The sequence below is a fragment of the Monodelphis domestica genome, chromosome 3 (genome assembly GCF_027887165.1).
Source record: "Monodelphis domestica isolate mMonDom1 chromosome 3, mMonDom1.pri, whole genome shotgun sequence".
In the NCBI taxonomy this organism is placed as follows: Eukaryota; Metazoa; Chordata; class Mammalia; order Didelphimorphia; family Didelphidae; genus Monodelphis; species Monodelphis domestica.
This window is the reverse complement of record NC_077229.1, coordinates 7,937,527-7,990,366: the sequence shown is the minus strand read 5'-3', so window position 1 is coordinate 7,990,366 and position 52,840 is coordinate 7,937,527. Positions and strand designations below refer to the sequence as shown.

At 36.7% G+C, this 52,840-nt stretch overlaps 2 protein-coding genes across 2 annotated transcripts in view; both read right to left on the bottom strand.

The window, feature by feature from the left end:
- Positions 1–3,585: 3,585 nt before the first annotated feature.
- On the bottom strand, positions 3,586–34,080 carry VN2R528 (vomeronasal 2 receptor 528). The gene is made up of 6 exons (NM_001099527.1): positions 33,875–34,080; positions 27,749–28,043; positions 16,895–17,698; positions 13,254–13,481; positions 9,527–9,650; positions 3,586–4,511 (listed from the first exon to the last, which is right to left on the bottom strand). The coding sequence occupies exons 1-6, from the start codon at positions 34,078–34,080 to the stop codon at positions 3,586–3,588; spliced, it is 2,583 nt and encodes an 860-aa protein (NP_001092997.1).
- A 17,724-nt stretch (positions 34,081–51,804) lies between these two features.
- VN2R527 (vomeronasal 2 receptor 527) overlaps positions 51,805–52,840 on the bottom strand; it is a 23,804-nt gene continuing 22,768 nt past the window's right edge. The window contains exon 6 of the mRNA NM_001099526.1: positions 51,805–52,736. Coding sequence (NP_001092996.1) covers positions 51,805–52,736 — 932 coding nt within the window. The remainder of the gene's footprint in view (positions 52,737–52,840) is intronic.

The window sequence follows — 52,840 nt, the reverse complement described above, 5'->3', positions numbered from 1 at the left end:
TGGAGAGTATACATTTTCTCTAGTCATAGTCAATCAGCTTACCAGGTGGTCTGAAGTGTTTCGTACTGCTCAGGCCACATCTGCTTTTGTTGCCAAAGTCATTTTAAAAGAAATTATTCCCCCTTTTGGCCTGCCAGCATGTATTGACTCAGATAGAGGAATTCATTTTACCAATTTAGACTTATCAGAAATTTATTCATTTTGGGGGATAACTCCAAAATTTCATACACCATATCACCCCAGAGCTCCAGTCAACTTGAATAAATAAATAAAGAACTCAAAGCTATGATTGACAAATTGTGCATGGCGACTCATTTAAAATGGCCTGGAATTTTACGTCTGGTCCTATTTTAGCTCAGAAGGAGATTCAGAGGTGATTTACACATCTCACCATTTGAGATGCTATTTGGACATCCACCTATTCAGGCACAACCATTTACCCATGCCTGTCCCTCATTGTTAGAGGGGGATACAATCATTGCTACATATATCATACAATTACAAACAAAATTGAGAGAACTCCACAACTCTGGAGCTGCTGTTCAAGCAGGCCCCATAGACTTATCACTTCATGATTTAAACCCCGATGATAGTGTGTATATAAAGAATTTCAAACATATTGGGTTCACTGAACCTGCTTATGATGGACCATTCCAAGTCCCATTAACTACACCGACAGCTATTAAAATTGGGGAGAGGGACTCATAGATTAATTGTAGCCATGTAAAATGAGTACCCTCTGATGATAATGAATAATTACTTGTACTGAGTGTATTTGATCATTGATTATGATGAGGCTTCCCTATTGATGGATCTGTAATATTTTGTTGCACTTTGTGATATGCAGTATTTGATTTTTTCTCTTACTTTTTGTATTTGTAGTACATGTCACCAGAATTGAGAAGATTTTCTTTTAACTATTTTTATTTTTGCAATATAATAAGCTAAGATGTCCATCTACCTAGCATATAAATGCATACCCCCAAAGTTTTAGACTATGGAAACCTGCCACTTATTGATAAATACTTGGGGACTGTGATTAATGTTTGTGTCTGATTTTAGGAAATGGGATCAAAAGAGGAGAATAGAATTTATCTACATAATGCCATAGGAACATGGACTTAACCTGAATAGAGCCAAAAAAAGAGCATACAAGTTAAAAAAAAGAAAGAAAGAAACCAATCCATGTGGGATTGATGAACTTCTATGCCAATACGAAAGGAGTTGAACCTAGTATGAGACTCAAGGTTAAGGCGCTTGACATATGTTAAGAGGCAAGACTCCTTGAACCACACTCCCTGTAAAATAATTTTCATCAAATTACCTAACAATTGACTTTTCTGGCTCCCCAATCCCTTAGAAATGACAAAATATCAGATCAGGGAATGACACTTCCCTTTTTACACAAAAATTTCCAGTCCTTTTTTTCTTCCTGTAGTCTTACTTATAGTAGGACCTACTTCCTGTAGTCCTTTCTTATAATGGGTAAATACAATATTGCTTCATTTTCCCCCTACAGAAATTTACTTTAATTGGACCCTAATACAAGGAACTGTTATGAATTTATTCTTGTTTTATTCAGAAATTTTATATACATAATTTTTGATATTTTGATTCTGAATTTTGAATTTTTTGTTTCTCTCAAAGTTTAATTTTTTCTTCTATTTATTTTTCTTTTTATGTTTTTGGTTTTTCTTTTGATAATTGACTCATATGCCCCCATAACACAATCATGTATCATGGGTTGATCTGGGTGTTGCTGAACACCCTCTTCAGGGAGGATTGTATTGTATTTTATAAAAAATCCAAGATTTAAAACTTTGTTTGAGAAGAATTTCAGGAAAAGAAATTTTCTAACTCTTTAAATCCTGAGAATGAACCATTTGGAGAAAGATGCCTGCAGAAAACCTACACTGCATCAAGAAGATCCAGAATGAACTTTAGGGTACAATTAATTGAACTAAAAGGGGGTTGAATATTTATTGTAAATGTACATTTTATGCCAAAGGGGACTGCCCCCAATTGGTTTTTTGTCAATGCACCTAGGAAAACATGAGGTTTTCTTTCTCTTTCTCTTCTCTTTCCCTCTTATCTCCAACTATTGTAGTTTTCTCTTAAAAGGTGAAATATCATATACACCTGTAGTCAGAAAATTTTTAGAGGTATAAGATGATTATGTTAAGTGATCAATGGGGAGACTAGTCTCCCAATAATCATTGGGGGGATTGTGGAGATTAAATTTAACTCTCCCCTAACTGTGAAAATTAAATTAACTTCCCTGCCCATTTTTAGATTTAATCGCCAAAAGCATAAACATTCCACTTAATCATTTAGTGGGAAGGTCTGTGACCTACAAGTGCAATAGTGGGTGACAAATCAGAATTGACTGACTGCCTCCTGGGCAGGCCTAAGTAAGACATTAAACTATGATTTGTCCACATAAAACATGGAGGAAGGCATAGGAAGTGATGCAAAAGAAAGCGTCCTTAAAAGGAATTACAACTTCTTGTGAGACTTAGTTCTTCATTCTTTGGAGTTTAGACTGGAGAAGAACCTGCTGCCTGGACCTGAGACCTTGTTCCTGGTGAGGCTTTTCTTAAATCTCCTCAGGACTGACACGTGGTGAGTGAAAAGGCTGACTCCTTTCCTCAATTTTCTGAAAAAAAAAAAAACTAGCCTCAGGAGAGACCTACCTCTTGAGAGAGACTTCCCCAGGTCCCTGGCTTTGCTGAGGCCAGCTAAGGACTAACTGTCCCTGCCCAGATTGAGCCAGGGGCCAGGATTAAATTACTTAGTGCTTAGGCTAGATATCTTATCCTATCCTCTCTCTGATTTTCTTACTTCGCTCTTTCTATATTTTGTAACTAAATTGTAAATAACTCTTTGGAATAGATTAAATTCCTGGTGACTCTATTCTTAAATAATCCAGTACAACCTTTTTATATATTTTTTCCATTATACATCTTGGGGCTGGACTCTAACCATAAATAGATACAAACTTTTATACATTAAAAACAATTAGTCATATATGATCAATTATATTAAAAGTAAGCTAAACAACATTACATGATCTTATTTCTAGCACAATGGAATTTTAGGAATTTTCCAAACTAGGAAGGGGACAGTGAACAAATACAATTTCCTGAAGTCAGAAAAAAGTATCCAAGTGTCTAAACATAATCAAAGGTACATGAAAATAGGAACTTATGGAAAATAATGGGCCCAGTTTTCAAATAAAACATACAATTTTTCTTGAGACATCCAATTATGTGAAAGATCCTTTCACCAGTCTTAGGATCTGACTATTTCTGGTCAACAGAACCTAGGTCTTTGGTTAAGGGCCTCCTCACAGCATGTACAGGTAGTCCATTTTCCCACTAACACAGGACTAGGTTCAACCAATATAATATGTTTTTCTCTCATTTCCCACAATTGAAAATTTTTCTCACAGTACAGAATTTTGACTAGACAAATAATTGAACAGAAAGTGAAATGAGCTAGATCCAGGACTGAGTCACCCAGTAGTCAGTTTAGTTCATTGGATTTCCACAGTTAACAAGTTGCTCTCCTGATCCCCCTCGTTCCTCACACAGAATGCTTTCCCCTCTTGTCCTCTGACTTATTTCTCATGCATTTCTGGGTGTTCTCATTTGGCCTCAGCAAGATCACATAACACTTGGGAATAAAGATGCAGCCCAGTAAGCCAGCACCGGAGGCCAGGATGGAGAAGATCTCCACCACCACCATGGCTTTGCCCTTGGTGCTCTGGTAGGTGGGCAGGAAGGAGACCCACACGCTGCAGAACACCAGCATGCTGAAGGTGATGAACTTGGCTTCATTGAAGGTGTCAGGCAGGCTCCTGGCCAAGAAAGCCACCATGAAGCTCCCCAAGGCTAGGAAGCCCATGTAGGCCAAGACACTGTAGAAACCAAGAACAGAACCCTCATTACATTCAATGATGATTTTATTGGGGTGGGAATGTATGTCTGTGTCTGGAAATGGAGGGGAGATTCCCAGCCAGCTGCTGCATAGAATCACTTGAATCCCAGAGCAAAGGACTACAACACAGTTGGACACTCCAGGTTGTAGCCATCTCTTGCTCCTGCTTCCTGGTTTTGTTACCTTGAAGGCCAGAACAACCAGAATGGTTTTTGCTAAAATGGAAGAAACAGCTACAGTGAAGACAAGCCCAAAGGTTGTTTGTCGGAGGAGGCAGGTGGCGGCAGTGGGACGGCCAATGAAGAGCAGGGAGCAGAGGAAACAGGAGGTGAGGGAGATGAGGAGAGTGTAGCTGAGGGTCCTGTTATTGGCTTTAACTATGGGGCTGTTTCGGAATTTCACAAACACCCCGAGAATCAGAGCTGTCAGCACAGAGAAGAAAAGAGCCACACAGGTGAGAGCCATTCCCAGAGGCTCTTTGATATCCAGGAAGGTAACAGTTTTGGGGAGGCAGCGATTTCTCTCCTTATTGGGATACTCATCTTCAGGACACTTCATACAGTGTTTCATATCTGTAGAGAGAGAGAAGCATCTCATTATTTTATGTTTAAAACATTCTTCTTAATATCAAACAGAAAATAGACACAATAACTCTGGTCAGTCCATTTGAACAGGGAGGGGAGAATATGCCCCACAAGATGTAACCAAAGCCACCTTGCTGCATTCAATAATGTGATCAGCCCAGTTCCACTTTGTCCATAATTTTTATCACTTAGAAAACTTGGATCATGCTATTTCTCAGCATTTATCTGTTCAAATTGAAAATAATTATTCCTATCTATCTATAATTACATCTCATATATACTTCCTGCTACTTCCTCAATAATGATCATAATAAAAATGGTCATCGCTAACATTTTTATACAGCCCCTACTATTTGCAAGATGTTGCACCAAGTGTTTTACAACAATGATCTCATTTGATCCTCAGAAGAACTCCAGGAGGTAGATGCTATTAACACTCCCATTTTACAGATGAGGTACTGAGGGAGTTTTCTCTGCCATAAAATAGGAATGCTAATAGCACCTACCTCTTGGGGCTTTTAGGGATATAGAATGAAATAAGATTCATAATGGCTTTCAAGCCTTAAAGTACTATTTTTAAATATTGTTATGATAGGATTCACCCTTCATTCCCTCTACTAGAAGCTGTATCAAAACTTAAAAGTCAAATCATCTCAGCACTGAAATATACCAGAGGGACTCCAGCACAAGTATTCTTCATCCTGAAAAAAAAATGCCCATTCTTTGCAATTTTTACTTAATGCAATTCCCTTCCTAATAGTAAATTCTCCTTTTATAAGCTAGAGTCTCAACACTGTGGGCAGCAGTTTCTGAGGATGAGATTTGCTTTGTATATTCCCTGATGAGAATGCTTAAAGTGATATGTCAACATGCTCCTCTATGTTGGCATGTTGTCTAAACACGGTGGCAAAGGAAATGTAACAAAAATGGGCTCCTAGTTGGACTGGATCACATTTGAGGATCACATCCATTTTAAAGATGGTCTAGTCAATTGTCTTCCTTTTACACTGGAGGAAGCTAAGACCTAGAGAAACTGAATGTCTTGTAAGAAATCACCCAAGTAGAACGTTGAATAGTTAAGATTTAAATCCAAGTCCCATTATGCTTTCTGTGCCTTCTAATCTTAGTTTGACTATTGATTTGGCTTTAGTTATTTCAATTCTCATCCTCCTTCACTGTACAGAGATGCAGGTTTACTATTTTGCAAACCATTACCTCCTGTCTTAGAATTGATAATAAATATCAATTCCAAAGCAGAAGAGCATTAAAGAACAGGTAATTGGGTATAACTGACTTGTGTGTGGTCACGCAGCTAAAAAATGTCTGAGGATAGATTCGAGTCTCCAATATTGGCTCTGTGCCCACTGAGTCATCTATTTATTATTGAGGACAGTTCCTAAATTGACAGAAGTTGAACTTTTGGTATTTTTAACATTTTTTATTTATTTGTTACATTAAAATACCCAGATAATTCCCTCCCTCTTTCCCCTTCCCCCCATTAACTAAGGCATTATTTGACAAAAAGATATATGTAAATATAAATCTCTGCCTCTTTTTTTTCTATTTATCACTTCTTTCTTGGGAGGTCAGTATAAACAAATCATTCTTCAAACAAATTTCTCTTGTTATTGGAGCAAATAAAAATTTTCTCAAGAGCCTGGTTTTTCTTGATTTTATGATAATTTACTGATTGACTGATGAAGACTTCATAATTGTGGTCAAATGAGTCTCTCAATCAACATAAGACAAACTGAAACTGCTGGCCCAGATGCATATGTATACCTTTTGGGGAGCTCATTATTCATCTCATCCCTTCAATATACAAAGATATCTTTAATTGGTGATTGTAAATTAAGAGATGGCCCATCAGACCCTCAGCCCTTTCCCAAAATGGCAGGGGAAGTTTTGCAATTATAAAGGAAAAGTATATTATGAAACTCATCCTGTACTCCAGAGGTTGTGAAAGGAACACAATCCTCAGGACAAAGAGAATAGAAAAATCTAGAGACTGAATAGATCTAGGTCTGAAAGCTGGCTCAAGAATTCTATTTAATATAATCTTTATAATCCAGGGAATTGATATGAAACTAATACAAAAAATACAAAAGAGAACAATAATTCTCATATTATATATAATGTTATCTTGCTTCTCCTTGTTTTACTCATCATAATTTCATAAAGTTTTTTCTATATTTTTAAAAATTGTACTTGTTTCTCATTTCTTATGGTGTAATATTCCATCAAAATCATGTACCATAACTTGTACCAATTCCTCAACTGATGGGCATTCCTTCACTTTCCTGCCATTTGCCCCCACAAAAAGAACTGATATGACTATTTTAGAGCATATAGGTTCCTTTCCTTTCCCCCTGTTCACCTTAGGAAATAAACTTAATTTTGATATTACTGAGTCAAAAGGTATGTATAGTTTTGTAAGACCTTAAACAGAATTCCAGATTATTCTCCAAACTGGTTGAATCGGTTCATAATTCCACCATCTCTAATACTCTAAACAGAAAGTTTGGGGAAAGGTTATGGACATGTCCTTGGTATTTCATAGAGGACTGGTTATAGATGTAATGGATGAGTTGGTTATTCTGTACTATTTGGAGCTCCATTTTGTGCTGGCCTATAAAATAGAATCAGACCACAGATTCAGCCTTTCTCTTTTTCTTCAATAAGGAAGGAAACATTAGAGATCAGCAGAATTAAGAGAAAACACCAGTCCTTGGTAGAGAAGGATTTATGCCATTGGAGCAATGAATGGGGAACAGGCATGTGTATTTAAAAAAAAACCTTACCGTTCATCTTAAAAATCAATACTGCTTCCAATACACAACCCTTTTCCTCATACTTAATTAGAAGTATCCAAGTTTTCTTCTGATTTGGCTTACAAATAAATCTGAGCTAAATCACCTACCTAGTCCACATGATTCACTTTGGCATGTATGCTACTAGTAATCCCCCTGACTTTGTGGCTCTATTTGGGCATTCACAAACTTCTTTGCTATTCTCTATTCAAATGACATCTAAGGTTTGTTCTAGCTATCACAGTCTACAACTATTTCAATAATTCATGGCATATGAAAGGAATTTTCATTGTGAATTTCCTTTAGCAGGGATTCTAGTATAATCAGGTGTTCAGTTTAGAACATCTTGTACCAAAACATTTATGCTGGATGCTCTCCTTTATCAAATCATACTTCCTTTACACACACTACCATGGCATACTTGACCCCACAATTAAAGGCAACTTGCTATAGGTTATGACCTTTCCTTCAAGCATTAACTCATTTTTTATCATTGCTCTGAACATGCTGTCTGGCTAAGTGTTGTCTTGGATAGAGTGCTGGGTCTAGAGTCAGGAAACTCTGAGTTTGAAATTAGTTTGAAATCTTGGCTCAGAAACTTACAAACTTTAGCCCTTCTGGCTAAATTTCTCCATCTCCTACTCATCCACAGCAACACATTTCCAGCTTGAACTTACCTCCTCCATCTCAGTCTTTCTGCCTGGCTGAACCTTCCTTTCCTGCCTGTTCCTCTTTTGATGCTACTTTCATTTACACTTCCTTCTAAAGCATTCAACCAATTAGAAACCTTACAACTTTGAAGATATATCTCTATATCCTATTTCTAATAGACATCTACATAAGACCACATGGACCTTAGATGTCTTCTATTCCAGTGATTTCAATGCAGAGATGAAGAAATTAAGATCCACAGAGTGAAATGTTTTGCCCAAATTCATACAGATGTTAGATAGCAAAGATGGTTTCTGAATTCCATGCCTCCCGAGTCATATGAACTATTCTTTTCACTGAACCACTTTGCCTTTCAAAAACCAAAGTTATTGAGATAAAATGGACCTCTTGTGCCATCTAGTCTAATTCTATCATTTTACAATTATGTAGAAATTGATAACTGTTGAAATTATGCTACACACAAGGTCACACAGTCAATACATATGGGAAATACAATTTAGCTCAAGGTTTTCCTGACTCCAGATCCAGTGCTCTACTGAGTTGTCCTGATGTTCAAAGAGGTCTAGCACTCCACTTTGAAGACTTGATTAACCCTTTTAATGCTTCTCATCCACCTTTGGTGTATACCTGGCAGGTAATTCACATCAGTGGCTCCAAGAAACTCCAAGAAGCTGTAGCAAGTAGAGCACCCACACTCTGGTAAACTATCTCAGCAGATGGACTAAACTAGGTGGAAGATAACTACTGTGTCAGTTAGAATTAGATTAGTGTTTACCACAAAAGTGTAAAGACTTCCCCTTGTGGAATCAATGAATGACAGTAATTTGTCCAGTGGCAATGAAGGTGACAGAAGTAGGTGCAACAGTGTTCTCAGAGGTTGGTTCAGACATTGATGATGCCAAGATCATCCACTACATCCATGGCCATTACCAATCATCTTGACTTTGGCTTACCACTGGACTTCAATAACTCTAGAAGAGAGAGTCTAATTTTTTTTGTTCAACTCTCCTTCACTTAAACACAAATCCTACACAAGTCGAGGTATCAGCTTGTGTTGTCATTGGTTCTCATCAAAAAATAAGGACAAACAACAACAGTATAGTGGGGAAAGTCTGCCTCTGTAGACCTCAGCTGAGATCATAACTTATTTACAATACAATCGTGGGTAAGTCATATATCTACACCACATCTTAGAAGTCCACCTCATTCTTTGAATATTCCTTGATTAATTAAGTGGAGTTGGACTAGATGGCTCCTGAGATTCTTTTCACCTTTTGATCTATGATCCTACATATTCATCCAGGTGATGATCATTCCCATGACATGAGCGATAATACCTGAAAGTGGCCAAATATATGAGATGCACACAGAGAAAGAAAACTTAATCAGCCCCACTTTGGGTTGCACGTCTTGTTACACCATCATCAGAGACACCATTAGTTCTATGTTATCTCAAGAGCCCAGTTCCAATCTGTTATGTTTTCACTGGATTTGTTAGAGAAGGTCATTTCAAATACTTACTCATTTGATTGGAAATCTCCCGTTCTGGGCATGGAGAACAGTCAAAGCAGCAGATGGGCTCTCCCTCCCTAGGGGTTTTCCTATATCCAGGGCCACAGCTATCACTGCACACAGCTTGGGGAACCTTAACAGTGATAAAAGAAGAAACGTCTGAGAAAAATTGTAAAATAAATTCTTTTGTGAAATGTTTTTTCATTTTGAGCATAAGAAAAGAAATCTGATTTTGTGGAAGATTTGTAGAACTTTTACCAGCCTATATACCAATGAATACATGCTATAGAATGCCCACTACAACTGTATTCATGAGAAATAATTTTTATTCCCATTCATCTGTAGTTATGTACCTTTGTCTGAGCTTCTCTTCTACCTTGCAATTCAGATTCTCCATTTGGGAAAGGAGATTGTTGGACCTCAAAGGTCCCTTTCAAGTATAATATTCTATAATTCTAAGTGTAATCTTGACTTTTTTTCCTTTTTTTCCCAATTTAAACATTATCTTATTTGGTCATTTTCAAACAATATTCCTTGGAAACAAAGATCCTTTTCTTTTCCTCCCCTCTTCCCACCACCCTCCCCTAGCCAATGTGCAATTCCACTGGGTATCACGTATGTCCTTGATTCAAACCAATTTCCGTGTTGTTGGTATTTGTATTAGGGTGTTCATTTAGAGTCTCTCCTCATTCATGTCCCCTCAAACTCTGTAGTCAAACAGTTGCTTTTCTTCGGTGTTTTTACTCCCATAATTTGTCCTTTGCTTGTGGATAGTATTTTTTTCTCCTAGATCCCTGCAGAATGTTCAAGGACATTGTATTGACACTAATGGAGAAGTCTATTACATTCTATTGTACCACAGTGTATAAGTCTCTGTGTACAATGTTTTCCTGTGTGATATGGAAATCACTTTAAAAGACTGATATATATTAATTTAAGGTCATCAAGGAATTCAGCTATGTAATTCCTAAATGAAAACTCAAGTCAGCTGCCAACCTTTTTTACGGTGTTTTAATTACAAACAGGAGGAAGAAAGTATTAGAGGGAGAGAAAGAGAGAGGGAAAGGGGAGAGAAGGAAATAGGGCTTAAATACCCACTCTGCTTAGGCTGAGCCAAAGCAGGCCCAAGGCCCTGGATAGCCAAGGCAAAGAAAAAGATCAGTTTCTATCACTCACGTGACCAAAATGGAGAAACCGTCTGTGGGCTCCTCCACTCCAAACACTAGGCTCCAACCACCTCTCTCCCTCCACACAGGAAGTCCCCAGAACTCCTGAGCTGTCCTCTACCTCACTTCCTGTCTCTCACATGTGCCAATGGTGGCTCTAGCTTGACCTAGGACCACTCAGAGGTTTGCCCTTTTTGCACATGTCTGTTGAAGGCCATCTCCTCAAATAATTAAATCTTGAGTTTTGATGCAGCCCTTCCTAATCTTGTTACCCTGAGTAGGGTGGAGATTGTAGTTTCCAAGACCTGATTCTGTTATTCCAAGTATCTCTATTGTTATTGATTATGAAATAGCTAAATCCCATTTTCTAAAGAATGGTCTGAATAGGGTTGAGTAGTTTTGAAATTCACACCTGGTTCTGCTCCTTTTGCTCTGCATGACTTCCTGGAGGTTTCTCCAGTCTCCATGGAATTCCTCCACTTCATTATTCCTTTTAGCACAATAGTATTTCATCAACAACATAGACCACAATTTGTTCAGCCATTCCCCAATTGAAGGGCATCCCCTCATTTTCCAATTTTTGGCCACCACAAAGAACGCAGCTATGAATATTCTTGTACAAGTCTTTTTCCTTATTATCTCTTTCCTTATTATCTACAAACCCAGCAGTGCTTTGGCTGGATCATAGGGCAGACAGTCTTTTATCACCCTTTGGGCATAGTTCCAAATTGCCCTCCAGAATGGTTGGATCAGTTCACAACTCCACTAGCAATGAATTAATGTCCCTACTTTGCCACATCCCCTCTAGCATTGATTACTTTCCTTTGCTGTCATGTTAGCCAATCTGCTAGGTGTGAAGTGATACCTCAGAGTTGTTTTGATTTGTATCTCTCTGATTATAAGAGATTTAGGGCACTTTTTCATGTGTTTATTAATAGTTTTGATTTCTTTGACTGAAAACTGCCTGTTCATATACCTTGCCCATTTATCAATTGGATAATGGCTTGATTTTTTTGTACAATTGATTTATCTCTTTATAAATTTGAGTGATTAGACCTTTTGTCAGAGGATTTTGTTATTAAAATTGTTTCCCAATTTGTTGCTTCCCTTCTCAATTTGGTTAAATTGGTTTTGTTTGTACAAAACCTTTTTAATTTGATGTAATCAAAATTGTTTATTTTATATTTTGTGACTCTTTCTATGTCTTGCTTGGTTTTAAAGTCTTTCCCTTCCCAAAGGTCTGACATGTATACTATTCTGTGTTTGCCTAATTTTCTTATAGTTTCCTTCTTTATGATCAAGTCGTTCACCCATTCTGAGTTTATCTTGGTGTAGGGTGTGAGGTGTTGATCCAAACCAAATCTCTCCCACACTGTCTTCCAGTTTTCCCAGCAGTTTTTGTCAAATAGTTGGTTTTTGTCCCAGAAGCTGGGCTCTTTGGGTTTGTCGTATACTGTCTTGCTGGGGCCACTTACCCCAAGTCTATTCCACTGATCCTCCTTTCTGTTTCTTAGCCAGTACCAAATTGTTTTGATGACCACTCTTTTATAATAGAGTTTGAGATCTGGGACTGCAAGGCCCCCTTCCTTTCTATTTTTTTTAAAATTATTTCCCTGGATATCCTTGATCCTTTGTTCTTCCAAATGAAGTTTTTTTATGTTTTTTTCTAATTCAGTAAAAAAAATTTTTTGGAAGTTCAATGGGTACAGCACTAAATAGATAAATAAGCTTCGGTAGGATGGTCATTTTTATTATATTGGCTCATCCTACCCATGAGCAGTTAATATTTTTCCAATTGCTCAAGTCTAGTTTTAGTTGTGTGGAGAGTGTTTTGTAGTTGTATTCATATAGTTCCTGTGTTTGTCTCAGGAGATAGATTCCTAAATATTTTATTTTGTCTAAGGTGATTTTTGAATGGGATTTCTCTTTCTAATTCTTGCCGCTGATCTGTGTTGGAAATATATAGAAATGCTGATGACTTATGCGGGTATATTTTGTAACCTGCAACTTAATCTTGACCTTTTTAACAACCCTGATGGTTGAAAGAAAGGATGACTACTGACCTAAAATATCTGCATTTAATTTTTGTTCATATACAAAGTAAGGCACAAAGAGTCAAAGGATAGGATGGAAAGTAAATAGTAAATCTCACTGTAATTTGGTTAGTACAATTTGTCACACCAACTTCTCTTGTAATATTAAAAAATGCAGCTAATTTTAAAAAATAAATCAATCCAAACAATTGGAAAAATCTTCAGGATGATTGAATGATTTTGATTTAACTGAAGTTAAGTGAATGAATTTTGGGTATAATGCAGATAATTAAATATTTTACAATGTGGGAATATTAGGTAGACTGACTACTATTTCTTTGTCTTTCTGGGAAGAAAGGGAAGAGAGAGAGCAGAGGGAGATTTTTGCTACAAAAAATATAGCTATACATGAATTAATAATAGCTAATATTTATGCAGGATTTTTAGCATTTAAAAAGCTCTTTATGTGGATGAACTAAGAAATAAGATATTTTTCCATGATTAAAATTCCAAATTAATATTAATGTTGCTCCTTACCTTTGACTCCATCCAGCCCCATGCTATGGCTTCCTCACAAATGGTGAAATCTTGGCCATATGGAGCATTGGGGATAAACTGTCCCACTTTCACCAGAACTTCAGTATTATTTAGAAAGAACAAATACTTCAGAATGTTATAATGTGCCTCAGAATTTCCTGTGCCATCCAAAAACACCTGGTCACCAGCACTGTTGTTAAACTGAGTGTTCTTCAGAAAGGAGTGGAGCTGAAAAGGAAGAGAAATATCAGCGATGGCTTGGTACCAAGGACAGCGCTCTTACCAAAGTAAGACATTGGACCTTTTTAGAAGACCCTAGCACTCATTATGGAATACATTTTGTTTTCAAGAAAAAGGGCAATGATTTTTATTTGCAGTAATAGATGTTCAATAAATGTTGGCTAAGATGATGTCAATTGAACTCTGAGTAAGAAGACCCATGATAGAACTCACCACAACATCACTCCAGATAGAAAATGAAGTCACACAGTTCTCACACCAAGTCCTGACCTAGCCTCACTTCCTGTGTCAGCTCATCCATCAATTTTGCTATGAGGAAAATCTGTCTCCAGGATGGAGTATGTATTTCTCTAGGTATACGTGTGTTCATTATATTTCTGAGAGGAGTGCAGGACAGAAGAGGGAGTAGTAAGCCTTTTAGTGGAAGTATATGCAACTGCCATTAAGATCTACTAAAGCCATTCATCAACTTTATTGAGCCATGATGCTTTTCATTAATTTTTTAATTGAAATATTTTAAGATGATTGACCTGCTTTTCCATACAATCCCAGGGTAAGTCTGTCATCATTTCTTGAAAATAAAGCAGAGGGTTCTTTGAAACAGCTCATCTCATAGGTCCAGGTAGATAGAGGAGAGATTGCTGGACTTTGAGTCAGAAAAGTTTGATTTCAAATATTCAGGTGTTTAGTAGGTATTTAACTCAGGAAAAGACATGAAATATCTGGCTCCTGCATTTTTTCATCTGTACAATGTGGGTAATAATAGCTTCTACCCGATAATGTTCTTGAAAGGAACACATGAGATAACATGTTTAATACTTTTCAAGCCTAAAAATACAAAAGAATTGCTACCTACATATATTGGAATTAACCAGAGGACCATTAGAACCACAAAGCCAAGCTGAACATCTTTGTAGGCATTCCCTGCACTCTGTAAGGGTGAGAAGGGAGCATCACACTGAAGAAAGCACATTAGCTCATGCTGGAACAGTCTGTGTTCTGCTCATGTGGAACAAAAGGGAATGGCTTTGGAAGACTATGAAAAAAATTGTAAACAGTAATAAATATTTAGAGTTTTATTTCCATCTAAATTGGATCTGGAGGACTTGTATGTCCTGAACTATATTGGATCATTTCTTGTTACTTGGGGACAAGAAATCCAACTTGTTTTAAAGAGAAATTACTAATTTCTCCAGAATACTTAATGTATTTATGGTAAAGATACTAATAACTATGCATATTAAATGATTGGATTCTATTCTAGAGACACTACAATTAAATGTCATTTAAAGAAAGAATGCCTATTATATTTAAACTTATTTCCTTTACCCACTATATGGCAGTTATTCTGTCTTCTTTACCATAACCTGAACTGTACCTTATAGCTCCTACCACTCTTTTTGCACTGGCTGTTCCCAAAATACAATACATTCATTCTATATTTTAGATTAAAAATTTAGACTAGCTATTGCCTCATTTTTCTTTTGTAGTTAAACACAATATATTTTTACATGTACAGATTATCTTCACAATGGAATTTTAGGTCTCTGAGGATAGAGGCTGTTTAGGTTTTTTATCTCCATCATCTAGTCTAGTACCTATTATCTAGATAGTATGTTTGCTTTACCATCTTTCTGAAGACAGTAGGGACAAGACACTACTAAGGACCATATTTTCTTTTTTAAACAAAAACTAAGATAAAGAGCAGGGGATAAAAATTTTTTTCAGGCTTGGGGAGGCCATTCATGAAGGAATGGATATAGTAGTGACTACACATAGGACCTTGTTTGTGTGAATGGGTTCCAGAAACCACAAATTCAAATTTTCAGGTATTTACACTATAATTATATTTAAACTATTTCTATCTCAAAGGAAATGTGCAGATTTGTATGTTGTCTGTGATTCTTTATTTATTCATTTAAATGCTGATTTTATTATTAAATTAATAAATTAAATGTGATTCTTTATTTATTCATTTAAATGCTATGTTGCTGAGTAATTTAACCCAAACTGTATTTTAATATGATGTGGCATTTTTTCTGATTGAGAATTCCTAAAAATAAGTCACCTCAAATTGTCTTGGGGGTTAGAAAAATTTCACAACACAGGCAGCAAATTGTTCCAGTTTGAATATTTCTCTCTCTACACTAGAATGCCTGGTATAGAATAATGTTCTATTAAACTTATTCTAGTAGTTTTCTGCCTCAAAATTAGTACAGAGGTAACATTTTTCCTTCTACTCTAGCTTCTTTTTTTAAATATTTTATTTGATCATTTCAAAGCATTATTCATTAAAGACATAGATCATTTTCTTTTCTTCCCCCCCCCATAGCCGACGCGTAAATCCATCTAGCTTCTTTTAAGTCTCATTTCAGAACTCATTTCCTCTATGAAATCTTTCCTGGCATTCCCCTCTCCATGATAGTGATTTCTTCACCCCCTCCTTTAAATAATCTTCTTTTTACTAATTTCTAAGAATTATGTCCTTTTATCATAAGTTTCACAGTCAGGAACTGTTCATTTTTTGTTAATGTTATCCACAGCAACTAGAGTGGAGAAAATACTGGGGTCAGGAAAACGCAGGTTAAAAACTATTTTCTAACACTTCCTTAAGTGTAGGAATTTAAGATGTAAATAAAATAGAACCTATGATTATTTCCATAGGTTACAACTCTTTGCCAAAGTCCAGGCACTCAGGTTTTTATTGTTGAAAACATTGTTACTTAACTGATTCTCCACATCATAGCCAATGAGTTAACAAACTTGCAATTTCTTTCTCCACAAATCCCCTACATCCATTCCCCTTGATGGTGGAAGTTCATTACTTCTACTATAAAATAAACACTCTTCTTCACTTTTAAGGAACTTCACAATATGATCACAACTAATCATTCCAGATACATTTGGAAATCACTCCTACTCACTCTCCCACCAGACTGACCCCTCCTCTATACCTCACACAAGATACTTTGTCTCCCATCTCTGAACCTCCTTACTGCTTGTCTTACTCTCATGAAATGCAAACCCCACTCACCTTCTCCACACAGAATGCATTGTTTCATGTTACAATTCTCCAGCACCTCCTTCTCCAGACCACAATTGGTGATCTCTTTAAATCTCCAAACTATCAGTGCATTCCCTCCTACCATTACCTTGTTTGGATTTCATTCTTTTTATTTGTCTCCAGCATCTAACATACTGTTGGACACATATCAAGCCCTTAAAAATATTTATTGAATTATTTATGGATTTTTTAGGAATCTAGAAGACTATGTGGTATAGAAAACTTGCAAATGAAATTTGGGGATGAAGCTCTCAGAAGAAATGACAGGTCCTTGATGCATTGATGTATATCCTGCTCCTAGTACAGTAACTGACACAAAACAAGCACTTAATGTTACCTGCCATGGCTGAGGTACCCAGTGTTCTTCAACATTTATAGATCCTCTCTCTGATGTGATGAGCATCATTTCATGAAGGGCCCTGGCCACAGCATGCACAGCATTGTAGATGGTGTAACTTAGACCAGACATGGTCATGTCAAAGAAGCACAAAGGCAGAGCCTCCAAGGAGGCATTTGGTGAGCACTCATTTTGCTTCTTAATTTCAAGTTTCTTTTGACCCATGAATGCTGAGCACCAGAACTCTGTAAATAAAATGTCCTCTGGGTATTTAGCAGGGTTCACTGTTCTGAGAAAGGACTTAAAATGAGGTATCTCCTTTGTTGTCTGTGAAAATGAAATTGCTCCATGGAAACTGTAGCCATCATCCCACTGGGGTCTCATGGTGATGTCCCAATGAGAAGTGGTGATCCAGACCTTTGATAGGAAGAAATAATAAGGCTGTGAATATCTAAGAATCATGAGTGAATCTGTGTCACCATGAATGATGATCACTCTGACTGAGGAGTTTATGATACGTGGCATAAATTCATGCTGAGATTCTGTGTGTCTTCTCTCACTGACTGGGATCTTCTCAGCATAAGCCAGACAGATGTCATGCTTGACCATGTCCCTTCTTAAGTTCCAGAGGAATTCTTCACCTCTCATATCATCTGTGGTCACCAGACCAACCCACGTCCATTCAAATTGTACCATTAATAGGACAATACCATGGTGTAGGGAAGAGTCTCTTTGGGCCACCTGGTAGAGAGAAGGAAACTGGGCTTTCTCACTCAGGCTTGAATCAAAAGGCCCATAGCTGATCTAGGTAGGAAAGAAACATGGGACATTTTGGTTTCTGCAACTTTTATATTGTTGAGCAAATTTTAGCAAAGTAGAAACTGTCAGTAAATTATTTTGTGTTTAAAAAGGTGGAGGACTTAAAAATTCCCTCCTTGTATTTGCTATTAAATGGGTGCCCATCCATTAGGAAATAACTGAATGAGTTATTCTATATGAATGTAAGGTATAGTATTATTTTGAAAGAAATATTGAATAAAATACTTTCCGAAAGAACTCTACGAATTAATGCAAAATGAAGTGTATAGAACCAGAATAATTTATACAGGAACAGTAATACTGTAATGATAATTAAGTATAAAAATCTTAGTAATTCTAATTAATGCAATGACCAACCACAACTCTGAAGGACTCATGATGAAATATACTATCCATTTCCAGAAAGAGAAATGATGAAGTTTGGATACAGAATGAAGTAGCTTCAACATTACAAAAATGAAGGGCATAGAACACAATATTTCAAAGAGCAAAGGAGCTAGGTTTATAAATAAGGATAACATACCCAATAAAGCTGAGCATAATTACATAAGGAAAACAATGGATATTTAAAAATCTATAAGAGTTGCAACTATTCTTGAGGGGAATAGAACTCAGTAGAAAATATGGTCTAGAATAATCATAAGAAGGTAAACATGAAAGACCAATTATAAGGGACCTGACAACCAAATTATGTACTTCTTATATGTGAAAATGTTATCTAAAATCCTTAAGAATGACATCATTACTTAGGTAGTTTGAAAGAGCATATATAGGTAAAAATATAATGGAATGCATTTTTAAAATAACAGTAAAATGGTGTAAAAGGTAAAATGGAAAAATTGTATCATATAAAGCATAAGTAGAAGAACTGTCACAGAAAAGAGGAGGAAGGAGTGGAGAGATGATAGTACTGGAACCCTACTCTCATCATATCTGGATTAAAGACAAGTAGAAGGGTAAAAGTCTTCTTAACATACAGACAAACCAGAGCATGATTGGATATGATAAGGGAGAGACTAACAATCCCCTTAATGAATTAAGAGAAGATAGATCAGATTAAGAGAAAAGAGGGCAAGAGGATGAGAAAATGGAGGGATTCATAGAGGGGAGAATATCAAGAAAAAGGAGAGTAATGTGAGAGGACAAGGTAGGGTCTCTTAAGATATGATGAAGGAAATTTCAGAAGGCAAGTCATATCAGGAAATAAGAGAACAAGGTAGGGGATAAGGAAGGGACTTTTGAAAGAGGGTATAGAAAAAGAACCATGAAAGGGGAAGGGAGGGAGAGATCCTTAGATTAATGGGTTGACTTATAACTAGGAGATGGGGCAAGGGAAGATATGGGAGGTACTCCAAGAAGGGTGGGAATTATAGAGGTATTGGAGAGAAGAAATTGGATGTCTGAGGAGGAATATGGCAAAAGAAGAGGAAGAGAAAGAGAAAGACAATAAGAGAGGGAAAATAGAATAGACTGAAATACACAATTAGTAATTACAAGCTTGACTGTGAATTGGATAATTCACTCATAAAATGGAAATGGGTAGCAGAATGGAGTAAAATCAAAACGTGACAATAGGCTGCCTACAAGTAACACACTTAAAAATGAGAGATAGAATAAAAAATAAAGTGTTTGAGCAGCATATACTACATATAAGTTGCTACAAAGAAGGCAGGGAAAGCAATAATTATCTCTGCCAAAGTTAAAGCTAAAATATATGCAATCAAAAGAGATAAACAGGGAAATTCTATTATGTAAAAAGGTACCATACATAATGAAATGCTATCAATATTAAATCTATTAAGGACCAAATATTTTAGCATCCAAATTTTTAAAGGAAAAGCTAAGTATGTTACAAATGGACATAGATAATCAAACAATAATAATGGGGGTCTTTAATTTTCCCCTCACAGAACTAGATAAATGAAACCAAAAAAAAAAATTTTAAGAGGTCAGAGTGATGAGTATAATTGTGGATAAGATAAATAGTTAGATATCTGGAGACAAATGGACATGAATAAAAATGATTAAGCTTTCATCTCAGTAATACATGGCATCTTTACAAAAATGACCATATTAAAAAGGCACAAAAACATTATGATTACATGTAGAAAAGCAGAAATACTAAATGCATTCTTTTCAGAACATAATGCAGTAAAAATTTCATATAATGAGAAAGCAAGGAAGCCAAAAGTAAAAAGTAATTGGAGACAAAATAATTTATTGTTAAAGAATGAATATGTTAAAGCATAACTCACAAAAATAATAAATACTTTCACTAATGAGAATAATAATAATGAGACAGAATGAGATACCTGTAAATAAATTCTATTAATAACATTTTTAAAAACAGCATTGACCAAATGATAAAAGAGACACAAAAAAATCACTAACAAGAACACATTAAAAAGCAGAATTGCCCTGATGTAAAAGAGGTACAAAATTTCATTAACAAAAAGAACTCCTTTTTTTAAAACATTATTTTATTTGGTCATTTCCGAGCATTATTCATTGGAGACAAAGATCATTTTCTTCCCCCCCCCCCATCCCATAGCAGACGCGGGATTCCACTGGGTATCACAAGTGTTCTTGATTCGAAATCATTTCCATGTTGTTGGTATATGCACCAGAGTATTCATTTAGAGTCTCTCCTCAGTCATATCCCCTCAACCCCTGTAGTCGAGCAATTGGTTTTCCTCAGTGTTTTTAATCCCACAGTTTGTCCTCTGCTTGTGGATAGTGTTTTTTTCTCCTAGATCCCTGCAGATTGTTCAGAGACATTGCATTGACACTAATGGAGAAGTCCATTATGTTCGATTGTACCACAGTGTGTCCGTCTCTGTGTACAATGTTTTCCTGATTCTGCTCCTTTCGCTCTGAATCACTTCCTGGAGGTTGTTCCAGTCTCCATGGAATTCCTCCACTTTATTATTCCTTTTAGCACAATAGTATTTCATCACCAACATATACCAAATTTGTTCAGCCATTCTCCAACTGAAGGGCATCCCCTCATTTTCCAATTTTTGGCTACCACAAAGAGTGCTGCTATGAATATTCTTGTACAAGTCTTTTTCCTTATTATCTCTTTCTGGTACAAGCCCAGCAGTGCTATGGCTGGATCATAGGGCAGACAGTCTTTTATCACCCTTTGGGCATAGTTCCAAATTGCCCTCCAGAATGGTTGGATCAGTTCACAACCCCACCAGCAGTGGATTAGTGTCCCTACTTTGCCACATCCACTCCAGCATTCATTACTTTCCATAGCTGTTATGTTAGCCAATCTGCTAGGTGTGAGGTGATACCTCAGAGTTGTTTTAATTTGCATCTCTCTGATTATAAGAGATTGAGAACACTTTCTCATGTGCCTATTAATAGTTTTGATTTCTTTATCTGAAAGCTGCCTATTCATGTCTCTTGCCCATTTATCAATTGAGAATGGCTTGATTTTCTGTAAAATTGATTAACTCTTTGTAAATTTGAGTAATTAAACCTTTGTCAGAGGTTTTTATGAGGATTGTTTCCCAATTTGTTGCCTTCCTTCTGATTTTGGTTATATTGGTTTTGTTTGTACAAAAACTTTTTAATTTGATGTAGTCCAAATTATTTATTTTGCATTTTGTGACTCTTTCTAAGTCTTGCTTGGTTTTAAAATCTTTCCCTTCCCAAAGGTCTGACATATATACTATTCTGTGTTCGCCTAATTTTCTTAGTTTCCTTCTTTATGTTCAAGTCATTCACCCATTTTGAATTTATCTTGGTGTAGGGTGTCAGGTGTTGATCTAAACTTAATCTTTCCCATACTGTCCTCCAATTTCCCCAGCAGTTTTTATGAAATAGTGGATTTTTGTTCCAAAAGCTAGGATCTTTGGGTTTGTCATATACTGTCTTGCTGAGGTTGCTTGCCCCCAGTCTATTCCACCGATCCTCCTTTCTGTCTCTTAGACAGTACCAAATTGTTTTGACGACCTATGCTTTATGATATAGTCTGAGATCTGGGACTGCAAGGCCCCCTTCCTTTCTATTTTCTTTTAAATTATTTCCCTGGATATCCTTGTTCCTTTGTTCTTCCAAATGAACTTTGTTATGGTTTTTTCTAAATCAGTAAAAAAAATTTTTGGAAGTTCAATGGGTATGGCACTAAATAGATAAATAAGTTTGGGTAGGATGGTCATTTTTATTATATTGGCTCTTCCTACACATGAGCAGTTAATGTTTTTTCAATTGTTCAAGTCTAGTTTTAGTTGTGTGGAGAGTGTTTTGTAGTTGTGTTCATATAGTTCCTGTGTTTGTCTCAGGAGATAGATTCCTAAGTATTTTATTTTGTCTAAGGTGATTTTGAATGGGATTTCTCTTTCTAGTTCTTGCTGCTGAGCTGTGTTGGAAATATATAGAAATGCTGATAACTTATGCAGGTTTATTTTGTATCCTGCAACTTTGCTAAAGTTGTTGATTATTTCGATTAGCTTTTTGGTTGAATCTCTAGGATTCTTTAAGTAGACCATCATGTCATCTGCAAAGAGTGATAACTTGGTCTCCTCCTTGCCTATTTTAATGCCTTCAATTTCTTTTTCTTCTCTAATTGCTACTGCTAGTGTTTCTAGTACAATGTTAAATAATAGAGGTGATAATGGGCATCCTTGTTTGACTCCTGATCTTATTGGGAATGCATCTAATTTATCTCCATTGCAGATGATGTTAGCTGATCTTTTTAGATATATACTGTTTATTATTTTTAGGAATGACCCTTCTATTCCTATGCTGTCTAGTGTTTTTAATAGGATTTGGTGTTGTATTTTATCAAAGGCTTTTTCTGCATCTATTGAGATAATCATGTGATTTTTGTTGGTTTGCTTGTTGATATGGTCAATTATGTGGATGGTTTTCCTAATATTGAACCAGCCCCTGCATCCCTGGTATAAATCCTACTTGATCATGGTGAATGACTCTTCTGATCACTTTCTCGAGTCTTTTTGCTAGTATCCTATTTAAGATTTTTGCATCTATATTCATTAGGGAAATTGGTCTATAATTTTCTTTCTCTGTTTTTAGCCTGCCTGGCTTTGGAATCAGTACCATGTTTGTGTCATAAAAGGAATTTGGTAGCTCTCCCTCTTTGCTTATTATGTCAAATAGTTTTTATAATATTGGAGTTATTTGTTCTTTGAATGTTTGATAGAATTCTCTTGTGAATCCATCAGGTCCTGGGGATTTTTTCTTAGGAAGTTCTTTGATGGCCTGTTGGATTTCTTTTTCTGATATGGGATTATTTAAGAAATCTATTTCTTCTTCTGTTAGTCTAGGCAATTTAAATTTTTGTAAATATTCATCCATATCACCTAGGTTGGTATATTTATTGCCATATAGTTGGGCAAAGTAGTTTTTAATGATTGCCTTAATCGCCTCTTCATTGGAGGTGATGTCCCCCTTTTCATCTTTGATGCTGTTAATTTGCCTTTCTTCTTTCCTTTTTTTAATTAGATTGACCAGTACTTTGTCTATTTTGTCTGTTTTTTTTCAAAGTACTAGCTTCTAGTCTTGTTTATTAGTTCAATAGTTCTATCACTTTTGATTTTATTAATTTCTCCCTTAATTTTTAGGATCTCTAGTTTGGTTTTCTTCTGGGGGTTTTCAATTTTTTCTCTTTCAAGGTTTTTGAATTGCATTTCCAATTCATTGATCTCTACCCTCCCTAATTTGTTAATATATGCAATCAAGAATATGAATTTTCCCCTGAGTACTGCTTTGGCTGCATCCCATAAGGTTTGAAAGGATGTCTTACCATTGTCATTTTCCTCAATGAAATTATTAATTGTTTCTATGATTTATTCTCTAACTAACCAATTTTGGAGTATCATATTATTTAATTTCCAATTCATTTTTTATTTGGCTCTCCATATACCCTTACTGATCAATATTTTATTGCCTTATGATCTGAAAAGGTTGCATTTATTATTTCTGCTTTTTTGCATTTGAATGCCATGTTTCTGTGACCTAGTATATGATCTATTTTTGTGAATGTGCCATGTGGTGCTGAGAAGAAGGTATACTCCTTTTTGTCCCTATTTATTTTTCTCCATATGTCTATTAACTTTAATTTTTCTAAGATTTCATTCACCTCTTTTACCTCTTTCTTAGAATGATAGGGTAAAATGGAAAGTGAAATAATCCACCAATCATTTCCTGAAACATATCCCAAAAGGAAAAATTCCAGAAATATTATTGTCAAATTTCAGAGCTCCGAGACCAAAGGAAAAATACTTCAAGAAGCCAGGAATAAATCATTCAAATATGGATCCCTCATCAGAATTATACAGGATTTAACTGCTTCCAACTTAAAGGATCTCAAGGTTTGGAATATAATATTGCAGAAGAAAAGGGAACTGGTACTACAACCTAGAATCATCTACCCAGTGAAACTCAGTATAATACTTCAAGAGAAAAAAATGATCATTTAATACAATTGAGGACTTTCAAGAATTCCTAATTAAACAACCAGCACTTTATAGAAAATTTAATATACAAACAGAAGATTCAAGAGAAGCATAAGAAGGTAAACAGTAAAGATAAAAAAGGAAATAAGGTTTAATTATTAAACTATATATATTTTATGTGAGAATTCTATGAGAAGATAATACTTCTATACTAACTTTATCAATATCGGGGCAATTAGAAAGAATAAACAAGGCTGTGGTTGTAAATTATCTATAATGGAAGATAATAAAAAATTTATGGAGGAGAAAATAGACTGCATGGGGGGGCGCAAATAGTTTACAAGTTGCCCCACCTATGTGGGTACCTAGCATCCCATTGTATCAATTTTAAAAACAGGCATGACTCAAAGAACTTCCTGTCCTTTCCATGAGCATGAGTCAAAGCACTTTCATTGTTCAGCAAGGAGTTTTCTGTCCTAAAGCAGTCCTAAGTAGGGTGGAGTAGGGATATTCCCAAGGCAAGGAGTTTTCACATTCAAGTAGAATTCTCACTATCTGCTAGGGAATTTTTTTAAGTAGAAGATTCCCCAATGGGGAAATTTCCAACATTCATAAGTCTGAGAAATTTTAAGGTTTACAAAGGGAAACCTTACCACTAATGAAGAGGAAATTAAGGCAATCATTAAAAACTATTATGCCCAATTATATGGCAACAAATATGGCAATCTAGGTGAAATGGATGATTACTTACAAAAATATAAATTGCCTAGACTAAGAGAGGAAGAAATAGATTACCTAAACAACCCCATATCAGAAAAAGAAATTGAACAAGCCATCAAAGAACTCCCTAAGAAAAAATCCCCAAGACTAGATAGATTCACAAATGAATTCTATCAAACATTCAAAGAACAAATAACTCCAATATTATAAAAACTATTTGACAGAAGAAGCCAAGAAGGAGTTCTACCAAATTCATTTTATGACACAAATATGGTACAGATCCCAAAACCAGGCAGGTCAAAAACAGAGAAAGAAAACTATAAACCAGTCTCCCTAATGAATATAGATGCAAAAATCTTAAATAGGATACTAGCAAAAAGACTCCAGAAAGTCATCACAAGGGTTATTCACTAGGATTCATATCAGGTAGGATTCATACCAGGAATACAAGGATGGTTCAATATTAAGAAAACCATTCCTATTGAAAACACTAGAAAGTATAGGAATAGAAGGGCCTTTCCTAAAAATAATAAACAGCATATATATAAAACCATCAGCAAACATCAACTGCAACAGGGATAAACTAGAAGCCTTCCCAATAAGATCAGGAGTGAAACAAGGATGCCCATTATCACCTCTATTCTTTAACATTGTACTAGAAACACTAGCAGTAGCAATTAGAGAAGAAAAAGAAATTGAAGGTATTAAAATAGGCAATGAGGAGACCAAGCTATCACTCTTTGCGGATGATATGATGGTCTACCTAAAAATCCTAGAGAATCCACTAAAAACTGGTGGAAATAATTAAGAACTTTAGGAAAGTTGCAGGATACAAAATAAACCCACATAAGTCATCAGCATTTCTAAATATCTCCAACCCATTTCAGCAGCAAGAATTAGAAGGAGAAATTCCATTTAAAAATCATCCTAGACAATATAAAATACTTAGTAATCTATCTGCTGAGACAAAAACAGGAACTATATGAACACAACTACAAAACACTCTCCACACAAGTAAAACTACATCTAAACAATTGGAGAAACATTGATAGCTCATGGGTAGGATGAGCTAACATAATAAAAGTGACAATCCTGACCAAATTAATTTGCTTATTTAGTGCCATACCCATTGAACTACCAAAAAACTTTTTTACTGAATTAGAAAAAACCATAACAAAGTTCATTTGGAAGAACAAAAGATCAAGGATATCCAGGGAAATCGTGAAAAAAACCTGCAAAAGAAGGAGGACTTGCAGTCCCAGATCTCAAACTATACCATAAAGCAGTGGTCATCAAAAGAATTTGGTACTGGCTAAGAGACAGAAAGAAGGATCAGTGGAATAGACGGGGTAAATTACCTCAGCATGACAGTCTATGATAAGCCCAAAGATCCCAATTTTGGGTACCAAAATTAAAATATAATTTTAAAAAAGAAACTGAATGTCATCATTTTCCTATCCCCAATATCTTCCTCCATATTTTCTTTTTTCTCTTTGTAAATCATTTATTCCTCCCTGCTTGTATCCATGTTCACAATCTTACAGTTTTCTTTGACTGTCTCCTCTCCCTTAGTCTCTTTATGTACAATTAGTGATCATGTCTTATAATTTCTACATTGAAAGCATTTCAGATTTACTTATCCAGTTCCAACCTATTTCCTGACCACTAGTTTTGCATCTTCAATTGACTATTAGATTTTGTAAACTGAATATATTATACACATATAAATTCTATTGGTCCCAAACTGTATTCATTATTCTCCACCCCTAAACTCTCCCCTCCTCAAACCTTTCTCTCTTCCTAATTTCTCTATTTTTGTCAAGGAGAGTAACGTTCTCCTAGTCATCTAGGTTTTAAAATTGTTGCTACTTTGCACTCTCACTCCTCCCTCTCCCATATCTAATCAGTTGCCAAATCCTGTCAATTCAATCATTGAAATTTATTTTTTATACTTCCCTCTGAAGCTGCCACTACTGTTATCTGAGATGGTCATCACCTCACATCTGTGCTCTAAAAATAATGTGGTTGGCTTCCCTGACTCAGGACTTAGCTCACTCCACTCAGCTACCAAATTAATCTTCCTTAGTACAGGATTACCAACATCCTACTCAATTAAGCCCAGTTGCTCCCTGTCACCTCCAAAATCAAAATGAAAATTTTCTGTTTTTACAGCACTTTACAACCTGGTACCTTCCTACAGTTTTACTCCTCTTACATTTTACTCATCTCCATGTACACTACATTTCTAGTTTCTTTCAGTTCTCATATAAAATAGCACCTTCTGTAAGAAGGCTTCCCAAGGTATTATCTCCCTGCTGAAAGGATCTCCAATTTTTCCTCATATATCTTTTGTGTGGTCCTACTTTTCTGCATGTTGCATGCCCTGTTGGGCTGTGATCTCACTGAATGCAAGTACTGTTTCCCTCTTTTGTGTTTCTCTAACACCTAGCAATACTAAGCACTTAAATGCTTTTTGTTTGATCCCCTTCTCTCCACTCACATGGCCAGCACTTAGTTCAGATGCTCACCATTTCTCACTTGGTCTAGTAGATGGCCTCCTAACTAATCTCTTTCCAGCCTACCTCTCCCCTCTGCAATGTGCAGACAGGGTGGTTTGTTGAACCATGAGAGGAACTATAAACCAGAACATTTGGGCTTTCATCTTGGCTCTGCTGACAAGTTTATGACTGGTTTTGGGAAAGCTACTTCTCATATTTATCTTCAGGATCTGCTACCATATCCTAGTATCCTTAAGAATGCCAAAAGCTGAATAATAACTTCTATCTTCAGTTCATAATCTGGTCATTAATGAAAGACAACTTCATTACTCCCAAGATTGAGTGATTTTGAGAAAAGGACAGAAGATGGCATGCTCAGTATTCCCTACCTGCGGGAACTTGTAGAGCTCAAACAAGGTGCCCATCTGAACAGACAGAGAAGATGTGGCTCCTCCAATAATGACCAAGGCATTATCCTTCTCCCTGCATCTGTAGTTAGGGATGAGCAGTCCCTGGCCAGAGAGCCACTGTAGGGAGCTCTCCAAGGTTCTATCATCACTGTGATAGGCATTGTAGACATGGAATCCGAGAGAAGAAATATTGGGTAACAGATTGGGGTCCCTGTTGATTTCCTCCACAGCAAATACCAGGGCCAGAACCTGCTGGTAATTTTTGTACAGCCACCTGAGGGACAGAGAGTAGGAAACAAAGAGTAAAATATTCAAAGACAATCCATTAGACTCAATCAACAATCATTTTTTAAGCTCTTAATATGTGCCAGACACTGCAGAACACTGGGTATACAAAGGAAAAAAAACATTCTATGCATCAAGTAACTTCCATTCTAAATGTTAAAACCACATATGCATAAATATGTACATGCAAGATAAGTTCATAACAGATAAAAGTAAATCTTAGAAGTGAAGGCACAAGCTGAAGTGGGAGGAGGGAAAGCTACAAAACCTCTTTCTAGAAGATATCACTTGATATTAATCTTATGGGAATCCAGAGATTCTGAGAAGTGAAAGTGAAGAGAAAGAGCATTCCAAGCATGGGGAGCAACCAAAGTAAAGACAGGTAGATGCAAGTGTGTAAGGAACAAGTAGGCATTACTGGTGGACTGTAGATTTTGTGGGTGGAAGTAATGTACAAGAAGAGTAGAAAGATGGGAAAAAGTCATGTTTGAAGACATTTTTATTTTAGATAGCTTTTAATTTTATCCTAGAAATAATCATGGAGTTCCTGGGTTTATTGATTTAGGGGATATGATCAGTCTTGCTCTTTAGGAAAAACACTTAGGAGTTGAGGGAAGGTGGGTATCAGTCAATTAAGTACCATTTAAGTTTCAAGCACTGGATAAAACACTGGAGGTGCAAAAGAAGGTTGAATATCTGATATATGCAATGCCAGATTTCAAGGAATTCACAGCCTAATAGAGGAAACAACATGCACATAACTATCTTCACACTAATTATATATACAATAGATTGTATGTAGTCAACACATTTAGAGGACTAGAGGACAATTAAGAGCTTTTTGTCCTTCATAGTCAAAGATCAAAATATCACTATTGTAAAAAAATAGACTCGAATACAGGACTACAATCCCCATGAGCCTTTGCTCCACTTCCCCAGAATGCCTTGTAATCTCACCTGGGCCGAGATGGAGAAGGTATTTAAGCTGATTCAAAGGCTTTTGAGGGGCTCTTGGCTCTTTTGGACTTCTGTTTTGGAGCAGGCGCATCTCTTGCATGATGTGAGGTTATTTTGTCTAGGCCTCTGGCCTAGGCACATGTTTCTTACTTGTATATTCTTTAATCTTTAACCTTTAATAAACCGCTAAAAAATATAATACTTCTTGCAGAGAGAAACTAATTTCTACCTGCCTCAGTCTCCCCATCTCCCCTAAATTTTAACTGTTACAGATGGCGACCACTAGATTGTATGAGAACTTCTCAAAATTTTTTTAGCCTAGAGAATTTTTTTTTAAAGCCAAGGTTCTCCGAGATGCTCTTTAGAAAACCATCTTGATCAGCTCCTGCCTGCGGCCCTCTCCGGCTCCTGCTTCTGCTCCTGGCCTCTCACCTAGTGCCCGAGCTGTGCTCCAGCTCCCAGCCCAACCCACCCCGGCGGTCTGTCTCTCACCCATCTGGCCTCCGACCCAGCCAGCTCATCACCCAGATCCTTGGAGCAGATTGCTGAGGACTCATTGCGACCAGCTGGTAACAGTATTGGCCACGTGGGTGGAAGGGAGAGATGAGAGGGAAAGGAGAACGGGTAATTTTCCTTTAGGCTAACCCTCCACGTGGATGGGGGTATTGGCCACAGGGGGATCATATCAGGGGAGAGAGAAAAGGGAGAGGAGAAGAAACAGATTTTTCAAACAGAAACTTAATAGCAATGGGCTGTTTAAAAGGATACCTTTTGACTGTTCTGGTAATTTCATTAGCCCAAAGATTCAACTTTGAATTTGCAAATGGGTGGCTCAGGGCACTGAGAGCATGGTTCTGGGTTAAAATCTGGCCTCAGATACTTCCCAGCTATGGGACCCTGGATGGGTCCCTTGAAACCCATTGCCTAGCTCTTACTACTCTGCCTTCGGACAATAGACATTTAAATGGATAAGAACCCAAGGGACTTTGAAGAGACTAAAGGCTATATTCTAAGGCATTTCAGACTCCAATGGTTTATAAAAATCTCTGTATTCTATTGCATTTTTTGTTTAAGGTTTAACTTTGTGATTTTAAGTTCATATATTACTGGATTCAATGTTATTCTGCTTGAACTGAAGGTTGATTGAATTTATTTTGAATGTACTGAGTTTTGAAATTCTGTTGTTTTTCCCCTATAACTGTGTTGAACAAATATTATTGTGAATATGCCCATATATGAAAAAAACAGCTTTTTTCTATTTTGCTGAGGATAGGTGGACTTCAGAACTGGTTATAATTGTATTAACAACCTTTGGAATTTTAATGTGCTAAATACCTCAAATGATTTGATTTTAAGGATTTTTTAAATATGATTTTTGGAATTTTTTTTAACAATCTGGTTATTTTTGCCTGCCCCTACCACGAGGTAAGGCCCATTAGCTGAAGTGAAATACATTTTATAAACCCCAACCTTCCCACATGTGAATGGAAGTTGGGCAGTTAATTTCAGGGCATCTGTACCCCTAAAAAGCCTCCAAGATAAAGGAGCACCCCTTTATTTATGCTCTTCAGCTCATTACTTTACTTCCACCAGAATGATATATAGATTTCTTGATTATGTTCTTAACCCAAGATGAGTTTTACTTTGTTTAAAAAAATATGTTTAATTACCAAGGTTGAAAGATTGCTATGTTTGTAAAAATTGTGACAAATATCCATAAATTCATAGGTTTTAAAAATGTCATACAGCAACTTATGTGAAATATGAAAGTGTGTTTGTTTGCTATTGTAATTAATTGGGCTATTGAGAATTTTGGGGATTTTGGTAACTACATAGTTGTACTACTGTATTTTTAAAGATGAAAAAATTGTTAACCTTGTTCAATTCATTTGCCTTCTACTCACAGTGATCGTGGCCAGATATTAAGAGGAAATGGATCTCATTTTTGGTGAGAAAGTCTTGCATTCTATATTTTCTTAGCTGACACCGTGTGTCAATGATTATAAGCTATATTTTTGAATTTTTAAAGCTCTTTTATTATTATATTTTCTTGCACATGCAATATACTTTTTCAGTTTTTTAATTATTTTTTCTCTCCTTTTTATATTTGAAGCACATGTCACCAGCATTAAGATTTTCTTTAACTTTTTTATTTTTCAGTGCTACAAGTTTGAAATACATTTGCTAATGCATGCCCAAAAAGGCTTGTGACTATAAAAACGATGCCACTAATTATTTAAATAAATTATGGGACTTTGATTAATGATTCTGTCTGATTCCAGGACAAGGATTTTGGGGTCTCTTTTGGACTTCCGTTTTGGAGCAGGCACATCTCTTGCGTGATGTGAGGTTATTTTGTCTAGGCCTCTGGCCTAGGCACATGTTTCTTACTTGTATATTCTTTAATCTTTAACCTTTAATAAACCGCTAAAAAATATAATACTTCTTGCAAAGAGAAACTAATTTCTACCTGCCTCAGTCTCCCCATCTCCCCTAAATTTTAACTGTTACATTATGTAGAGTTTAGTGCACAGTGTCAGATCAATGGGAACTCAGAAATCTTTCCCATGGTTCAGGCACAAATAGCTCCTATGGATTTTTCACATGGACAGATCTCTAAATTTATGCATCTTACATTTATAATGAGTTTCTGCAATTTTGACTTGCTCGTAGAGAACAGTACCTTCTTAGATGAGGGCACATCATACAAGGTGGCACAGTGTAAGTGTCACCAATGTCTCACAGTGACTACCAAAGTTCTTCAGAGCGACCTTAAGATCATACTTGTATCACTTTCTCTGACTTCCACATGAGCACTTGCTTTTTGTGAGTTCTCTGTAAAATTGTCTTTTAGGCAAATGTGTTTTTAAGATTCAAAATATTTGGCTAGACCATCCTAGTTTAGCTTTCTCTTGGAGAGGTTGAATTCCTGGCAAGTCAGACCTAGAAAGAACCTCAGTATCCAGTACCTTATTTGCCAGTTCATCTTCAAAATTTTCCTAAAACAATTCAAATGGAAGTTATTCAGCAAATCTCCAGCCCCTGTACCTTTGCATTGATAGTCTCATATTCCTGGAATATGTTCTTTTCAAATCCTAGGGTCCCTTTCTTTCTTTAAGACATAACTCAGGCACAATCTTGCACATCCTTTTCATGAATCTTTTCCTCATCCTCATCCTTGTCCCAACTACTTGTGCTGCTCTCACAAATTATCTCAATGTAAACATTGCCATTCTCAGAGTAAAGAAGACCTGAGTTGAAATCTGACTTCAGACATTTACTAGCTGTGAGACCCTGGGTAAACCTGTTTGCTTCATATTTTTCATCTGTAAAGTGAGTTGGAGAAGGAAATTGAAAATCTACCACTGCATTGTATTTTTGCCAAGAAAAAAAATGGACTCACAAATACTCTTGAGAAAATAAAATGACTGAACAGCACTATTATAGCTATATAATATATAACATATAACAACAATATTATATTCATGCAATATGTATTTGATGTGAAGATGTTGTCTCCTTCATTAAAATGTAAATACCTGGTAAGTTGGGGTGGTTTGTTTTGTTGTGCTTATATTCTCAACTACTTCTAAAATAGAGCCTGGTAAGCAATAGGGTTGAAAAATACTTTTATAATTGAATGTCCAGACAAGCCATTTTCATATGGTTGTTCTTTTGAAGTAGAATTTTGATTGAAAGAAATTTTCTTCCATCAAAAACCTCTGCCCTGCTCTTATCTACAACTGAGTCAAAATGTAGGTGTGGCAGAAACTTTTAAAAGTCATCTTGTGCAGAGGGAGCAGTACTCTCCATCCCCAGTAATCATTTGTGACCAACTCTGAGAAGAAAATGGAAAATAAACTTAAAAGGGAAAGGAGAACAAAAAGGGGGATTCAAATAACATAATGACATTGAATAAATAAACCTTGTTTCCATATTTTGTCCACTGAATGAAGATGTACCTGGTGAGCAAAGGAAAGCAGATGGAAGGGGAAAACCAAAAATACTGATCAACAGATAAAGGGAGAGAAAGGCAGACATAGACATGCAGAATCAGGAATTCATAAGGTGTCCAGTAACCCATTGGCCATTTTCATACATTTTCCACTCTCATTCTACTCCACTGCATTTCTAAGTTTCTGCTCTACTAAGTACATCTATTAACTTTAGGACTCCCAAGCTATTTCACCATGACATGGCTAGTACATGAATATCCCTGGAGAATAATCTAGATTTGGAAAGCTGGTACTCTGGTTCTTGAATCAAGATTCTTGTCCATTTCCCTTTTGATTTTGCATTTCAACACATTTAATCTTTGCTGGGTTTCTATAGTTTTCCAGTGGCAGCAAGATCACTGGAAAGCTTTAAATTGGACCATCCAAAGAGCTGTTATTGCTCTATGAAGCCTGAATGTGACATCAGGTACTGATAAATTGACCCCAAAAAAAACAATCACTGAGAGGTAGTTGTTATTTTAGAAGTGAAGAAACTGAGGCCTAGAGAAGTTAGTAATAATACCTAGTATGTATGTACTTTGTAATACACTTTATATATATTATCTCATTTGATCCTCACAAAACACTTGAAGGAAGGTGCTATTATTATCACTACTTTATATGGGAGGAAACTGAAGCCCACAGAAATTAATATGGTTCTTTGAGATTTACAAAATATTTTCCATACATAATCCCATTAGATTAATCAAAGGGTCCTATCAGATAGTGAAATCCCATATCTAGAACTAGCAGGGATCCCAGAAAATAATTTTAGAGACAGCAGGCTGGAGACCCACCTATAAATATCTTTTTGCAAGCATCACAATTTAAAAAGAGCCCCATATGAAATAATCTAGCAGGTACTTACTTGTAATCCCTACAGCCCTTGTCAGGATGACTTTGAAACAGTTCTGCTCCTCTGAGATTGCTCACTTCTACTGAATATAAAGGGAGAAAGCTCCCAATCACCAGGTCTCCATCTCTGGAGAGGCTGGGACTGGTTTTGGGGAAACAAGAGGATTTCTCAATCTTGTGCACAGAAGGTGAAAGCATTACCAGAAGAACAGGAATCATACAGGAAATTTTTCTCTGAATTTTGGGCAGCATCATTCTGAATACCAGTTAAAGTCCCCAAACTAGAGGCAGTCAAGTAGTAACTACCCTAGCAGACGGTCACCTTCTTGTGACTTATTCTGATGAAGAAGAGTCCAGCTTCTGAAAAATTACATGAGTGCCAAGCCCTGTATCCATAAGGCCTGTGTTTGGGGTAGTAATGGAAGGAGGGGAGTATTTAAACATCACTGTTTCTGAGATTGGACACTTTCCCTATTAATGCTCCTGTTATTGAGAGTAGACAGGTGTCTGGCTTTTCCCTCACCTCAGAACTCAACCTCTGCCAGTTAGAAGCTCAGGGGACCATCTCTGCCTGAGGCATCTCTAGCTTTGTCCCTGAGTCCAAGGGGAAAATCAATATAGAAGTGGAAAAAATATGTTTTCAATCCCTTTCCCTATTTCTGGTAGAGCTCTTTGGACTAAAGATATTTGAGCTTTTTAAGAGGCTTATTTTCCCTATTTCAATGTTTTCTTCTGTATCAGCAAATTGTTGTATGGACTCTCGGGCAAACATACTGTTTGTTACGAGAACTATGATTCTCTCCAAGGTGATTCTAGACTCCAGGCAGGAATCATTGGAATAGAAGTCAGGTCAATAGGCTATCTGACCCATGGTCTTGATGTATATTACTTGTAAGAAGAAGAAGACTAACATTTATGTTAGCACTTTAAGGGTTGCAAAATACTGGATGCATCATCTCATTTGATCCTCACAGACACTGTGAAGGAAATATTATTATTCCCATTTTTTTGGATGAGGAAACATTCACAGAGCTAAGAAGTGTCTGAGAAATATTTGAATTAAGCTTTTCCTGACTCCAAGTCTAATGTTATTATCCATGATACAATCTGTAAACCTCTTCTGATAACCTTGGGCCATGCAGTCCAGACCTGACACAATTTGGGGTACAGAGTGGTCTTTTCAAGGTGCTCTCCTTGGTCATGAATCACTTTCATATCAAGTTCCCTTCCCATCCCAACTGTTCCATTGCAATAATTGAGTACTACAAACCTATAACTGAATATCAGAAATGAAAGGGCCTGCTGAGACTATGAGGTCCAGTCCATGTCTATGGATGGCAATCTTCCTTCACAATGGTTCCTTCAGAGGCCTGAAATTTTATTGACCCTAGCATCCCATCAATACACAAGTGATTATCCAAGAGAAATTTTTTTAATCCTTGAATATTTGAGAGTTATAAGGGATTTCAGAAGGATTTTAGTTTAATCCATATTTCAAAGAAAACACTAACTTCACAACCCCCTCTATTATCCCAAACTCTACTTAAAAGACTCAGTGGTGGAGACCTCAACACTTCCTAGGATAGGTCATTGCATTTTGAATCAGCTCTGTGAGGAAGTTTTCACTACATGCTGAAATCTACAATTCGCTGCCTTGATCCATTCTTCTTCCTCATTCATTCCACAGCTAGTCTTCAAACAAATGGAGGCATCCTTTTTTCTCCACCTAAACATTTTCTGTTCCATGTTTAATATTTCCATTTCCTTCAGTCAGTTTATGAACAATGTAGTTTACAACTCTTGAACATGTTTTTCTCCTCCAGGGCTACACTCATTCATACTTCCTGTAAGGAAGGGGCACTACAGTAGAAAGAACACTGGAAATTGATTTGGAATCATCCCACAACAGACTTTTATTTTATACTTGCAAAACCTTTGCATGTACTCATTTGAACCAAAACATCCCTAGAGGATATCAATGCCAACATTCTTGAAAATCAGACCTGATAAATGACTTATTCATAATCATGTTGTGGTTTTGTCTCCTTGACTCCAAATCCAGCATCTTTTCCATTAACCCACCCCACCTATCTACTAACTGAGAAAGTAAGTTAACCTTTTTATTAAGAACAAATGGACTTCCAGGATCAGAGTAGAAGGAACTTTACAAGTCTCCCAATCACAACAACCATCTCAAAAGGACAAAAGTCTAAATCAGAAGATGGAAGGGGCTCTGCCAAGGGGTGCAGCCTTAAAGGTAGGCAGGGTTGGGCATTTCCATGCTATAGGGGGATAAAATTACACCTACCAAAGGGTGAGCTGATCACCTCTCCCCCACACCACCTACCATGCCAGAGTCAGAGAAAGGGCTGGGGCAATCTCTAAATTCTCGGGGGCTGTCTGAGGGCACCACAGTCTTACTCCTGAGGGTACCACAGGGCCTTGGCAGTGAGCCTTGGAACCTGAGGCTGTAAAGCACAGAGCATGGAACTCAGAGCTCAAAGCATGTGCTAGGACACAGGGCACACATAGGCTGGCCACAACAGACACCCTGGAGACTGGAAAAATCACCTCAGGGCAAGATTCTTTAAAACCCACTACATGAAGAACTGCCTGCCTGCCTCACTCAGACTTTTGGCTGAGAAACCAAGGTAATACAGAGAAAAAAATGAGCATAGCAATGGCTACCAATGAGAAGTGTGAAGATTAAATTTAACTCTCCCCTGATAATGAAGATTAAATTTTAACTCCTGCCTATTTTTAGATTTAATCACCAAAAGTGTAAACACCATACTTAAAACTTGAGTATGGAGATCTGCCCATTTGTAGATCTAATCACCAAAAGTATAAACATCCCACTTAATCATTGAGTGGGAGGTCTGTGACCCACATGTGCAAAAGTGGGGATGAATCAGAAGTAAACTAACTGTCCCTGGGCATTCCTAAAGCAAAGCTTCAACTGTGGTTGGTAGATATTACTTTAGGGGAAGACACAGGAAGTGACACAAAAGAAGTATCTTTAAAAGGAGCTGTCACTTCCTGTGAGATACATTCTTCATTCCTTGGAGTGGAGACTAGATCCAGTTCTTCATTCTTTTGGAATGGAGACTGGTGGAGAATCTGCTGACCAAACCTGAGACCCTGTTCCTGGTCTCTTCTAGACCTGTTCTAAAATCTCTTCCTTTGAACTGACACATGGTGAATGAAAAGGCTGACTCCTTTCCTGGATTTTCTGGGAGGGAAAAAACTAGCCGCAAGAGAGACCTACCTCTTGAAAGAAACTTTCCCAGCTCCCTGGTTTTGCCAAGATCTAAGGACTAACTCTCCCTGCCCACTATGAACCAATGGCTGGGAGTAAATTACTTAGTGCTTAAGCTAGATATCTTACCCTATCCTCTCTCTGATTTTCTTACTTCACTCTTTCTACATTTTGTAAATAAATTGTAAACAAATATCTTTGGAATAAATTAAATTCCTGTTGACCACAATCTTAAATAATCCAGTCTAATCCTTTAAAAAATAACCCCTTTTCCCCCTACAGAAGGAACCACAATCCACAAGTACCAAAAGAAATGAACTCCAACAGAGAAAACCTCTGATATTGGATAATTTATATGGAGAAAAGGAGCAGAGTTCAAAGGCAACAGCACAGAGTGACAAACCAGGAAATGCATCCAAACTTTCAAAAAAAATGGAAATTGGTCACAAGCTCTCAAGGAACTCAAAATGGAATTGAAGATCTAAGTAAGAAAGATAGAAGAAAATGGACAGAAAAGTGGGAAATAGAAATGAAACTAATTCAAAAAGAAAGAATCACTTGGGAAAAGAAGCATAGAATTCACATGAAGCAATAAACAAATTGGAGACCATAATTGACCTACTGGAAGCCATGAAAAGCAGGATAGACCAAACCAAAAAGGAAAATCAAGTTATCATAGCTGAAAACTTTAAAGACTACAATTGGGCAAATAGAAACTAATGATCTCGCAAGACAGCAAGAAATAATAAATCAAAATCAAAAGAAAGAAAAATAGAAGGAAACATGAAATATTTCTTTGAAAAGATAACTGACATAAAAAACAGGTCCAGGAGAGACAATTTGGGAATCATTGGTCTACCTGAAAACCAAGGAAAAAAATAGAAGTTTTGACATCATATTACAGAAAATTATCCAAGAAAACTTCCCTGATATTCTTGAACACAAGGACAAAATAGGCATTGAAAAGACATCATATATCACTCTCTACATTGAGTCCTCAAAAGACAACCCCTAGGAATATAACTGTCAAATTCAAGAGCTTCCAAGCCAAGGAAAAAATATCTATGGGATGCAGCTAAAGCAATACTCAGGGAGAAATGTATGTGCAGATGCCAGCAAAAGAGAGAGGAAAGTGGTCAATGAATTGGGCATGCAAATTAAAAACTAGAAAGAGGACAAGTTAAAAATCCCCAGATAAAAACTAAACTGGAAATACTAAAAATTAAAGAAGACATTAATAAAATTGAAAGTAAAAGAACTATTGAATGAACAAAGGAGTTGTTACTTTGAAAAAACAAATAAAATAAAGTACTGGTTAATCTAATTTAAAAAAGGAAAGAAGAAAACCAAATTAATAGTATCAAAGATGAAAAGGGAGACCTCACCTCAAATGAAGAGGAAATTAAGGGAATTATTAAGAATTATTTTGCCCAATTATATGGCAACAAATATGACAATCTAGTTGACATGGATGAATATTTACAAGAATATAAATTGCCTAAATGAACAGAAGAGGAATAGAATACTTAAATAATCTCGTATCAGAAATAGGAATTGAACAAGCCATAAAAGAACTCCCTAAGAAAAAAATCCCCCAGGGGCAGATGAATTGACATGTGAATTCTATCAAACATTTAAAGCACTACTAATGCCAATACTATGCAAACTATTTGACAAAATAAAAAAATAAGGAGCTTTACCAAATTCCTTTTATGACACAAATATGGAACTGATTCCAAAGCCAGGCAGATCAAAAGCAGAGAAAGAAAACTACAGACCAATCTCCTTAATGAACATAGATGTAAAAATCTTTAATAGAATACTAGCAAAGACTCCAGTAAGTGATCATGAGCATTATTCACTATAATAAGGTGAAATTTATATCAGGAATGCAAGGATGGTTTAATATTAGGAAAATCATCCACATAATTGACCATATCAATAGCCAAACCAACAGAAATCACATGATTATCTCAGAAGCAGAAAAAGCCTTTGACAAAATACAACACTCATTTCTATTGAAAACATTAGAAAGTATAGGAATAGAAGGGCCTTTCCTAAAAATAATAAACAGTATATATTTAAAACCATTAACAAGTGTCATCTGCAATGGGGATAAATTAGAAGTCTTCTGGATAAGATCAGGAGTGAAACAAGTATGCCATTATCACCTCTATTATTTAACATTATACTAAAAAAAACTAACTGTAGTAATCAGAGAAGAAAAAGAAATTGAAACTATTAAAATAGGCAATGAAGAGACCAATCTATCACTCCTTGTAGATGATATGATGGTCTACTTAAAGAATCCTAAGCCTAGAGCAAAAATCAACAATATGGAAATAGGTTTTGATCAAGGACACATGCAAAACCTAGTGGAAATGCACATCGGCTACAGGAGTGGGAGGAGAGGAGGGAAAGAACATAACCTTGTAACCAAGGAAAAATATTCTAAATTGACTAATTAAATAAATTCCCACCCCCAAAAAGAATCTTAAAGAATCAATTAAAAAGCTAGTGGAAATAATCAACAACTTTAGCAAAGTTGCAGGATACAAAATAAACCCACATAAATAATCAGTATTTCTATATATTTCCAACACATCCTGGAAGCAAGAATTAGAAAGAAAAATTCTATTTAAAATCACCCTAGACAATATAAAACAGTTAGGAATCTATCTGCCAAGGCAAACACAGAAATTATACGAACATGACTAGAAGAGATTTTCCACACAATTAAAACTAGAACTAAACAATTGGAAAAAGATTAATTGTTCATGAGCAGGACAAGCTAACATAATTAAAATGACAACCCTACCCAAATTTATTTACTTATTTAGTGTGATACCTATTAAAGTACTAAGAAATGTTTTTACTGAATTGGGGGGGGGGAACTATTAAAAAATTCATTTAGAAGAATAAAAGATCAAGAATATCAAGAGAAATAATGAAAAAATGTGAAGGAAGGGGACTAGCAGTTTTAGATCTTAAACTGAACTATAAAGCAGTGGTTATCAAAACAATATGGTACTGGTTAAGAAACAGAAGGGAGGATCAGTGGAATAGACTTGGGATAAATGACCTCAGCAAGACAGTCTAAGATAAACCCAAAGATCCCAGCTTTTGGGACAAAAATCAACTATTTGACAAAAATCACTGGGAAAATTGGAAAACAGTATGGAAGAGATTAGGTTTAGATCAATATCTCACACACTACACCAAAACAAATTCAGAATGGGTGAATGACTTGAATATAAAGAAGGAAACTATAAGTAAATTAGGTGAACACAGAATAGTATACCTGTCAGATCTTTGGAAAAGGAAATATTTCAAGACTAAGTAAGAGTTAGAAAAAATTATAAAATATAAAATAAATAATTTTGATTGCATTAAATTTAAAATATTTTATTTAAACAAAACTAATGCAACCAAAATTAGAAGATAAGCAACAAATTAGGGGGAAATCTTTATAACAAAAACCTCTGACAACAGTCTAATTACTCAAATATATAAGGAACTAAATCAATTGTAAAAAAAAAAAAACAAGTCAGTCCCCAATTCATAACAGGTCAAGGGACATGAATAGGCAATTTTCAGATAAAGAAATCAAAACTATCAATAAGCACATGAAAACATGTTCTAAATCTCATATAATTAGAGAAATGCAAATCAAAACAACTCTGAGGTATCACTTCACATCTAACAGATTGGCTAACATGACATCAAAGGAGGATAATAAATATTGGAGAGGATGTGGCAAAATAGGGACACTAATATATTGCTTATGGAGTTGTGAATTGAACCAACCATTCTGGAAGGCAATTTGGAATTATGCCTAAAGGACTTTAAATGATGGCCTGCCCTTTGATCCAGTCATTCCACTGCTTGGTTTGTACCCCAAAGAGATAATAAGGAAAAAGACTTGTACAAAAATATTTATAGCCATGCTCTTTGTGGTTGTAAAAAATTGGAAAATGTAGGGGTGGTCCATCACCTGGGGAATGACTGAGCAAATATTGGTATATGTTAGTGATGGAATACTATTGTGCTAAAAGGAATAATGAACTGGATGAATCCCATGCGAACTGGAAAGACCTCCAAGAATTAATGCAGAGTGAAAGGAGCAGAACCAGGAGAACATTGTACACAGAGAGTGATGTGGTACAACCAAATGTAATGGACTTCTCTACTAGCAGCAATGCAATGACCCAGGACAATTCTGAGGGACTTCTGAGAAGGAACGCTATCCATAGCCAGAGATAGATCTGTGGGAGTAGAAACATAGAAGAAGAACATATCCTTGATCACATGGTTTGATGGGGATATGATTGGGAATGTAGACTCCAAATGATTACACTATTGCAAATATTAATAATATGGAAATAGGTCTTGATCAATGAGACATGGAAAACCCAGTTGAATTGTTTATTGGCTATGGGAGGGAGAGGGAGAAGGGGAGGAAAAGAATATGAATCATGTAACCATAGAAAAATATTATAAATTAATTAGATAAATAAATAGTTTTTAATGGACAAATTATTTATAACAACAACTGGGCTGAGAAAAGGAAATACAAAGATCAGATTGAAAACTGAATTTTTGTTGACATCAAACCCATCCTTTGACTGGCTACACACATGTAGTATAGGAGGAATCAGAGGTGTGAGTGGTGGTGACATGTAATCCTGGTGTAAAGAAGGGACTGGCAGAAGTCCCATGCAATGAGTGGCATGTCCAGAAGTCAAATCTCAGACCCAGACTGAGGTTTAGTGTTGACAGTTAGATCTTCCCATGAGGAGTGGCAAAAACCAGCTTTCTAAGAAGGGACATAAGAAGTTCTTTCTCTTTCCTGCTGTGCATGAACTGCTCTATTTTCCTTCTCTAGGGAACACACTGACTTATCACAGAGCTAATTGGAACTTGAGTCAGGGAAGCAAAGAATCAATTTTTAGTTAGGCCATTCAAGCCATCAAGTGGTCATTCTCTCTCTCTCTCTCTCTCTCTCTCTCTCTCTCTCTCTCTCTCTCTCTCTCTCTCTCTCTCTCTCTCTCATCTTTACTAATCAATAATTATAGATTAATACACAGTCTCAGAGAATTTTTTCATAACAGAAAATATAGATACTGGGTTTGTCTTAGCAGGTCGACTTCCTTTTCTATATTGTCTACAGCAGGGGTCCCCAAAATTTTTACACAGGGGGCCTGTTCACTGTCCCTCAGACCATTGGAGGACTGGACTATGAAAAAAAACACTATGGATAAATCCCTATGCACACTGCACACATCTTATTTTAAAGTAAAAAAAAAACTGGAACAAATACGGTATTTGAAATAAAGAACAAGTAAATTTAAATCAACAAACTGACCAGTATTTCAATGGGAACTATGGGCCTGTTTTTGGCTAATGAGATGGTCAATGTCTGGTTCCATCTTTGTCACTGCTGGCCATAACAAGTGACGCAAGTGTGCATCAGTTAGTCTAGATCTGGTTGGAGATTTCAGGTGTTTAATTCTGGATAAAGTCTGTTCACAGACGTAAGTGCTGCCAAAGATGGTTGCCATTTTGAGTGCATTGTTCCTGAGATTAGGATATGTCTCAGAGGGGAAAGATGCATAGAAATTAGGCAAGCTGCTTGACTTAAATGGGTCTTTAAGAGTCACAATTCTGCAGTTCAGTTAGTTCCATTTGGTAAATTGTATCCACATTTTTAATGTCAATAGAAAATGGGTTAAGGAAAAACTGTATGTGCTGTTCATGGAGATGACACTCTTTAAATCTAAATCAGAACTCCTCTTGCAACTTTTCCAGTGAATCCACACATGTTTCTTTTGGGAATGCAATCAATGGTTTTTCAGTTAACAGATTTTGAGTTAAGGGGAGATGGCAGAAATTTTCCTCCTTCACTTGTTTGATAAGGAGGCCTAATTTTACTTCAAATGCTTTCACATGTGATTGTATATCACAGATGAGTTCCCTTTTCCTTGAAGTTGCACATTGAAACTGTTGAGTAGCCCTATTACATCTGTCAGAAATGTGAGGTGCCATTTCCATTCTGCATCTTTGAGCTCTGGTACTTCTTTGTTTTTTGAAAGCATAAAAGCTCTAATCTGTGGAAGTGAGTCGTAGAAAAGTCTCAAAACTCTCCCTCCACTCAGCCAATGGACTTCTGTGTGGTACAGAACATCTTCATAGGCAACATTTAGCTCAGGCAGAAATTCCTGAAATTGTCTGTGGTTTAGTGCATTAGCTCTAATGAACTTAAAACAAGATACCACAATTTTCATAACAGAGTCCCACTTCAGGGACTTACTACATAGCAGTGCTTGTTGGTGGATGAGCAGTGTATGGCTATTGGATAAGAATGGTTATGTTTCTCCATCTCTTGGTTAATGTGAGCAATTACTCCTTTCTAAGACCCCACCATGCTAGGAGCACCATCAGTTATCACACTGGCTAGTTTAGCCCAGTCCAGCTCCAAATCCTTAATAGTTTGGGAAATCTTTTCATGGATATCTTCTCCTATAATTGTTCCTTTGATGCTTTGCAGTGCAACAAGCTCTTCTGTGACTTTGAACTTGCCATTTGTCTCACAAATAAAAATTAGAAGTTGTGCAGAATCAAGAACATCATTGCTCTTGTCGACTGCCAAGGAAAAATAGTAAAGCTTTCTTGCGGAGTTGACTATAGGCTTTTACAATGGTATCTTCTCCAGGCCAGTCATGGGACGGGGAGGTTAAAAATAAAGACAATGTAACAGAACATAGCTAATGGCCAAAACACAGTAACAGAAAGTGAAATAGTATAACAGAAGATATTAGATTAGATTAATATGTGAACTTAAAAAAATTAAATCTTAAAAGAATCAGCAAATACATTATATGTAACAGGATACAGGCACTGAATTCAAGAGTCCTTTTCTCCAAGTCTGATACAGAGATTTCTTCACTATTTGGAGGGGAACAAACTGGAACAGTTAACAATGAAGTGTGAAAATTCACCTCCAGACTCTTTAAAGTTCCTTCCCCTCCCCAGTATCATCATCCATCTAGATTCCTTAGGTCACACCTCTGGGGTTCCCCATACCCACACTGAGCATAGAGGGAATGAATCCAATATTGGATGTGTTGCAGAGACTGGGCAGGCCAAAATGGCAATAGAGTTTAGGGAGATGAATTTCCCCCCTGAATCTCAGGATTACATAAGCTAATCATGAGGGAAAGTGCACCCAGGAACAGTAGTAAGAGAAGATACCCCAAAATTTTGAGCTGTGTGAGCTCCGTAATACTCTCCCAGAATGGAAACTGTTTGATATAGGGAGGAAACTGGACTGTGCTTGCAATTCTACTTATTAAATTGGTTGAAAATCTATTTCCTGTTTCAAAGATTCCTTCCCCCCCACCAGGGGTAAAAATGCCAGAGGCCAAATGACACCTCAGTCTCCACCCCCACTGCCATAAGCATGGAAGCCCACATGGGTTAGTTTAAAATCAACCTGGGGATAAGTAACAATTCCTCCTCACCAAGCATTCATGCTAAGTTGTTAGGCTGTTGCTAGGCTAAAAAGCCATTTCAACCCTAAGCTACCACACACTTGAGACCCACCTGACCAGGGGAGTTAAGAGGGTGGAAGTGTCTCCTCAGGTAAAAGCCTTTAGGAGGTTGATTGTTGCCTAAAAGAAACACTCAGTTTTCCAAGGCGCTCACCTGTTAGCAATGTAAGGGAAAGAGGTGTTAATACTTTACCGACCACAGCAACAGCAACAATAGTGGTTCTAAACCCCACTTCTGGCCTCCATAAATGTAGGATTTAAATTAATATCCAGCACTCCAAGAATTATATTTTATAGAGTTTATTAATAATCACTTGAATTAGAAGGAATAAAAATGAAATAGAAGTTTTAAAAAAAACTAATTATATAACAAAATTAAGACCAAATGACTAAGATCTCCTTGCCCGTTTAAAAGCCCACTCCAGCAACTTGTGATTGAGGAGAAGAGAAAGAGGTAGGGCTACACCAAACTTATATCCTCCCTACATCAGCAAGTAATATAAGGAGGACAGTGGGATGTTGGGAATTGTAGTTCTAGGGTACAGAAATTAATTACACATATGTATGTATGATATGATATGTATGCATATGAATGACATGTAAAAAATTAATCAAGGGCTGAAAGAGAAGGTTGCACTGAAAGAAAAGGAAAGGGAGACATAGAATTGGGTAAATTAAATAACATAAAGAGGAAAGAAAAATCAGTAGACAGGGGAGGATAAGGGTGATGATTGGCAATGCTTAAATTTTACTCTCTTTGTAACTAGCTCAGAGAAGGAAAAACAAGTATACTCGCTGGGGCATAGAATTTTATCTTACCCTACAGAGAAGTAGAAGGAGAATAAGACAAGGGAAATGGGGGGCGGGGGTAATAGAAGGGACAGGAAGTTGAGGGGGGTAACAAAAAGCAAAATACTGGTGAGAAGGAATAGAGTGAAAGGAAGTAGAGCAAGATCTAAAGGGGACAATAAGATGGAGGACAATACAGTTTGTAATCATTTTATGACCAAATCTGTATATTGCTGTCTGGGATAGCAGAGGCTGCAGTGCTGGCTGGGATGGGCCTGTCACACCTTGCATAGCACCACCACTATACCAGGCAGCAGTATACATAGTGCAGAATCCCTTCCCCCAGATCTCCACTCAGCATGCTGACGTCTTCCATTGTGCAGCCACATAATACTTTAAGTGGTGCCTCATTCCCATTTAGTTACCCTCAGAACAAGGTGCCATGCAAAGGATTATGTCACCAAAAGTAGTACTGTACATGAGCGATGCCACACTTTGAGACACCACCACATACAGTGTTCCTCTCACTGACCACCAATGAAAGAGGTGCCTCTTCCAGAAGTGTGGTGGGGGTTGGATAAATGGCCTCGGGGGGCCACATGTGTCCCATGGGCCATAGTTTGGAGATCCCTGCCCTAGACAATATGAAATACTTAGGAATCTATCTGCCAAGGCAAACACAGGAACTATATTCAATTACAAAACACTTTCCACTCAATTAGAACTAAATCAAAATAATTGGAAAAGCATTAATTTCTCATGGGTAGGATGAGCTAACATAATAAAAATTATAATCCTACCCAAAATTATTCACTTATTTAGTGCCATACCCATCAAACTATCAAGAAACTTTTTTACTGAATTAGAAAAAACCATAACAAAGTTCATTTGAAAGAACAAAAGATCAAGAATATCAAGGGAAATCATGAAAAAAAATGTGAAGGAAGGTGGCCTAGTATACAAACTAGTATATAAACTATACTATAAAGCAGTGGTCATCAAAACAATATGGTACTGGTTAAGAGACAGAAAGGGTGATCAGTGGAATAGACTTGGGGTAAGTGACTTCAGCAAGACAGTCTATGATAAACATAAAGATCCCAGCTTTGGGGACAAAAATCCACTATTTGACAAAAACTGCTGGGAAAATTGGAAGAAAGTATGGGAGAGATATGGTTTGGATCAACATCTCACACTGTACACCAAAATAAACTCAAAATGGGTGAATGACCTGAATAGTAGTAGTCTCTCAGTAACCGAGGAAGACAGTTGTGTTTGTGCGTTTTTGTGCACAAAGACACTTGTGCGTGAAGATTTAAGTGGAAAAGTCGATGCACAGAGACAGTCCCACTCTCTCGGCATTGGAAGCCTGGGTCCAGTGGTACGAAAAGTTGTTACACCTGGAGACTTCCTCGGCTGCATTGGATGGCCGTGTTGTCTTTTGTGCTCCATCACGCCCTAAGCACTCCACAGTGCTTTGCTGCGTCGCCATCTCAGCCGTTGAACCTTCTTGTTGGTTTCTTCCGCCTGTTCTGCCGAAACAGTCTTCACATGCTGGGTGAGCAAAGCCCTAGTTCACCAGGGGTCAACAACCCGATGGCTACCCTCACAAGGTTTAGCCGGCCTGTCGAAGCCATTGCCCAGGGTGTGGCCGCTGCTACATGCTAGCAGCTACTAGGAGCCACAAGTGAGAGCTGGGTGTCAGATGAGGGTCAGAGGTTGGAGAGCTGCCCTAGGAGGGCACGACAAGCCCTCCATACCAAAGATATTACTCCTTCCTGAGCACCCCATATACACCCCTATGACCTGAATATGAAGAAGAAAACTATAAGCAAAAACACAGAATAATATACATGTCAGATCTTTGGGAAAGGAAAGATTTTAAGACCAAGCAAGAGTTAGAAAAAATTACAAAATGTAAAATCAATAATTTTGATTACATAAAATTAAAAAGTTTTTGAACAAACAAAACTAATGCATCCAAAATTAGAAGGGAAGCAACAAATTGAGAAATAATCTTCATAACAAAATCTTCTGACAAAGGTTTAATTACTCAAATTTATAAAGAGATAAACCAGTTGTAATAAAAATCAAGCCATTCTCCAATTGATAAATGGGCAAGGGACATTTTTCAGTTAAAGAAATCAAAATTATTAATAAGCACATGAAAAGTGCTCTAAATCTCTTATAATCAGAGAAATGCACATCAAAAGAACTCTAAGATATCACCTCACACCTAGCAGATTGGCTAACATGACAGCAAAGGAAAGTAATGAATGCTGGAGGGGATGTGGCAAAGTTGGGACATTAATGCATTGCTGGTGGAGTTGTGAATTGATCCAACCATTCTGGAGGGCAATTTGGAACTATGCCCAAAGGGCGATAAAAGATTGTCTGTCCTTTGACCTAGCCATAGCACTACTGGGTTTATACCCCAAAGAGATAATAAGGAAAAGATTTGTACAAGAATATTCAGAACTGCTATCTTTGTGGTGGCCAAAAATTGGAAAATGAGGGGATGCCCTCCAATTGGGGAATTGCTGAAGAAATTGTGGTATATATTGGTAATGGAATACTATTGTACCCAAAGGAATAATGAACTGGAGGAATTCCATGTGAATTGGAATGACCTCAAGGAACTGATGCAGAGTGAAAGGACCAGAGCCAGGAGAACATTATACACAGAGTTTGATACACTGTGGTGCAATCGAATATAATGGACTTCTCTATTAATAGTAATACAATGATCCAGAACAATTAGGAGGTATTTATGAGAAAGAATACTATCCACATTCAGAGGGAAAACTATGGGAGTAGAAACACAGAAGAAAAACAACTGCTTGATCACATGGGTTGAAGGGGATATGATTGGGGATATAGACTAAATGACCACCCTAATGCAAACATCAATAATATGGAAATAGGTTTTGATCAAGGACACATGTAAAACCCAGTGCAATTGTGTGTTGGCTATGGGGGTAGGGGGAAGGGTAGGAGGGAAAGAACATGATTCTTGTAACCAAGGAAAAATATTCTAAATTGACTAATTAAATAAAATTTTCAAAAAAAAATAAGCATCTATGCACCAAATGGTATAGTATCTAGATTTCTAAAGGAAAAATTGAAGGAGCTTAAGAAGGAAATAGATAGTAATACCATACTACTGGGGGATATTAACCTTCCCCACTCAGAACTAGATAAATTGAACCAACAAATAAATAATAAAGAAGTAAGGGAAGTAAATGAAATGCTAGAAAAATTATAGTTAATAGATATCTGGAGAAAACTGAATAGGGATGAAAAGGAATATACCTTCTTCTCAGCAGTACATGTTATATATACAAAGATCAACCATGTACAATCTTAACCAGATTAACATAATTATTCAGTGCCATACCTGTCAAACTACCAAAAAACTTTTTTATAGAATTAGAAAAAAATATCTTAAAGTTCATGTGCAAGAACAAAAGATCAAGAATATCAAGGGAAATAATGGAAAAAATGCAAAGGAAGGGGCAGTTCCAGATCTTAAACTGTACTATAAAGCAGTGATCTTCAAAACAATATGATACTGGCTAAGAGACAGAAGGATGGATCAATGGAATAGAATAGGGGTAAATAACCTCAGTAAGCTAGTGTTCAATAAATCCAAAGACCCCAGCTTTTGGGACAAGAAGTCACTATTTGATGAAAACTGCTGGGAAAATTGGAAAACAGTATGGGAGACATTAGGTGTAGATCAACATCTTAAAGCCCATACCAAGATAAATTCAAAATGAGTAAGTGACTTAAATATAAAGAGTGAAATCATAAATAAATTAGATGAACATAGATTAGTATACCTGTCAGATCTGTGGGAAAGGAAGGAATTTAAGACCAAGCAAGACATAGAACATTGTGTAAAATGAATGACTTTGATTATATCAAATTAAAAAGGTTTTCTACAAATAAAACCAATGCAACCAAAATTATAAGGAAAGCACCAAACTTAGAAAACATTTTTATAACAAAACTCTCTGACAAAAGTTGAATTTCTCAAATTATATAAGGACCTAAGTCAAATCTACAAAAAATCAAGACATTCCCCAATCAACAAATGGTCAAGGGACATGAATAGGCAGTTTTCACAGGAAACAAAACTATCAATAGGCACATGAAAAAAATGTTCTAATCACTGCTGATTAGAGAAATGCAAATTAAAACAGCTCTGAGGTACCACCTCACACCTAGCAGATTGGCTAACATGATAGCAAAGGAAAGTAATGAATGCTAGAGTGGATGTGGCAAAGTAGGGACATTAATTCATTGCTGGTGGAGTTGTGAACTGATCCAACCATTCTGGAGGGCAATTTGGAAGTATGCCTAAAGGGTGCTAAAAGACTATCTGCCCTTTGATCCAGCCATAGCACTGCTAGGTCTGTGCCCCTAAGAAATAATAAGGGCAAAGACTTGTACAAAAATATTCACAGCTGCTCATTTTGTGGTGACAAAAAATTGGAAAATGAGGGGGGTATCCATCGATTGGGGAATGGCTGCGTAAATTGTAGTATATGTTAGTGATGGAATATTATTGTGCTGAAAGAAATAAAGGAATGGAGGAATTCCATGTGAACTAGAATGACTTCCAGGAATTGATAAAGAGCAAAAGGAACAGAACAAGGAGAACATTGTACCCAGAGACTGATACATTATGACACAATAGAATGTAATGCACTTTTCTACCAGTAGCAATACTATGATCCAGGACAATCCAGAGGAACGTAGGAGAAAGAATGCTATCCACATCCAGAGAAAGAACTGTGGAACCAGAAAAATATATGATCAACCATGTAGTGAGATAAGGATGTGATTAGGGTTTTGATGTTAAAAAAATCACTCTATTGCAAATTTGAATAACTTGGAAATAGGTTTTGAACAATAATACATGTATAACCCAGTGGAACTGCTTGTCAGATTTTGGAGGGGGGAGGAGAAATTGGAGGGAATAATGAATCATGGAACCATGGAAAATATTCTAAATAAAAAATATTTTTAAATTGTATTATGTGTTTGTGTGATTAAATTAACAAAATTCTTTTAATTAATTTGACATTAATCCAATATCCAAGCCACTTCTATCTTGAAGACCTGTCCAAACTAGTATAGTTTCTTTATACTCTCCAACATCTCCATCCAAGATAAGTTAAGATAATAATTAAAGGAATCTTGAACGATGAAAAAAGTTATCATATAAAAAATACAATTTTACAGTTTTTAGAATAATTAACCAATATTAAATTCTTTCTCAGACCACTACTATAATGTCCTTCAGAAATGGAAATAGGGACCTCTTCTCAATTTTCTATACCCATAGCTACTCTCTAATAGAATGAGAATGCAATCACAGGAGACTGACCAAAAGGAGAAAACCCCTTAGATTCATCAATAACCCAGTTTCTTTAGGGGTGGGGAAGGCAACAAGTTAAATAAAAGATAATCTTACATTTAAGTTGTTTTCCTAAAAAATGACCTCTGGTTTTCCATATAAACTATCTTCAAAGGAGTTAGTGTGGAAAAGGTATTTTAGGTCAGAGGAAATATTAATTTTTAATATTTTCAGGTTTGATATAAAACAGTTGAAAATATTTCCACATTTCTGCTTTTGTGCCATTTTTAGAATTTACTAACATCATAATCTATAATTATTAATTCTAAGTTTCTATTTTAAACTAATCAATAACAAGATAACAACTCTTTATTTGGCCCAAAAAGAACATTATGGTTTTTTTAATATGCTTCCACATTATGTTTTATTTTATACATTTATAAACAGTATTCTGAGAGTGTCCATAGACTTTATCAAATAGCCAGAGGAGACCATGATATAAGTGATAATGATTCCTGTGTTACTTACCAACATTTTCTCAAGGTTTGCTATTGCTTTGTGTCCCCAAGGGCCACCAGGAAAGTGAAAACAATGATTGATATGCAACTAGTTTTCAGATAAGACATATAGGTTGCTTGAGATTTACAAGTTTTCTCTAATTATTCGTCCATAAGTCTTAGGATCTGACTGCATTTCTTGGCAACATAACCTAAGTCCTTGGTTAAGGGATCCTACAGAGAAGGTAGAGGTCTTCCAGATTCCCAAGCACACAAGGCCATGTTCAAACAATGCAATAAGATTTTCTACCAATTCCCACAATTGAATAAACTTTTCTCAGAGGACATAATTAGATTAGGTGTAGAACTGAATAGAAAAGGAAGTAAGTTAGCTAGAGAATTGAGTCACAAGATTCAGTCATTGTGGTTCATACAATAACTTAAGCACACACAAACATTTAAGCATTTGCTCTCCTAATCCCCTCAATTCCTCACACATAATGCTTTCCCCTCTTGCACTCTGACATTCCTTATACATTCTTGAGTGTTCCCATTTGGCCTCAGCAAGATCACATAGCATTTGGGAATAAAGATAAAGCACAGTAGACCAGCACTGGAGGCCAGGATGGAGAAGATCTCCACCACCACCATGGCTTTGCCCTTGGTGCTCTGGTAGGTGGGCAGGAAGGAGACCCACACACTGCAGAACACCAGCATGCTGAAGGTGATGAACTTGGCTTCATTGAAGGTGTCAGGCAGGCCCCTAGCCAAGAAAGCCACCATGAAGCTCCCCAAGGCTAGGAAGCCCATGTAGCCCAAGACACAGTAGAAACCAAGGACAGAGCCTTCATTGCATTCAATGATAATCTGATTGGATTGGGAGTATCTATCTGTGTCTGGGAAGGGGGGAGAGATTCCCAGCCAGATGCCACATAGAATTACTTGAATGCCAGAACAAAGGACTACAATACAGTTTGACACTCCAGGTTGCAGCCATCTCTTACTCCTCCTCCCTGGTTTTGTAACCCTGAAGGCCAGAACAACCAGAATGGTTTTTGCTAAAATGGAAGAAACAGCCACAGTGAAGACAAGCCCAAAGGTTGTTTGTCGGAGGAGGCAGGTGGCTGCAGTGGGATAACCAATGAAGAGCAGGGAGCAAAGGAAACACAAGGTGAGGGAGATGAGGAGAGTATAGCTGAGGGTCCTGTTATTGGCTTTAACTATGGGGCTGTTTCGGAATTTCACAAACACCCCGAGAATCAGAGCTGTCAGCACAGAGAAGAAAAGAGCCACACAGGCCAGAGTCATTCCCAGAGGTTCTTTGATATCCAGGAAGGTAATGGCTTTGGGGAGGCAGCGATCCCTCTCCTTATTGGGATATTCATCTTCAGGACACTTCATACAGTGCTTCATATCTGTAGAGGACAAGAAGCGTCTCAATGTTTAATATGTTTAAACATCTCCTTAGATGCAGTAAACAGACATAATAGCTCTGGTCAGTTCTTTTGACTACAGAAGA

Coding starts and splice junctions, on each gene's coding strand:
- VN2R528 (NM_001099527.1), bottom strand. CDS start 34,080: ATGATTCCTGTTCTTCTGGTAATGCTTTCACCTTCTGTGCACAAGATT. Junction 28,044..33,874: donor AAGGGCTGTAGGGATTACAA/GTAAGTACCTGC, acceptor TCTGTCCCTCAG/GTGGCTGTACAAAAATTACC. Junction 13,482..16,894: donor GGGTACCTCAGCCATGGCAG/GTAACATTAAGT, acceptor CTTCCTTTTCAG/CTCCACTCCTTTCTGAAGAA.